General features: G+C 43.6%; 5 protein-coding genes across 7 annotated transcripts; all 5 read right to left on the bottom strand.

Moving 5' to 3' along the window:
* Positions 1–1,077: 1,077 nt before the first annotated feature.
* znf711 (zinc finger protein 711) lies at positions 1,078–6,697 on the bottom strand. The gene is made up of 8 exons (XM_041944665.1): positions 6,564–6,697; positions 5,357–5,438; positions 5,140–5,236; positions 3,572–4,435; positions 3,310–3,456; positions 3,004–3,183; positions 2,567–2,701; positions 1,078–2,448 (listed from the first exon to the last, which is right to left on the bottom strand). Exons 3-8 carry the CDS (start codon positions 5,216–5,218, stop codon positions 1,268–1,270), a joined length of 2,586 nt encoding a protein of 861 aa, XP_041800599.1. The 5' UTR covers positions 5,219–5,236; positions 5,357–5,438; positions 6,564–6,697; the 3' UTR covers positions 1,078–1,267.
* A 472-nt stretch (positions 6,698–7,169) lies between these two features.
* On the bottom strand, positions 7,170–19,819 carry zgc:66447 (SLAIN motif-containing protein-like). 2 transcript variants are annotated; one of them, XM_041944719.1, is made up of 9 exons: positions 19,675–19,819; positions 18,342–19,027; positions 14,858–14,994; positions 13,433–13,555; positions 10,164–10,304; positions 9,587–9,916; positions 9,319–9,462; positions 8,331–8,622; positions 7,170–8,192 (listed from the first exon to the last, which is right to left on the bottom strand). In XM_041944719.1, exons 2-9 carry the CDS (start codon positions 19,016–19,018, stop codon positions 8,138–8,140), a joined length of 1,899 nt encoding a protein of 632 aa, XP_041800653.1. In that variant the 5' UTR covers positions 19,019–19,027; positions 19,675–19,819; the 3' UTR covers positions 7,170–8,137. The 2 variants fall into 2 exon arrangements, with proteins under 2 accessions (XP_041800653.1, XP_041800652.1); XM_041944718.1 differs by having other exon boundaries at positions 19,551–19,811.
* A 5,669-nt stretch (positions 19,820–25,488) lies between these two features.
* On the bottom strand, positions 25,489–27,888 carry LOC121611872 (solute carrier family 25 member 53-like). Its single transcript, XM_041944588.1, has 2 exons — positions 27,823–27,888; positions 25,489–27,655 (listed from the first exon to the last, which is right to left on the bottom strand). The coding sequence occupies exon 2, from the start codon at positions 27,638–27,640 to the stop codon at positions 26,768–26,770; it is 873 nt and encodes a 290-aa protein (XP_041800522.1). The 5' UTR covers positions 27,641–27,655; positions 27,823–27,888; the 3' UTR covers positions 25,489–26,767.
* An 869-nt stretch (positions 27,889–28,757) lies between these two features.
* Positions 28,758–32,957, bottom strand: prps1b (phosphoribosyl pyrophosphate synthetase 1B). 2 transcript variants are annotated; one of them, XM_041943836.1, is made up of 7 exons: positions 32,650–32,957; positions 32,034–32,217; positions 31,251–31,349; positions 30,848–30,972; positions 30,479–30,652; positions 30,134–30,293; positions 28,758–29,935 (listed from the first exon to the last, which is right to left on the bottom strand). In XM_041943836.1, exons 1-7 carry the CDS (start codon positions 32,769–32,771, stop codon positions 29,843–29,845), a joined length of 957 nt encoding a protein of 318 aa, XP_041799770.1. In that variant the 5' UTR covers positions 32,772–32,957; the 3' UTR covers positions 28,758–29,842. The 2 variants fall into 2 exon arrangements, with proteins under 2 accessions (XP_041799770.1, XP_041799768.1); XM_041943834.1 differs by having other exon boundaries at positions 32,028–32,217.
* A 3,653-nt stretch (positions 32,958–36,610) lies between these two features.
* On the bottom strand, positions 36,611–47,548 carry frmpd3 (FERM and PDZ domain containing 3). Its single transcript, XM_041944301.1, has 10 exons — positions 47,441–47,548; positions 45,410–45,541; positions 44,591–44,710; positions 44,120–44,256; positions 43,462–43,588; positions 42,934–43,023; positions 42,536–42,715; positions 42,143–42,278; positions 40,545–41,426; positions 36,611–39,820 (listed from the first exon to the last, which is right to left on the bottom strand). The coding sequence occupies exons 1-10, from the start codon at positions 47,543–47,545 to the stop codon at positions 37,011–37,013; spliced, it is 4,719 nt and encodes a 1,572-aa protein (XP_041800235.1). The 5' UTR covers positions 47,546–47,548; the 3' UTR covers positions 36,611–37,010.
* Between the last annotated feature and the right edge of the window lie 22,766 nt (positions 47,549–70,314).

Below are 70,314 nucleotides of genomic sequence, written 5' to 3' on the forward strand. Positions count from 1 at the left end.
GTTTCCCCCACCACTGTCACTGACGATTCAGTTTTGATGCACTTGCTAGCAATAACACTCAAAACAATCTTTACCATTACCGACTCACAAAGTTCTGTAATTGTTTATTATGTAGGGTTTGTTTACATGTAATTAAAATACAAAAAAAAAAAAGTTATTAAAGTGCTTTCTACTGACTCAAACACACAATCTCTGAGAGAATGGTATTGATACAGCATGTTTGAGAGTTAAAAATCACTTATTTTCTGATTAGCTGTGTTCATCAGTGCTTCAGGGATAAAGACCAACAGATAGATGTAAGGCATGATAGCAATCAAATGGTTAGCTGAGAGAGCACATCTGTGTCCAAGATAACGTCACACATTACAGTGGCAGTCCAATACAATAACTCCAGGGGTTATCAAGTGTGAAGCTAACCATCAGCACCTTCATCGCAGACGTAATAGCAGACTTCTGTGTCAGAAATGTGTTGTGTACGCTAAAGGGATATTCTACTAATATACCAACTGCGCCATTTCTCCTCGTTAGACACCACTGACCAGCCCAGAACATTTCTGACTCAACTTTTAAGACATATTTAACGGAATACAGCCTATATTATACATGATTAATGTAATGGAAATCCAAAATCCAAAATGTTGGAAATTCAGCTGTTAAGAATTACGGAGATATCTTTTTAAGGTGCGTAATGTGTGTCAACATCACTCAAAACATTTATGAATTTATGAATGGCCCTGCCCCTTAAAGACCAGATGGCATTGAAAACAAATGTCAGTGTAAAAGCTGGTTAATAAGGAAAAGAGATACTAGTTGGTACTAAGGAGGCAAGCGTCTCCTGTACTCATTCCGCATCATCTGAAGAACTGGCATGACGTTCACAAAGCACCGCTTTCTATTTTACAGGACACAGTCATCATCTTGCAGCATTTCAGCTGAGTGGGTATAAAAATATAGACATTTGAGACCCTGAATATATGTTCATATGTGATTTTCTGCAACAAAACAAAACACAATTTACAGCTGTCCCACTCAGTGTACACACCGTCTTTTTTAGACTTCACCCCCATCTAAAATGTGTTCTTGCATTACCCCTGGGGGAGGAGGTTTACACCCATTACAACACAGAACACAGAACGGCAATTATAATGTTGTCGTCTTCATCAACAGCCTACATCCGTCATTTCTTTGTTAATACACTAAAATTACCTCTGGGTGTGTGACACAGATTTACTTGGGAAAGAGGAGTGTGTTCGCGTGTGCAATGACATTACATCAACATGTCTTTGTGATGCCTGGCTATGTGCTGGCTCTTTTCTGAAGGCCTCCTAAAGCCCTTGGTGCAGTAGTCGCAGCGGTGGGGGTAGTCCTTGGTGTGAATGGAGATAACGTGGCGTTTGAAGCCAGAAGCGTCCGTACTGTTATACTCACAATACTGGCACTGATAAACCTTTCTACCACTGTGTGTCTTCATGTGCTTCTTCAGCTCAGCGGGCTGCCGGAAGCCTCGCCGGCAGCGCTTGCACTTAAAGGGGAGGTCCTTCGTATGCAAGGACAGGATATGGCGACTCAAAGTGAAGGTGTCGGGAGCGTTGAAGTTACAATGCCGGCACTGGTGCACCTTGTTGCCCTTGTGTGTCTCCGCGTGTTTCTTCAACTCTGAGGGCCTGTGAAAGCCTTTCTCGCACACGTCACACTGATGGGGGAAGTCCTTGGTGTGAACAGAGATAATGTGCCGTTTCAGGTCACTGGAGTTGGTACTCTTGTGCTCACAGTGTGGGCACTGATGGGTCTTGTGGCCTTGCACCACCTCTATGTGACGCTGGAGTTCCCGTGCGTCAGCGTAGGCTTGAGGACAGTGGCTGCACTTGAAAGGCAGATCTGCGCCATGCTTGCTCTTGATGTGAGTCTTTAGGTTGGACTGATCTGCACAGCGGAACTCACAGTGCGGGCAGTGGTAGGGCTTCTCGCCTGTGTGGGTCCGCATGTGTTTCTTCAGCTCTGACGGGTGACGGAAGCCTTTGGCGCACTCGACACACACATGTGCAAAGTTCTTACTGTGCACGGCCAGCAGGTGACGGTTGAGCAGGCCCTGTTCGGCTGTCTCATAATCGCAGTACTTGCAGTGATGCAGTTTGGGCTCCCGATCTTTGACAATGAGCTTGTCGGAGCCCAGGGGGCTGGACTCATGGTAGCGCCGTGTGTACTCAGTGTATTCTGGAGAGCGCTCACTGTTGTGGCTGAGCAACTTGTGGCTCTCCAAGTGGTTGTGGAAACTGATCTTCTTGTTGGTGGTAAAGTCACAGTCTGTACACTGGTACTTCTTCTTAAGCAGGTGGTCTGGGTGGTTCTTCATGTGGCATTTGAGGAAGCCTCGAGAGCGAAACTTCTTTCCACATATGTGGCAGGGGTAGACAGTCAAAGGCATACCATCAGGTCCAATGATGACCGCTGGAAGAGAGGGTTGAAATATAAGACTGGAATTTGAAATACTGTTATCTTTTTAAAAATGTGAAATGCTTCTTATTAAATCCCACAAATATCATACAGAATTTGATCCTGTTCATACCAGTCTGACACTGCCGGGTCTCTCCTTTCTTCTTTTTCTTAGCTTTGGGTTTGAGGGCCCGGTTGGCGCCCAGCCCCTCTCGGATTTGCAGAAATGGTGTAGACGCACCATTCTTCACCTGATCAATGGTATTACCTGCACAAACAGCTTAGATTTAATTATCAACAGGATACAAGACACTTTTCAGTGTGAGAGATGCAATATTATTATAAGTATGTAATATATAGGTTATTTTAAAAATAAAGTTTGCACTGTGGTACTGTCAACATGTTATAAATCCAAACTGTGACACATGTTGTACAAACTGACCAGACACAGGCAAAAATATCTTGTTGTTGAGATCTTACTGATTATCAACAGTCAAAGACTTGAGGTTGACACGGCCAGACAACTTGTCTGACAAAATGGGCTAAAAGATGATTCATGAAGGAACATACTGATGTCATCATCGTCATCATCATCACTGTCATCCTCATCATCCTCCTCTTCTTTTGGATGGTTCTTGACTGCCATGTAGACCATCTTATCACGACCGACTCCCAGTCTCCCTGATGATGCAGCTTCCAGGTCAGGATGGCCATTCTGGTAATCATCCTCTGTTATCACCTCGGTTCCGCCTGGAAAGGGAAAAAGATTACTGATTAAAAAGCTATGACATAAATTCAGTTTAACAGGCAAGAATGTATGGGTGATTTCTTTGAATGGTTGAAATGATTGCAGTGATTGTTTTTCAAGAAACTTGCCTAAATCGTCATCTGCTTCAGCTTTGAAAATGTAGACTTTGATGACCTCTGAGCCGTCCTCCTCTTTAGATTCCTTGTCTTCCATTACCTCTGTGCTGATCTCAAGGGGAGTGTCTCCTATGTCCAGCTTCTCTCCCACCTCATCCACTACAGTAACACAAACAACCTTAGTCATTAGAAATTATCAGTAATAAAACATGGCATTGCATAAGAACAGTGACTATTAACATAAGTTATGCTATCATATGGCAAGCTGTCTTACAGGAGATCATGAGGTAATCTTCAGAGCTGCTTCTTGCATCATCATCCTCATCGGTCTGCAGGGGAACAGCCTCAGTTGGCAGCTGTTCGTGGATTATGGTCTCAGAGTTGGCTTCTGTCACCATCAAGCCTTCTGACACAAGCTGGTGGTCCAGAGTGTTGTCCTGGTGCTCAGACAGTAGCTCTGCCACAAACACCTGGTCTGGCATGTCATCGTGATGGTGGTGGTTAGAGTCCTGGATGAGGTCTGAGGTTAGGACGTGGTGATGATGGGGGTCCAGCGCTTCCTCTATCGCAACTTCTGTGCCCAGAATATTCTCAGGCATGATCACACTGTGTTCTGATGACACCATGTCTTCACTGGATATTTCATGGGCCTCTACCCCTTGTGTTTGTAGACTTTCCACATCTACCTCAAGACCTTCAACAACCTCAGCTTCTAAACCCTCCACTTCCACCTCCTCCTCAAGGCCCTCAACAACGTGAGCTTCCAGGCCCTCAACATCTACCTCAGTTTCCAGTCCCTCGACCACTTGCGCCTCAAGACCTTCCACTTCCACCTCACCCTCAAGGCCCTCGACTACCTGAGCCTCCAGCTCTACCACCTGTGTCTGTAGCTCTTCGACCACTTCTGCCTCCAAGCCCTCTACATCTGCATGTAAGCTCTCCACCACTTCTGTCTCCAGGCCTTCAACCACCTCTGTCTCCAGGCCTTGAACCACCTGAGTCTCTAGGCCTTCCACCTCAAGCCCATGCTCCAGGAGGATGCCCTCGTCCGTCATCACATCAGAAAGAAGCATACCCTCAGGCACTGACACCACAATATGCTCCCCATCAATGTGAGCCAGGCCCCCCATGCCTGCAACTGTAAACACAAGATACAGAGAAGGGTTCAGGACAAAGAGTTTCCAACTACAAGATAAAAGTAAAACACAGACCCAGTGTTCTGCACACTTTAGTCAGGGTTTTCCCGATGTCCTTGGAAGGCTTAGGTGATGTGGTTACAGGGTATATGTGGTTACAATATTCATATATGTAAAACAAAAACAAAAAAGGTTAAACAAATATGCTCACTGATGAAGTAATTGCAATGTCCCGAAAAAATCCTTCCCATTTTTGTGAGTGATTGTACTATGTGCCATGGAGTGTAAGGCATTAGCTATGTTTACAAGAATCTGCCCAATTTTAAGATTTGTGGCAAATTAAGATAGAGTGCTAGGCTACATACAGACAGCTAGATCGACTATAGATGACAGCAAAATGTGGCAGAGAACTCTGAAGGGTTTTTTGTTTTATTCAGCTAAGATGCTGTGAAAACACACTTGGTGAGTGTGCCTTGTGTTATCAGGCATTATTTGTACAGCATCCTGTCACATGTTTGTGAAGGTGTACTCTTCCTGTTGTTGTGAGGCAGTGAAAATGTCATGATTTTAGGAAATCGCAGATGTTATCTCTGGACTTCACCTTTATTTTCACTTGTGGGGAAATTTGCCTAGGATTATATGTTGCATGCTGAAATTGCAGTGCAGTTTACAATATAATGTCACCTTGTCCTACATGATCACGTACCAAAGTCTTGCATGATCATAGCATGGGGCATCTTCAGCTCCTGAGTGTGTAGCTCCAACACCCCTCCTCCTTGATCCATGTCTTCAGTCAGAAAAGACTGAAAATTACAGAGTAGACTGTGTTAATGGTTATCTTTCACTTTGTTAATGTGCATTACTAATAGCAAAAGTGAATGTAAAAACTGAGAATACCACACTGACAAATACCCAATACATACCTTCACATTTGCTGACAAAACCCTTAGAATAAAACAAATAATATCTTTGAAGTGCTTCCTTCCATCAAGGTAACCAATCCCTCTGTTAATGAAAAAACAAAAAACAAACAACTTGTACTCATTGGTATTACACTGACAATAGAGGAGAACTCAAAAGAGGTAATGAGTTTGTTAATTGTAGTCCACGCACTGTAAAGACATTCAAAAACAAAATTTCAGTATGGGTTCATTTTTATAATAAGGGCACTGTAGACGCCACAAATAATGGCCAATGTATAAGTCGAATACACAAGGCAGAAAACTCCGTCTGCTACCACCGAAGAGGGGGGAATCTGTGTTGCTGACCACTGGCTCCATCCTCTGCCTTTCAAAAGTACTACAGGCGGCTTCAACCTAAGGACGTGTAGCTATAATACACCTGGAGCTGGTAGAGCCTGACGGCTGGAGCCCAGCTGAGACAAAAGGCTGTCCGCTCAGTGTGCAGGAGGGCGAGCTCACAGACAACGGCTCTGATAGCTCCTAGAAGAGGAGTCCTGCTTGTTTTTTGTGGGAGGAAATGCACTGTCGTCACATGACGGTTCAAAATAAGCCAAATGTGCCATGTCTGCAATGGTCTTTAGTGACGTTGTGGGTCCCTGATTTCAACTGAAATATCATTTTGGGATAAAACTAAGACTGTATGGCCACAGTTTTCGCTTTGAGAAAGTACTGTATTCTTGACTCTTTGCACAAAACTACACATGCTCAGAGTTTATGGGCGCCAATGAAAGTACCGCAGACGTTATGCAATGCATAGCCTTCTAGGGCGGCTACCGCCCTCCACCCACCGAAGCTAACTAGCAAGCAAGCTAGGGCTGTTCCTTCGAGCGCCATTTTGTCTTAGCATAATGGCTAATTCAAGGAATGCAACAACCGATCTTATTTTACCAATTACGTATCACCTTCGCACAACGTTACAGTATTTAAAAAGTTATACGCATAAGCAACAAACCAATATAATAGACGATAATATTTTTTGCACGTCGCCACAATCTGCGCGACGACGGCTGTTCGTTCGGCTAGCTAGCTTGCTAAGCTAGGTGAAGCAGCTTGTGCCGCATTATCTTCCATGTTGTTTTTCGAAAAGGCTGAAAGAGGCCCGCTACGGCCGACTGGGCCCTTGCGTCTTATTCCACATGCCTTTCTAACCCATTCAAAATAATTTTACCTGATAACGTCGTCTTCAGACTCTATCGGTGTTTCTCCCCCTTCTCAGTTTTGTCTGTTATTGTTTTGGTTTATTTTTGACGGTAAGCTAAGTGCGGCCTGCAGTTTTGGATCCCCGGGCACCCTTTGCTAGGCCTCGGCCAATCAGCTTGCTTCCTGACAAGCAGAGGGAGGGCGGGGGGCAGACAATGCGTGGCCTCGTTTACCGCTGATCCCTTACTATTTGCGTCATGCATAAGAGAGCAGAGTTACATTAACACGGACATTCTCTTAATGGGAAGACATTTACGCCTGGCTTTGAGACACAAAATTCAAACCTTATCACAGCACGAATAAAAAATTTAATGTGATTGCAGACTGTGCTCTCAGACTTTGTATGCGCAGATGAGGCCTGTAGGCCATTTTGTCACAAGGGGTGGGTAGCGTCGAGCACTCATTTGTGAAGCGTTTTGGTCATGCACTTCGGAAGTATCCGGGAGATGATGACGATACTGCTACTTCCCTTGCACTGCATAGTATGATTTAATGAGCCCGTGATGCAAACAGACCTTGACTTGGCATGGTACGGATGGATGGAAATAAAGAGAAATGCTACATTTAGTTTCAGGGTAGATTTTATTACTCATTTTCATTACAGCTCCTAATTTTCAGAGGCACTCTGCATGAGGGTGCATAGCTGTCTAAGGCACGCGGCCTTCGTGCATAAACATTTTTTGTATTACAGTGATATCCAAAAGCAAACACTCAAAACCACCTCTGGATATGCAGTAAAAATGCCTGGAAAACACAGTACCGTAACAGTACCTTTAATGAATCAAGGTTACTTCTAGTTTTAGAAAGTGTTGCAGCTGAAATGCACCTTGGCACAAACCATATTTTTCCTTTTTTGTGTTATTTATAAGGGCAGTGTGGTTTACAGGAGTTGCATTGCTGTGTATTCAAAGAGCTGAACACAAACACAACACAAATCTAATGATAATTTTACAATGAACCAATCAAACATTCATAAATTCACACAGATCATTGTGGGACACATGGAAGATTTGTCATATTGCAGTTACATAATGATGAAAAGGCTGTAGGGATAAGTAGAAACAACAAAACCAAGCATGCAACACTCAGCACCTTCATCTAGTAGGAAGTCACACAGAAAATGAACAAACCAGCAATATCTTCATTTAAATTGTCTTCATATCAATTACATCAAGAGAACAGCAATATTACCCTTAATATTCCAGCAGTTTCTCACAATTACCATAGAAAAATAAGTAGAATTGACACAAACAAATCTTCTGGAAGCTCTGAGTTGGTCCATATCACAAGTGGAGTGTGCATGTGTGCCGTCTTGTCTTCCCACACATCATCTCTGTGTGGGTTGACAATGTTTCATGCGAGGGAAAGAGATGAGTCTTAACTAAGAATCCAGTGCAGCCCAGAGCTCAGGTCTGAAATGGGGGACCGAGAGGTCTTATGACACAGTCGTGGACACACTGGCTGTGTTGTTTGTACGATGAGGTTTTGGGGAAAGTTCAGGTGAGGGTTGCAGCAGTGAACATCCTTCATCATCGGCCCGACTCAGTAACAGCCGTCTTTCCAGGATTCATCTGAGATTTTAGTCATGCCAAAAGACCTGTCAATAAAATAGGAAGTGAGTCTTCATTCACACAAGAGGTCTAGTATCAAATTACAATGATCTGAAATGCATAAAAACACGTCAGCCATTATTAAGAGAACACCTTCCTAGACAGCTTTCCACTTTAACACTCACCTCCTGGTGGGCTGTGAAAGTTTACTCCTGGTGGATGCTGACGGCACGGCCTGTCCTCGGCCCATGGCAGGCTTCCCGGTGGAGGCCCTCCCAGGTATGTAGGCTCCGCCGTTGGCAGAACCTGGGGACTGGACCCTGCGGCCCCCTCCTGCAGGAGGTGCTTGGACAACAGGCAGACCTCTGGAAGGCTGACGACCGGGCACCATGGAGCCCACGGGAGCGACAGCTTTAACTGGCGCCCGCAGGGAGAGAGGTGACTGGCCGTTGCTACGCAGCCGACTACAAGCCATACCTTGAGTGGAAGAAAGGAGCAGTGGCATAATAGAATTTCAACCAGATACTTCTTTCGGACAAGTTTGTTTATATATAACAACATAAATATGCAGTACTTGAAAATCAAACCCTGCTTGTGGCATGTAGAGGTTTGTAGGCAAGCCTGGCACAATAATGACGAGCAGTGTACAATACCTGGGGCACCACAGGGAATAGGAGTGGTCAGGGAAGGAGAAGGGTTAAATAAGTAGCTGTGACCCATATATAGTAAGAGTTTGGGGTTGTTAGTTACTGGATGAGATTTGTTTGTGGAAATATATTGTTTGTATATATTACTGTTTTTTTTTGTTGGCAGTACCCTTGAGGACGGTTTTATTTTTTCTAGACAAAATTTTGAAACCTGTATTTTATTCATGTTTGTTTGCTAGCGGTCGTCTTCCCACCTGTTTGTTGGTGCGTTGCTGCCATTTGTAGATCAGTGGAAAAGTGTGAAACCATTGCCAGGACTGTGCATCATGTCACCCACATGCATGTGCATGTGTGTTCTAGGGTATGTTCTGGGGCATGTGCAAGATATAAGCAAACCTTACCTGGTCACACGGAGGTTAAGAGGAGGAAAGGTGGGAGGATAAACGTGACATTACAAAGGACTATACGCAAGGCAAATGCAGGTGTGACAGGAGTGGTGGGGACCAGGTGAAGAGGGTAGGGTTACCTGTGGAGGGGGAGTGAGTCAGGTGGGACATGCGGTTGCCAGAGCTCTGGAGGTTAGCCTCCATGCTACGGCTGTTTCTGACTGCCTCCAGGGAACGTAGGCTGGTGCGGGGGGCCAGGTTAGGCATGCTGTGCCTCAACTCCTCTGGAACCACACACACAGAACACATTTAGCAAACATCATGTGTATCACGACGGCTTTGGTAGAATCTCTGTGGTGGTCACCCTGATCTTCTTGACCTAGCGGACAAATGCTGACAACTGCTTACCCTCACTCTTGGCAAATTTCAGCAGCTCTGCACTGGGGCCCTGGAGAGATCGTCTGGGTGTTCTTGTGCGCGGGGCCCCGAGTCGGCTGCTGTATTCCTGACCGTGGTTGGAGGTGGAGGGAGACAGGCACCGGGGTGAGCCTAAGGGCGAGGGGGTAAAGCGATGCCGCCGCTGGGGCATGGAGCAGAACTCATCTTCCTCATCCTCCAGGCTGTAACTGTCAAATTCCTGATCGCTGTAGGTGCCACCCCGGCGCAAGGACTGCAGAGAGGCCGTGGAGCTGCGACGCGATGCGGATGCTGAGCTGGAAGCATAATCCTGCCTCAGACCTGACACCAAAAATATTCAGTTAATAAGGAGACCACATACACAGGGGCCCATTAAAATACATTTACATGCACACACAGATTCATGCATATAAAAAAAGAGTTTAAATATCTGGAAAATGTTTGCACTAAAACTAACTGCGCCAGAAGTCGTCTGTTCCTTCAGCAGCTTTCATAAACAGCAGTTGACTCTTTATAACAGTAACATGTGATGTCCAGCACACGTGACGTGCCCAACCCCTCTACTCACTCTCTTCCTGTAGGCGAGCCATGATTTGGACATCAGTGAGATCCTGCAGCTTATAGCCCATAGAGATGGAGTCATCTGATGTGCTGAGCTCACTGTCTATAGAGGACTGCGAGCTCAGGGCTGACTGCATGCTTGTGACACCTGCAAACACAGTGGAGCAACAGTCACAACAAGGCACATCTCATACATCAATGGTAACAATATTAACCACAGTTTCTGCAAGTTATTTTCACTTTTGTTGGGAGAAATTACCATAAATTATCAAATAAAAGCCAGTATTGAAATAGTGGCCCTGTGGTCTGTCGGGGAAATTATTTTTTTCCCAGGACCTGTGTTATAATGGCTACAGGGCAGGGCTCCTCGAAAGGTGTGAACAATAATGCCACAACTTCATAACCATTCACAACACATATCAGACTATAGTGCAGTATAACTGACAGGGACCGATTGATCTGCTTGATACCATTGTATTATTGCTTCAAGGTAATTAAGCAGAGTATTACATCACAGAGTTGATGGAACAGCTGAAGGGTTTGTGAGTGGGGAATAGGGATGCCAATAGTCAGTTAGCCAATAATTGGTTAACAGCCAATAATATTTTTGACTGGTTTCACACGGTCTATAGGTTAATTTGCATCATCACACACAGTGTGATACACGCCTGTTTGAGGTTGGTGTGATTGAGACCCGTATGCTGCCAATCAGTGTGGTAGAGAGCGAGGGATTCAAAGAGCTTGTTTGGTGACTTGAGCCCGAGTACCTTATACCATCGAGAGTTACTGTGGCTAAACGCATTGAAAAACATGAGGAGAAGGAGGATGAGGTAAAGTCAAGCTAGGCAGGACCAGCGACAGCTTGACAGCTCTCACAAACGAATGCTACATCACAGCTATCTGTCACCTCCTCAGTGCTGACTGGGAGCAGGCTTTCCCTTATTTGGTAATAGCGGTTTTTAGTTACTTAAGTCTCTCTGCTCATAATGTCTGGTGAAAATAATTCCCGAGTTAGACGTGAAAATATTCTGGCGTTTCCCCCGCTGCTTCTCTGACGTCCACCCTCTCTCTCGCAATTCAGTGAATTAAGGTTTTATTTCAACCGAACCAGAGCTGGTGGTGATTGTTGGAAAAGTGTATGGACGAACCAAGACAGTTTTCATCGTACATAATGTTATCATAGACATTTAGAATAACAATCTGAGCCTATCCGCGGCAAAAAAAACTTTGACGGCGCACAAACACATCGCAGCCGGTTTCGTGGCTGCAGTGCTCTCGCTCTATACTGGACCAATTTCAAAAATTGTTGTCCGTATTAGTCACTTACACACAAAAACATAGGAAATCTCTTCTGTTTGTCCAGACATTGAACTGACGGGGAGATCAGTCAAACGTGCTCCTCAGTGCAAAATTAACCGGTTAGTTACAGCTTAATGGCTGTTGGGCTGCTGAAAATGAACCAGAACTGACACCCCTTGTGTGAAAATACTGGAAAAGAGTCCCCCCATCGGTCACAATCAGCTGGAGGAGGTGTGTGAGGTAGAACTCACCCCACCTCTGCTAACACACACATGTATCAGGACAAATTTAGATTTAAATTTAATCTGCAAAGGATTTTCAGACTGATTCAGTCAGTATTTCAGAATTTAAGGTTTGAATGCAGACAAATCTTGTTTGACAATCATATTTGGTACATTTATATTAACACGTCTCTCCAGACCGACTGATGCCCAGCAGCGTTAGTCTAGAGTGGACTGTCTGCTGATGTTGCCCAGGGAAGCTCTATGCAAAGTTCCCCCGCCAGACGTGTCTGTCTGACAGAGGCCTAACTCACAGAGTGCGACAAATGGGAAATGACAACGTCATCCAGGGGCATTTGGTTATGTAAAAACTCTGAGATCAGATAAGATCACCACCCACAGGCCAAGCATTTACAAGTTCATGCAAAGATTTGTTATTTAAAGGGTTTTTACAACATCAGCACCATTGATTGCAGCACAGTGAAGTGCCAGGAATTGTAAGACAATGTGAGGAACGACAAAACTGTAACAGTCAAAACAAAGTCAAGATCATCAGCATTATACACGTCACACAGGTTAGCAATGCCCAACACCTTCAGTATAACCTGTTTCTATCCCCTGAAGTATAAACACATATACTGACCATCTTCCAAAGTATACTTGTGTTACGGATGTGTTTTTTCTATCTGCCAGGCACACAGTTTTCACTCATTTCAATATAACATGAAGATCACAACTCATCACAGAGAATATCATGTTTTTACTTTACAACCCCAATTCCAAAAACCTTGGGACACCGTGTAAAAATAAAACAGACTGTGGTTACTTTGCTAATCCTTTATGACATGTACTCATTTGATGCAGCAACATGTTTCAAAACACCTGTTTGGATCATTCCACAGGTAAACAGGTTGATTGGTAACAGGTGATAGTATCATGATTGGGTATGAAAGGAGCATCCTGGAAAGGCTCAGTAGTTCACAAGCGAGGATGGAGCGAGGTTCACCACTTTGTGAACACGTGATTGTATAAAGGATGTTACTACATGGGCTCGGGACACTTGGTAAAACTGTTGCCAGTTAACACAGTTTGTTTGCAGATGATTGCAGTCTGTTTTTATTTACACAGCGTCCCGACTTTTTTGGAATTTGGGTTGCAGAATAATCGACGTGACTGTTGTGCAGTGATGTAATTGAAAGCTTGGAGCGATTGGAAAGATCTGTGTGTGATGAGTTCATGCAATAGGCCGAAATCTGCCACGCAACTGCTGGCAATAACAAACTGCAACCTTTGTCATGCAAGAAGCTACCAAATACACACTCAATTTTTTGCCCTTTTTTTTTAAAATGGTAGTCCTAAATTTGTTCAACAGGCAGCAATTGAGTTGAGGATATCAGACTTGTCCACAAAATGAAACCTTACATAATGTTGACTGTGATGGATTATTTAAATTCTTTGTTTGGTTGTAAACAATGCCTGCCTGGCAGAAGCAGAAAATTAATCTAGAAAACTGAAAAATGGTTAATAGCAATGTGCAGTATGTGTGACATACAGCAGACTGGGTAAAACATGCAACAATGCCAGAACAGTATTTAAAAATAACCATTCAGATCCCAGAGAGGACAAATTGTTGATGCATTAGTGCACACACACGTATCAGCTGACCTACATCCTTACAATAACTGACGTCAATGCCACTGCTGTGTTGAGCAGAAACACAGAAACAGAGGGGTGGTGTGTTAATGTCATGCCATACCTGAAGTGCCACAGGTTAGTAGGGATTTGTTAGTTGATTTGTGGTACCCAGGAGAGATCAGGCCTGAGCCTGCCGAGCCTGCCTCTGCCGATGGACTACTGTACATGTTCCTCCATCGAGACGCTGCAGGGAACAGGAGAGGAGAGATTAGATACTCTCAGAGAACAATATACACACACTGCAAAGGGAGAGACACGAAGAACAGCCAAGTGTGATTGAGAGCAATGTAAATGATAATAAGTGCAGAGCGGGGGGATCTTGGGTGCATGGACTGAGTGGGCGTCTCCAAGCGCACCTGCTGCTTTGGCTCATGTAGGTGCAGTACTGCAAAGTGCAAAGAGGCTGACTGAAGGTGAATCTGGATCAGGGTTGGCTTCCTGATTCATTTCAGGAATAAAACACAAGCTGCTCAATTTCTTTTAAAAAGTTTGAAAGCGGGCTGTGATTAATGAGCAGCAGTAATGCCGTGGCTTTCGCGCAAGCAGGCAGAGCTCCGAGCTGTAACGGACCAGCCCAAAGTGTGCACCTGTCCGCCTGTGTGCTGTGCAATCTGCACCGAGCGCATGAATAACACACAGACAGGAAAAGTGAATTTTAAGGTCAGAAAAACACCAAACTGTTTGAGCTGGTCGTGTGCTGCCAAAAGCAACAGGGCTGCAGAATGAGCCTTTAAATGACATGTAGACGGTTTCATGGTCCGTGCTGTAGCGGGTGTAGGTGTAAATAATTTCACACAAGTGTTATGAGAACAAAAGCGCTGCAATATTTGTATTCACGCTGTAGCAAACAAACAAACTAAAAAAAAGTTTTTCTGCAAACCCCACAGTTTCTGCTGTTTGGCTAAAACGTGCTGCGTGGCAGCTTCAAGGCTCGGCGCTGCCGTTTAAAAGGGGAGCTGACCCGGGGGTGTAACCCAACACAGCCCATGACTTCACGACGTCATTCAGCGCGGGTGTGAATGGTGTTGTTGTTCAGGTTCTGCCTTATGAAGGAAGTAGGAGCGGCGAGTGGGATAAATAATACATGCGGCCTGTTGGATCAGACACAAACTTCTGTCCACACGTAGAGACGTACACAGCGTGTACACAGCACTCGGGCTTTGTCATACAACTCAAAGAGACACAGCCCTGTGCACATGCACAGTGGGGGTGAGCAGTAAATAAGACTGCAGCACATTCACAGAAGGAGGTAAGACGGCTCCCTCAGCTGAATTAGGTGCTTGATTTAGGCCAAGCAGCTCTAGGGCAGCGACATGTGACTCAAAAGACTGTGAGATACGAACATTCGTTTCTCACTTCGTATGAAAACTGTTGCTGCTTTGCATTTGGGATGGACTGTTAAGGATTAAATGAATAAAATGCAGACTTTGGTTCAGACATTTCAGAGAGTTGAACATGAAGACGGATGTGTTTGTTAAATGCTTACTCTGGTCCAAGCGGCTGATCAGGGTCCGACAAGCCATTTCTGTCTCTGGGCTGCGGTGGTCAAGAGCCTGCCGACACCACTTCAATGGAGACTCGGTGCCCGGATCTGCCGCTTGCTTTTTTGGAGACACGTACAACCTGTGGACAAGACGAAGACAAGAGGAAAACTAATTATTACAAAGAGAGATGAGAGGCAGTGGGAGAGTAATACAGAGATGGGAAAACTGAGGTAGGGAGAGGCAGTTCAGGGCTGAGAGACTAAGCCTAATCTGCTTCATATTAAACATGCTTGTCAGAAATGCCAGTAACGGCAGAGCAGAAGATTTGAATAAAAACAAGCTGCAGATTACCATGAACTACTGGCCTGTGAGGTATGCACTTAATCATGTTGAGCATGGCGTGTACAATGAGAGCGTTTTTCACACTGTATGTCGTAGGCAGAATTAATGCCCCAAGCATTGAACGTTTTTTTTCCAGCAAAAAGGACACAGTTTAAGTAAGTAACGCATCCTTAAACATCCTCATCACAGCCTCAACCTGCTTCTCTAACATCACTTGTGAGATAAATACACATTCACCTAAGCCAACATGACTATCTCATGCTGGTCTATGTAATAACAGGCCAGGTTCAGACTTCATCCATGTTCAGGTGGACGAATTGGAAAACACACGGACTTCGTACTACTTCCGCTGCCAGAAACCTATGCTCACACCTATGAACAGCCGGCAGCGGGGGTTTTTATGCAGCCACACAATGTCGACATCTGAAATCAGCACTTGACTTTCCGGTGCCTCCTCTCAGATGTGTCCGGTGTTGCCCCACTGAGGGCAAACAGCCATTAGCTGACCACAAGCTTTGAACTGGCGGTCACATGGGCCGATCCTTTCAGTCGGATACACAAAAGGGCCCGGTCTGACTGGTTTTGGACCAATCGGCTGCAAATCATCTTCCCATTGGGCAAACACAAAAGGAGCCATTTCCCACTGGAATGAGCCACAATGTAGAGAGCAATATTCAGGTCACACATCCTGCCAGAGAGCACAGCCTCTCTGTGTGCGGGGGAGCGGAGCCTCTTCTGTCATACATGAACACTGTGTTTGATGTGGACGTTTGATCCATTCATCCCTGAGGTTTGGTCACAGGTTTGCACCTGGTTGTTGCAATTCAGGCAAGACCCAGGTCTGCAACTGTAGTTATCATCAGCATGATATACAAATACACCAGACCTTGTAGAAATCTATGTTATAGAAGAGGCTGCTGAGTTTGTTAACAGTAGTCTGTGTTTACACTGAAGATGGTCAAATTGCTGCAACTTCCCTCTACAATAATTAGAGCTGAAACAATTTGTCGATTTATCGATTAGCTGATCGAAAGAAAGTCAGTGACCAACTATTTTGCTAAGAGTTTCAGTCATTTCTCAAGCAGAAACGTTATACATTTCCTGTTGGTTGGACAAAAGAACAATCTGACATCACCACTTTGGGCTCTGGGAAATTGTGATAAGCATTGTCCCACAATTTTGTAAATTTCTAAACTACACCACTCATTGTGAAAGCAATCAGCACAGTAATAGATAGTGAAAATAACTGCTAGTTGCAACCCTAGTAATAACATTTAGGTATATCTGAGATAAGACCTGTACTTATGAATGAGAGGACTAGAAGTCAGATGTGATATCGGTATATTTGTATACTTTTACAGTGATCATTTTAAATGAACACTATAGTAATCCTATTAAAAAAAACAAAAGCAGGTGATCTTCCTTTCAACATCAAACAAAGTAAATTCAGGTTTATTCTGCATGACTGTACCAGTGTGAGCGACAGTGTGTGTGGACTCTAATAGACCAGCGTTTTGCTGATCTTAAGAAGGCCACAGAACGACCACAACTTGTAGAACAAGACAGACTTGACAAGGCAATCCTGAACTGACCTGCCTGGGCTGAAACGTGGCCTGTACAGTCTGATAAAGTCTGGGAACCACGCTTTAATTTGTCACTAGCAAAAAAATTTGACTCTTTCACGGATTCTATCGTATGAATCACAACCACACAACATTAGACCCTTCAGTTGCTCTCAGTTCCAGTGTTTCTGTCCCTGTTGCAGTCTGGTCACACAGGGGGGGCCCTCAGACCGCGTGCTGTGCAATCCCACCCAAAGCAGTTTAGCCATGAGGCAGCATCCAGCCCAGAGCAGATCAGATTATCTCGCTGTTAGGATTACTGGATGTTTTGGCTATGATAACCGCACAAAGCACATATGGTATGGCTAATGATGTGGAACTGAAAATAAGTCGTGAATGGTCTGGCTGTTAAGCGCCACGGCTCAGCTGCTAAAGTAGCCATCAGGAGCACAATATGCTACCTGTTTTAGGCAAAGCAGCGTGCACAGCATAAACATCTCCAGGCTGATATCTGGCATAAAATTAACACGGATTATTACTAATTAACCCTCTGTTACTGTTTTCTTTGGGTAAATAAATTAAATTGTAGGAAATGAGCAAAGTTCATCTTGTTTCAAAACAAACAGTTTTTTTTTTCAGATTCACCCTGACCTGCATTCAGGAATGAACTAGTACAGATACAGCTTTGCTGATCTTCAGCACATTGTGTAACAAGGCTAAGGGATGCGGATATATGCTGGGTCAAGTCACCAGCAACAATAATCATTATGATAATTATTTTCTGCAACAGCTTTCTTCCTTGAAACAGCGTCACAGAACACTTCTGATGGCGACAGCTCTTTTGTTCCTCGGTTCAGATGAGACCGAATGAAAGAAATGCTTTGTGCTCATCATAACCTGCCAAACAGGTAGCAGACAGGTCATGCCGGATGTTTACCGAGCCCAGAGAGTCAAGTTTAAGAGACAACCACCAGCCTCTCCCTTCTGTATTCACATGTCAGCTGCTTCTGGCATTGTTCTGGCTGGCTGCCCTTTTTTTTTCTCCTCGTCACTCCAGTGTCTTCCTTCTCCCTCTTGTCTGCATCCCTAACATCTTATCATGTCCTCCTAATAACTGTAAACATACAGCGAGTGAGCAAAATGTTTGCACACAGTTAAGCAAAGCTTTAAAAGTGTAATGAATGTGGCAGAGGAAAAAAAACAGGCAGCTTGTGTCTTGGCCACTCTCATTTTAAAATTTCAATAACCTACAGTACAGTACATAGTCACTGGCCCGTGGGGGAGTAATACACTTTAAAATCAGAGGTCAAAACGAAAAGGCACAAGTGAGTCATCTGGGCGAAGGAGCTCCTCTACCTACAGGCGAACCTAACATGCAGACTTTAAATGTGGCTTCCTTGCAGTTAATATTGCCAGAAATCAACTTCTGCTGAAGGTGACTCAGATGCACTGCTGCACATTATGGACATTACTTGTGATCTCTCTCACATTTGCAATGTCTAGTAATTATAATACAGGCCAAACAGGTGTGATAACGGGAGGTGATCAAAGAGCAGAGATAAGCAGTGCAGATAAAACATACCAACTGTCCTCGTCCTCTACCTCCGCACACTCGTCCTCCAAATCTAGGACATCCACTTCATCTAGTGCAGTTTGGTCCACCCCTGAGTCGCTCTCAGCAAGTGTCTCTGACTCGTAACTGTCCTGAGAGGGGCTCTCTGGCGTCTGGCTTTGCCCCCCGGACTGTGCCCCTCCGTTGCTGTAGGTCAGGGTGAGAAAGCCCCCGCACGGACCCTGGTCGTCCTCTTCTACCTCCTCTTCTTCGTCCCCTTCCTCCAGCCTGTGGGCCACGGGCAGAGGGGACATCTCTTCGCCGCTGCTGCTGCTGTCCTGAGGGGGTGACAGCTCAAAGTCTGTGCCCCCCAGCTCGCCGCTGTGCTCCAACCTGAGGCAGGAGTTGGTCACCCCTTCACAAGCCAGCCTCTCATTGATGTTGGCCGTGGCTGTGAGGTTGCTGTTGCTGCCGGCTCCTCTGTGGATGACGGCCTTCTTGCTCCCCCTGTTGCGCAGGGTCTCATTCTGGACCTCCAACCTATGCACAAGCTCCTGCAGCTTTCGGACCTCCTCCAGCTCCACCCCTGCCAGGTCTTGACCCCCCTCCACTTCCTCCTCGCACCCGGGCTTGGAGCTCTCCATGAGGCCAGTGGGACTGCCATTGCCAGGCTGGGGGACCACGCTGGCGCTGTCCGGGACCACCATGCTCGTGCTCTGTCGGGAGGAAGAGCAACACTTACTCGATGTCAGCACAAAGCAGGTCAATATACTAAGGCATGGGTGCAGCCTCACGTTATGTTGCTGAATACTCCATTAGTGAATGAGCAACATCCTGCCAGCATCATAACTGCAACTACAGCAAAACATATGTTACCAGTAAAAATAACGTGTAGCTAAAGTTACTTCAAACTCATGCAAAGCTTTTGGTCGTAGTCACGTTATTAAGTAGCACAACTATCAGCGCGGCCACTGGCGCATTAACTAGCCGACTTCAGCTAGCAGTTACCACTGTTTACATGTCGCCGACCACTTTTTTCTCGTTGCAACGTTGCTAACTCTGCAACTACAATTACCGCTGCACGACGCTAGCTACGAGAGGATGCTGCATACCGTCAAATCTACCTCCAAGCTTTGAAGCCACAGCAGCTACTCTGCGGTACAGCCGGTCAAACGCGCACATTTGAGCACTCTACTTATTGTTAGCTCGGCTAGCATGCTACCAGCAAAACAATCGTACCGGTGAGTGAGCCGTGTTGTCCCACTTGTCCCAGCGAGCTGATGACTGAGCTTGCCCGCCACTCAGAGCTCAAACCCCCCTCTGCACCAGCGACCGCATGAATGTAGCAGCTAATTACAGCCACCTGAGACGGTCCTCAGCCCGATGGTGATTGTCCCGGCACCGGAGTAGCTCTCAGTCGGCTAGTCCATGTCCTGTCGTTGCTGGAGCATCATCGATAGCGTTCACCACATCGCTCACTGCTAACTAGCTTGTTGATAGACTTTATTCAGCCCGGTGAACAGACCTGCAGCGGCGCTCGCCCCTCCCCCTATGTCTTTTCCCTGTTATTTGGCGCCCCTTATGGGCGAGATATGGTACTGCAGTAGCATCTTTCTGTAATCTCTATCGTAGCCGCTGGGTGTCGCTGTTTACACGATGGTGCAACACAACACTGCATTAAAAGTGAGAAATCCAATGAATATTTTATCTGCATTGAGTAATGAAGTGAAGAATAGCAGTCATTCTCTGTAAAATAGATGGAAAGAATGATTGGTGCTCAAATAAAACCGAAACTATATTGCAGATACAACTTAATACTACTAGTACTAATATTACTATTACTACTACTACTACTACTACTATTACTACTAATAATAATAATACATTGATTTGTATAGCACTTTTCATACAAAAGGAAATGTAATACAAAGTGCTTTACAATCAAGGATAAAATAAATAAAGAAAAACCCACCCACCCTGCGCACAAGAGCACACAGTCAACACTCCTGTTACATCATGATGAACAAAGTACTGAGGAAACGCCATCTTAAATCTTAATCAAGTGATAAAACCTCTTGATGTTTGAGTGACCCCCACAAAGAAAAGAAAGGGAAAGGAAATTACAAAGTGTACAATCTGTAAAAAAAAAAAAATAATAATAAAAATATGACTCTCATTGTTTTTCTGGTCATTGGAGGGTGATCGTGATTCAAGGGTTTCATAGACCCTATAGGACCTACAGGTGAGCCCAAATCCTAACTGCTGTGTAGAATACAAGCCACTCATGTAGGCTTGCTCACCTGAGCATGATTTCATTTTGTGCATACAAAAATGCAGGATAGTGAGATTGCTAAAGAAAATCAAATACTAAGTTGTTGTATGAATGAACACAGAAAAAAAACTGTTACTGTTGTTAAAAATTAGCAAATTCTATTAAGTTATTGCACAGTGTAGTTTATACAGTGGTTGCTCTGTAAAGTGTTGAACTCAAATTTGTTTTCATCATCTTAATGTCTATTTTGGACAAGGTGATCTTAAGGAAGTAGTGGTGCAACTGAAAGTACCTGCATTACTTGTTTAGCGAGAGACAATAATCACCTGCACTTGTTCCAATGTTGACACAGAGATAACACATGGACTGAGCACAGCAGGCAATAACAACACAGGTTGTACAGTCAATAAGCACTGCACCTGTGATACCTGTGATACCTGTGATAGTGCAATGTCGCAGCATTAATCGCACGCAAAGGTTTTGGCTTTTCAGTATGATTGCAAGGACAGCGATTAAAATCATAAGTTTGACGGCCTCCTATCATTTAGCTGTGTCTTCATGTGTACTTTCTCTTCTCGTGTTGCATAGTCTGTTGTCACAGTGCACAGACAAGCCTGATCCTGAAAGATCACTGGAAAAGAAAACAACACGCATATCATCACTTTCTGCAGGTCCACAAATGCTCTCATTCCCTTGAAAAGTAATTCATTTTTGCATGATCTCTGATGGGCCTCAATAAAACAGCAGGGAAATTGTAAATCCCACAACTCTTCATAATTTTGGTAACTAAATTCAAACCAAAGCCAATTAGATGTTATAAAGTATGTCTCACTTGCTTGCATGCTGTTATGTGAGCATGAACAGGCTTGTTGTGGAAAAACACAGCCTGTACTGTCTAAAGCAATCCACACATAGTCTGTGGGGAAAAAAAGAAGCTCAGGCACTGATCCATGTGATGCATTTCCTCAATATGGGCGTCCCAAAGTGGGTTCATACTGCCAGGACACGAGAGTAGTGGGAACATTTCATACTTTATATGCATATCAGAACATGTGAATGTGACACCCCTGCCTACGGAAACTAAATTTATTAACTAAATTTTAAACTAAATTTAAACCAATTTTTATAACAGAAACCATATTTCATGCGGGCAGTGTGGAATGTGTTACACCTGCAGCTGATCCACTCCCTTTTATCCAGCAGGCTTAGACCTGTTGTAACTCTGGATGGAGGTTTTCACCGGGCGAGAAGGACTCACTCAACAATTCAAGACTGAAGTCCAACATGTGTAGCTCATTGGCAGCCAAGGCAAACTGAATATTCGTGCTCACAGACATGCATTGCAGTAAACTCACACACAACCTGGATTTGACAACAGGTGTCAAGACCTTTTTCTAACCCACCAAACTTTACCACGTAACAGCAGAGACAGAGTGTCCCTTACTGTTAACATTTTGGCGCCATTGTTGGCAACAAGCTGCTTATGGTTGTGAAAAAGGGTCCAAAAAGTGAAACCTGTTTTTGTATTTGCACTGAAGCAGCACAATTTGTGCTCAAGGTATATGAATAGAATGACAATAGGTCTTGGGAGGAAAAAAATAGGAAACATGCCGCAATAACTGAGCTAGAAGGTGTACCTGAGCTTTAAATGTAAGTATTTTCATTTTGGTTTGCCTCTCATGGTTGACATGATCACTTTGTCCAGCTTTCATCGGAAACAATCCTGTCCTTACAAAATCTGTTCAAATACATTTTAAATGAATAAGGTTTAGCTGCAAGTCAGTTTGACAAAATACACACAAATGCAACTCAAGCAAATCATTTTTGACACATCCATTTTTATTAAAGCAAAAATATCATCTTATTTTTCCAGACATGACCTGAATGGCACCATTTACAGGCATACTTATGGTATTCTTAAAAATGCAGTATCATTGATGGATTTCCATTAATACACATATTTATGAGTTTTCTCCTTTTCTATTTCAAAACCTGCCTAAGCTTGAAAGCACATTAAAATACATCCATTGCATTAATTGACTTGGGATTACAGACAGATCTTTCCCCGTAGCATCAACCAAAACACCATTTCTTTATCAAACGTGGCGGAACAGAAAACAGAGGCAGAGGCGGAGGTGATGGACAGGACTCCTAATTAGAGGAGGAGCAGGTAACAGGGCAGGACTGAAGGAGAGGAATCATGACAGGTGCATTTCAGTTAATTTCCCTCTTTCATGGCTTTCTTCTCCTCTTCAATTTCTGTGGGATCATAGACGGAGAGACAGACCGAGACAGAGGTGAGGTGAGCAAACTATAATTGAGTCCTGACATCAAAGATTAGTCCTGAAGTGTCTTCATACATCCTATATTAATCAATCTGAACACACACAGAGGACATTATGCAACTGTTTTCACTGGCTGCCTATGGAGGGCCTCTTTATTGTGATGTCTAACTATGATTTCTGCAGCAATGTACAAGATAAAACTAAATGTAGAATATGTCTGAGCGCGGCACTGGAGTGAAAACTCTGAAACAAATAAAGGCATGATTACAGTCAATTAATTAAACTTTTGCTCAGCAGTATCATTTACAGGATGACGATAGATGCTAAAACCACCATAAGCTGCTGGTCATACCACACCAAGTCAGGCTGTGGCAGTGAGGTGTGTTAAAGTTACACAGTCTCACTTTAATGCTTGGAATTCAACTAAAAACTGGACAGTAAAAGCCACAGTGGACTAAAGTGGACTTTTCTCTCACGGCACCGGCAGCGCCGCCTGCTTCGGGTGCCTCCCCGCTGACATGCCAGTCAGAGCACACTGCAGCTGAAACTCTGCCCTTGCTGCTGCTGCTGCACACCGCATCTGAAGTGAATCTCTTGAATCCCCCCCCCCCCCCCCCCCCCACACACACACAGCGCTGGATAGCATGACGCTCCGTTTGCTCCTCACCGCCTTAGAGACAGAGATCTTATGGAAAACGGATGGGGGTGGACAGGTTGGCATTAAGCTGAGCAAGGAGGAGCTCTCAGGTAGTTGAGTGTGTGCCTGCAGTTAATCAGTGATGCAGTGTTTGCAGCTATCTGTCTCAGGGATATGCAGGGAGGAGCTGAAGGAAAGGTTAAACCTGGATCGAGAGCGATGAGATTGGTACTATGTTGAGAGCACACTCCTTTCCTCCGTAACACCTACCCTCCTTGGTTGGCTTATGGTTCTTTTCTGCTGTTTCAGTCTTCTTTAGCTTGCCCTTGTTGAACTGCTGCACCTCCGCATTGACTGGGTTTTCATTCATTTTGGCAGGTTTCTAATGAAGAAAAGTGGGAGAGAGAGAAGACAATGGGGATTCAAAAAGCAGATTTGGACTATTAACCGGGTCTGAAAAAATTTCACGCATGAGAAAACCTGAGCACATTATCCTCTCATCACTCAAGATGTTGTCTGCAGGGCATGCCCTCACAGGTGCACAAATCAAGCCCCACCTCAGTTAAACAGGACAGTTCTGGGCTGCACTCTGGAGTTATGTAAGCCAGTCACAAGAATCAACATGTACCTGTTTTACAACCGACCTGCTCACAATGAACAAACAGCTCTTACCTGGTGTCAGGTTACACTGTGCAGTTATTTACAGTACTGCCATTGGGAGCAATCATGCTATACTTGCACACTGATTTTCATTTATGTGTGGTCATTAAAGAGAGGAGGAAAATGTAAGATGCACACCAGGGTTAAAGAGGGGGCCAGCAGGGAAGCGAGAGGGGAACATGAAGTCCTTCAGCTTTGCTTCTGCCCAGGGAAAAAAAAAGTTTGACGAGGACATAACAGTTTAGGAGAAGATAGACGACTAAAGCAAGAGGACCGTGTTTTCTGCACAGTGTCCGCTTGAAACAGTTCAGTGACTTCAACGTGGAGCCTGATGGACTATAACATCATCATGCCGTGCACACCTGCAGATTGGGCGCTTCAAAGAGCTGCACACTTTTATACTCAGCATCATCAGCGAGGATGTGACAGGTGAACATGCAAGTCTTTAACAACAGTTAAATGCTGATGAAGTGTGCAGGGGAATGCAGGGCTGCAGGGTACCTGCACACCCCACACTGACACTGAGTAATCAGCGTAACAGTAGTCCAGCTGCATTGGAATGGCTGCATGGCCTACAGTAGAAATGTTGCCTATAAGGCAATGATACATAGATATCATTTCTTAACATTAACTATGTTTGCATTACATTGCAACTATTAATTGTCCTTTTGAATGCACGAGCTAATAAAGAGTCAAATCAGAATCATTTTACCTGGTGCAGGGGTGTGCAGTGACAGTGTCCTTCTCAGGTATGATGCGTCTGTGTAATCTGTGCAAAGCCAGCGGTTTAAATAGAGTCCACACGCCCTTCTGCACGCAAACATGGACACGGAGGCTCCTGCTCTCATTGGCTGCCGGAACTCAGAGAAAGACTTTTAATTGGACACGCCTGATGCCTGACTTCCCGGAAATATTACAGGCCGCTTCTCAACCATTGCTGTCCGTTCTTGTTGCGATCAAATGAATAATTCCCCCCTCCCGGTACCTGTGAGGATGAGCGTAGCCTGCAGCCACTGTACAGCTCATCAGCGCACCGACATCCTATGATGGTTGGTGCGGATGAGTCCTGCTTTTCACTTTCAACACAGCACCATCTAGTGGACTGGTTATGACATGACATGACTTGACTTGAATCTATTAGAAAAGCATGAGACCAATAAGTCAATAATAGGAACCACTGAAATGCACGAATGATGATTCATTTATTTATACTTTTTATAATATCACAATAATGTTATTATGTGTTAATTTCACAGTATCTGTTGAGGACAGACAGACAGCTGACATTTCTCTTTCACAGTCAAACAGATATGTAGTGAAAAACTGATTTATTCAATCCATGGGCTCACTCTGATCGCAGGGGGCTGGAGCCTGTCACACACTTGTACAACCGTGGGTGGGTTTACAGCATATTACAGCGCTATATTAACGTAACCTGCATGCAGACATGGAGAAAACGTGCAATCTCCATGTACATTCTCATCCAGGACATTCATTTGTTCCAGCCCAGATATTCATAAGTAATATCTCCTTTATACAGAAAATGAAATAATATATTGACAATACACCTTGAATTTGCATCCATCTTCTTTATGCACTTAAATTTGGATCGTCAGTGATAGTATTGCACTTGAAGACATGAAGAGACAAAATTGAGGTAGCAGAGGCTCAGATATCCCGACCTTTAGCGCCCTCATATGGGTCCAGTCCTAAAAAGCATGGCTGAAACCAATTTTTTTTTTTTTACACCCTGCTTGCCTGCTTGCCCCCAATTTGAAATGCAGGTTTTTTGTTATATCATCAGTTTAGAAAGCTCCATGGACATCCTGGTGGCCGAGTTGTTCATCATGTTACACAACCTCCCTGGTTCTAGCCCAGCTGCATGTTTTGCACATTTGCTGCCCCATCATCACCTGTCATTTCTTCTTTCTACCACATTAATGAAGGAAAAACTGAACCAATTACTTGAAAAAAGCAAAGACCCCTCAGAACATGATACAACTAATTTCACAGGATGAGTAAACAGATTTTGTGGAGTAAAACTGGTGAAGTTCCCTTTAGGACAATCAAAATACAAGGCACCTATGATTCATGAGCACCATATTTATGTCGCTAGTGCACAAACTTTGGTACATAATAAATATGTGGCCACCACCTCAGAGATCAGACTCCCGGCAGCGATGCTTTCACCTTGCTTGTGCATTCTCACACACAACCTTGGCAGTGTTAGTTGAAAAAAAGGAAAAGCACTGGTGTGAATAATAAAATGAGCCATGGCTGAATTCCATTTAGTTGCTTCGGTTTCATTTTCCTGGTATTGTGCGTGCTGGCTCACTGTTACACTGTCATGGTTCACTGGGACGCTTCAACAGGACAGAGGCATCGTTACTGCTGTTTGTAACACCTGTGCTTATCCTTCAGTGACAGTTTGTCTGCTGTGAAAAAGGCCTAATGGTGAGCGTACCTGCATGGAGCGGTGAACACTTGAGGAAAGTGTACTGAAAGAGCAATAAGAAATACAATACAAGGGGCAAAAACATAAAGAAATGCTATTTTAAATCTATGTAAAATAATAAAACCAGCTATTTTTAACCATGTCTCTTCAGCCTGAAGGTTTCTGCTGTCTGTCATAGATGGCAGTGGTGATTCCCCAAGTAATGCATGACCTCAAAATAACCAGAGAACCTCCTCGGTACAGCAGAGCCACGCTCCGCTGGCGAGACCTCCATAGCATCCTCCAGCAAGCCACGACCCCTTTCACCTCCCCTCCCACCTGTGCCTGCATGTTTGCCACAAGCACAGACAGCGGGTATAGAGCCAAGCTTATTGCCATGGAGGTCACCGTCCCTGAGATGAAGGAGGAGACCATTGGAGAGAGCCCCTGTCCTGCCACGACAGCACACATGGGCCCCTTCAGGCCAAAGTAGAGGGAGCTGCCGAGAGAGTTGCGGCCAGCGATGGGCAGGAAGGCTCTGTAGTAGCCTAACGCCAGCCTCTGTGTCTTCAGCCTGGTGAGAACACTCCTCAGGGTGGGCAGACGGCTGTCGTTTTGACCGTTTTGCAGCACGTTCTGGACGCGCTCAAACGGGGTCAGAACCACAGCTTCTACCATGCCTGCGCCGAACCCAGCCAGAGCAGGCAGGGCAGCAGTGGAGATGACATTTTGGGATGACAGGGAGAGATGGTGGAGGAGGGTGTCCTGGAGGCCAAAGAGCAGCGTGCCATTCAGTGTCCTCATCAGTAATGGTGGGGCCACGCCCCTGTAGAGCTTCACAGGTCCCTCTTTGTAGAGCTGTCCCACTGCCTGGTGGACGGCGGTGTTGTGGATTTGTTGACGGAAAACAGTTTTGTAGACAGGGAAGACGATGAGGGTGGACAGCAAGCTGGAGGTCCCACCGTGCAGATAGCTGTTCAAATTAACCATTGGGTCCTCAGGGGCCTCTTTATCTTTTTTATGATCAGGGATTTGTGCCATCCTTGAGCTGAAAAACTGAATCACATCATTTCAGTGTCAGGACGCTGTCATGCTGATAGTGAAAATAAGACGTGACACAAACATCAGAGGGGAGAAACCTACAGGACATTACACTAAAATAACATGAGCTACAGTCAGAGATCAGTCACATTTAAGACGAATCAGAGATAAAACTTACTTACTCAGCCAGATGGGACCAGGCAGCAAAAAACGGAAAATATAAAGCGGAGGGTCTACTTAAATACCGATTATATAATTGTTGGAAATTGAAGGCAGCCCGAGCTTCTGATTCAACACTGCAAGAGGAGAGGGCTAATTTCTGGTGAATCGTCGAGATACGATCGCAGCACGTTTTCTCCCCGAATACGAGAGGAATAAAGTGCCAAAACCCCGGCAGACGATGTACAGCGGCGACAACATAACAGACGTACTGAGCATTAATCTGCCGGTGTCTGTTATTGGCTCACCCCTTCTATTGGCCAAGACGGTCTACGTCATGTGGTCGGCGATTGGTTAGTTTGCCTGTCAGTCAAAGTCATGTCTCCGGAAGAAGGGCGTGTTCCATGCATGAATGTGTTATGAGATTACACGGGCCTAATACATCCATGGCTCAATGTGAAAATGTACCTGCTGTTTCAAGTATTCACTACTAGCTAGTGTTCCTATATCATACAGGATTTGTTTTTTTACTGACTTCACCCTTTTGCACTACAGAGGTAATGAGTCTAATAACAAATATATTTGGATTCGACATTTTTTGGAGCTGTTAGAGTTCTCAGTACAGTTCTTAGATTTTATTTATTTACTGGCCAAAATAGAGTCTAAAAATACAGGAATAAACCTACAAAATATAGACCAAGAAAAAATATTAAGGTCAATGGATGGATGGGCCTCAGTCAGTGGCTGCAGATGGTAATTAGCTTCTAGCTTTATCGGGAGCAATAAATGGCTTGTGCATCATCTCTGTCAAATAAACACTAAAATGATAAAAAAGAAAGAAAAGAAAAAGCACTCTCTCTGAACTGGTCCTGATCTTGCATGTAACTTAAAAGCTACTAAAGCTTCTAGATATGATACATTCATGACAGAAATAACAAAAACAAGTGTCAGGTTTAAGATTTTGCGCATTTTCAATTTTATTAAGAATGCATCCTCATAATTGATGCATTCACCCTACTGAAAAAGTAAAACACAAAGGTTTGGATTATGCACATTTATGACAGATCCTTCCTCCAGACATACAAAAGGACAAAAAATGAAAAGAAAAACAAACAAAAATAGCAGGTGAACATTTCTGACGGAAGCTCCAGCCTGCAGAGACCCCAAACTAAAAACCTGACAGCTTCTCTATAGAAAGACCTTCAATGCAGAACCTCAAAGGTAACACCTGGACACTGGGCCAACCCCACTCAATGAGGGCACCTCAAGAGTTGAAAGAAACATCCCAAAACATCTTCTATGGCTGGATTTGACACGAGCAAATTCTTCATCCAGTGGGGAAAATAAACACAGCTAAATAGGAGGAGGGGGTGGGGGAGGAGAAGATGGGAGAAAAAAATAATTTCATTTCAGACTGTTGAGGCACTCTTGGTTGAGTGGAGCTTCAGTAGCACTGTAAACTAGTTCAACACACATTCACTTCATTTACTATCTTTCAAACAGCAGAGAATACAAGAGCAACATGAAAAACTGCACTTGTTCATTGTAACAAAAAGCACTGTAACAGCTTTATATGGCAGACGCTTCTCCTGACCACTGCAACCTGCCAGGGATCGTGATATAAGCTCTCTGATGACAGCCTGAAATGACTACTGGAGAGGTGAAATGGTGGGGAGAAGCTCTGTGTCTATGTGTTATGAAACAGGGGACAGACTTCACAGTGGATAAACACTTATTTACCCAAGTACAATAAATACGCTGGCCTATTGGTAGCTTGCGATTGCTTTGGTGCCCCAGACATGAAGGGGACACTGCTCAAGAGGGAAGGGATGTGTGTGAAGTGTGTGTGTGTGTGTGTGTGTGTGTGTGGGGGGGGGGGGGGGGGTGGGGTGTTCAGCATTAGTAACAGACATGACAGTTCATTCTCTTTTTTCCCCATGGTTAGTTAGCAGGACATCTTTGCTAATGGTAGTGTCTGGGTTGGGGAATTCCCTCTTCTCTTATTTGGTGTAACAGCACACAGTGGATGGCAGACACGATTTGTTACAAGGGGACATGGCTGAACAGGTACGACACAGACTCGCCATTGTGAGTTCTACGGATGGCCTCTGCAAGGATCATGGAGATGTCAATAACCTGGAGGGAGAGAAGATGGGATGTTGTGAATACGGTTGGATAGACAGACTGTCGGAAAACTAATGACTGTTATTTCACTTTGGGCTGTCGGAAAACATTTTTTTAACACCTACAAAAAAAAAAAAAAAACCTTCCGAAGATAACCAAAACGATCATTTGCAACATTACACAAAACCACAGTAACTGCTGTATCCTGACCTGTATTTTGGGACAATGCTTCATCTTCTCCTCCTGAGGGATTGTATTGGTGACCACCACAGCTTCAAAGCAGGCATTGTTGATGCGTGAGATAGCTGGGCCAGAGAAGATGCCATGGGTTAGGATGGCATACACCTTGGTGGCACCAGCAGAAATTAGTCTGAAGGAGAGAAACAGGGTAATGCATTACATATCGCCACATGGTTGGACAGATCCTGGAACAGAGGTCTCTAAATGGATCAGGACCAGTAACCACAGTAGCCCACTTGCCTGTGGTCAAGTCTTCTGTTAGGCTGTAAAGTTCCAAATGTATTTACCACAAAAAGGTAAATAAAGGGGGCTTACTTGTCAGCAGCATGGCATATTGTACCACATGTGTCAGCCATGTCATCAACTAGAATGGCAACCCGGTCTGTCACATCTCCAACAAGAACCATGCGGTCGACCTCGTTTGCCTTTTTCCTCTCCTTGTGGATAAGAGCAAAGTCCACATTCAATCTGTCTGCTATTGAGGTGACCCTGCAAAGCATAATGTCCACGAGTTAGAGCCAGTATGCATGCCAAAGTGTAAAAAACAGCATATGCACACATCAAATTAGAGCCTTGTCAAAGATAAGCAAAGCCAACAAACGTTTAATCTAAAAGTAAATTCCAGGGGAGATACAGTAAGAGAAAGCTATGCTCAAGGGTAGAACACAAGCTGCTCTGCCATACCTCTTGGCTCCTCCTGCATCTGGTGAGACGATGGTACAGTTTTTCCATTCAGGGATGTTCTCTTTGATCCATTTTAGCACAGCTGGCTCTGCATACAAGTTATCAACAGGAATATCAAAGAATCCCTGAAACAAGACAATAGAGGTATATGGGCTGTGGTCAGAGGAGCTGAACAGATACTACCTGCTGGGAGGACCATTAGAAGGCTCATATCTCCCTTTGTCCTTCGTTGACATCTATATACAACGTAAGGCTATGACAGTCAGGTTTATACTGTAGCTCTCCAGAAATCAGGCACACATGGGTTTGGAGTGTCAAACAAAAACATTACACTAAGGACAGATTAATGGCAGGGCAGTGAATAAGATGCACTTCCGTTTAGGTCTGCCCTTGTGTTACTCACCTGTATCTGTGATGCGTGCAAGTCCATGGTGATGATGTGGTCGGCACCTGACACTGACAACATGTTGGCCACCAACTTGGCAGAGATAGGGGCGCGGCTCTGCAATGAAAATAGATCTCTTCAGTCACATGGAATAAGTGAACTGGCAAGCATTGCTTGTTTCTAAAAATAACACTTCACTGAGGGCTTAGCCATTTAGTAAAATCATACCAGTCAAATATTACAATCTGTGAGACTAAAGATCTCTACAATGGTAAAACAAAAATGTCTTCAGATTAACAATTGATAATTTCACTATTTAGTACATACTACGATGCGTGATATGCAAAAATAACCAGTATGTAAATATTATGGCTAAGCACACAGAGGCAGCATTCAGTTTTTTACTCAACTAGAACAGTCAGATAATGAATATGTTTGGCCAACTGCAATATGTTTCTAAATATTAGAAAAATACAGCCTTTACTGCTAAATACAACCTCCTGGACATCTACTCTTGCATCACAATAATTACATGTGCAAAACATTCCATTCATGCAATGTGCTCAAAATGTTGAAATGAGAATAAATAGCAGACAAACAGCTGCAGAAGGAGGAAGGAGATGGGAACTGCAGTTGACTCAGCAAAACACACAGAATGAGGGAAGTGAAAACAAACAGAAAAAGAAAGCAAACATGCTCTGTCGAGTGGTTGTTGATGAACATGGCTGCAGGCTTCTTGTCATGATGTTGGTTGTCAAATGGCATGACAGAAGTAATTAGACAGATATCCCTCACCCCCACCTTGTCCTTCTTGTCTTGGCGGGCATACGGGAAGCAGGGGATGACAGCCGTGACCCGGGAGGCAGAGGCGATCTTGCAGGCGTTGATCATGATCAGCAGCTCCATCAAATTGTCATTGATCTCGCCACAGCCACTCTGCACGATGTAGACATCTTCCCCACGTACGCTCTCCCCTATCTCCACACTGCAACAGGAGAGAGGCGACAAGACAAACAGCATTTAGTGCCACTGAGTTAACACACCATGGCAGGCAGGAGATAAATGAGACAGGGTAAACAATTGCTTGTGTCTATGTGTGATGTGAACAACGGTTAAAGCACAGCATGCTGAGTCAGAAAATGAGAAAGTACACATGATATGGTACGTGACATAATTTCAGTTTATTGAGGCAGCTAACGTGGCTCTGTTGCCGGGGAATCACCGGCCAGGCTGTTAGTTAGCATGTGTTCTCAGCCATGCGTGGACTACAAGTTCCTAACAACACTGCGCGGCAATTTCATCGTTACACCACGTTTCTGATTAAATACATGTCGCTAGGCTACAACGTTTGCACACAAAGGAGCCACACGTCTTATTACGAGTGTCTTTAAAGTAGCCACAGCAGCAAACCACTCACCATGTTTCTTGGTTGCTAAATTTCTTCGTAACGACCTTCCCCAGCTCGAGACCCAGGCGGTCTGCTATCTTTTGAGATAGGTCCGGATGTGAGCTGCCGCTGAATATTTTGATATTCGGCATTTTGTTGCGATCCAGGGTGTCGTTCAGTCCGAGCGGGGAGCGGCGGCGAGCAGCTGTCGAGTCAGAGCAGGCCAAGAGTCCAAGACTGCGAGTGTAAATTGATCAACAGTTGATGAGCTACTCTTACCGAGCTAAAGTGTGTTCCCTACCTATCCACCATTATGTCCCACACATCACGCGTGCGGCTCCTTCTCCCGGGGCCGCGCGCACGCTTTCACTGACGCTCTGCCGTGTTTACGTCATTCCGCCAGAGGAGCCAGGAGACAACAGAGGCACGTGAGCGAGCGAGGTGCAACCATGTAAACTCCCCGCGAGCTGGCGCAAATTAGAAGCGCAAATGAGCGCAAAGTAAGTTCGTATGTAGTTGAACAGATACATCGACTTTTAACTGCCTATTGTCCCGGAGTTTTACGTTGCATTGCCTCAGTAAAAAGCTATTTAATAAAGCTGTTTAATAAAAACCATGGATACTGGCGTTAAGGAAACGTTAATGTGTATTTTCCAAACCGCAATATCGATTGTGGGTCCTCTGGAAATGTGGGCTTGTAGAATATTTACCACACTTCCTGGCACGTGGGGGGCACTGCAGTGCATTTGTAGGCTAACACACTGTCAATATAGCTTCATCTGAGATTTGTGGTGCTGGATATTGTTTATACAAAATGGTATTTAGCCTGCCCATGCTCTAGATTCAGAGGTAACAAAACCGCACATCCCCATTGGGTTTGTCATTAAAGCGAAATCTAATTTTATCATTTTTGGCAGAGATCTCCGGCATGTGCCTGGCACACCTTTTAGGACCTCAGAGACAACATGGCAACATGGACCATAATGACAAATGTGCTTCACCAAAATCTGTAAAAGAAGTAAGTATAAGCCTTTTTCAGAGCAGACATTTTGACTTGTCATTTTAGGAAAAACACAGTCAATGGCAATGGCTCTGTCCATTCAAGTGACCGAGTAAACTATGACTGTGAGACCGTGAGCCAGTGTGCACAATACAAGAACCCTAAAGCTGAAGCAGCTAAATGGAACTCAGCCAACATTAATTTTATTATTTACCCCTGTGTTTTTCCTGCTGTGACATGTCAAAGTGTCTACTGTGAAAAAACTACAACAGTGGCATATACCTGTGTGTTACAGATCTCTAACAACCACAGACAGTTGTGTTTTCACAGTATTAGCTTTCTTGTCAGTTTTGCAAATGAACCTTACTGTATTGTTTTTGGCAAAGAGGCTTGGCTGGCTGGTGGTTGGCTGAGCTTTGATCTGCTCTTGAAATGCTAACTATAATACAGATAACACAGGAAAACCTACCTTAAGTACGCTTATCTTAAATGTCAACAGCACAAAGCCATTTGGTGTTGTGTCAAGTCAGTGAGGTTTGCACTGTTGAGTCAACAGCAGTGGCAAATGAATACAGCAACCACAGCGGTAAGAACCTGCCTGCAGCAGCAAGAGAGACATTTCCTGATAAGTTATCATGACATCACTCTCAGTGGACACCCTGTCACTGCCACAAGTTTACTGCATGCAATGTCATTTCCAAATTCTCTGAAAGAGTTTATACAATATACTTTATTGCTCTTAAAACATGAGATAACTTTGTACACAGACAGAAGACCACAGTGACGACAAGATCATTGACAGTAAATAAAGACAGGAATGAATAGGTGCACATAAAGAAACAATGGATTAAGCCATGGCGGGCTCATCGTGTGAATGAAACACAGACAAATCCACACAGTTTAGCAAAGCAACTGAACAATGACAACCACAGAAGATGTTTATCATAATGTTAAAATGTTCAAGTGCTGATGAGAGAACATTATCTGATATTTCTGTTTATAAAAATAAACATGTCCCATGCTTTATACTCGTAATATACTCATTAAAATATATGTTTTGCTATTAGTCTCTATGTTACATTACTACTATAAATAATTACCTTACAGACATGTTTTATCTTTTCCTTTTTTACAAAATAGTGAAGAGTTTGGATAAATCTTAATGTTACAAGTAATGTTTTAAAAGTGTTTCTTATTCTCTCAAATATTTTTATCGCACTATTTACATTTACAGTGTAGAATCATACATTTCCATACTGAATATCATTTGCAAAACATTAACATCCTGCCACCATGGCCTTTCATTTTTGCCTGGTTTTCCGCTCTAGAACTGGAAAATTATCTGTACAAACAGTATCATCACCTTCAATGGTCAAAGTATCTGCCCCTGAAAGTCGAATACGTAAGGGAAAACATGCAGTACAGTGAAAGAGAAAACACTGCATATGGTTATGGAAAATGCAACAGTAACAGCAAAGGACAAACTGTTAAAAGGGAGCGTTTGTAAACACTATAAATGTGTCCTGAAACCAAGGAAATAAATGCAACAAAGCTGAAGTCCTGCTTTTCTTTTTTATATTGAACGTCAAACTCTCAGTGTAAAATGAAATTAAAGGTGGGCTGTATTGCTAAATTGATGAATAATGACGTTGTCCCACAAAGACATGTTAAAAATGTCAAACTAGCAAAAAGAGGTAACTGGCTCAAATGTACAGCAGTAGTAAAACATAATGTGGCTATAAAGTAGTTATTGCTTTTTTATTGATTTATAATGTTTGTGAAATATTGAACATTTCAAACTGCAGCATGTCCACTGTATGGCATTCAGTATCTTAACAGTTAAATACCTGGACTCAGGGTGGAAACAGTGTTTTAATGTTCAGTGGAGTATCATGTTGTATCCCAGCAAACTCACCAATACATTTTGCGCAAGAAACAGCAATGTCGCATTTCTTGTCTTTAGTGTTGTGGTTTCACAGCACTTTCTTTTAACAGTATGTCCAGTATACATGTTAGGCCAGCACAACTATAAAGCCTCTGTGATTAATTTCCAAGAATAACAAGAGGATGAGACACAAAGAAGATTTCAGACAGGAAACAGATGTGTTAGTTTTATTAAAATACATAGAAAACTACTTTGTGTGTTTCTTATATATTTGCTAAATTGCACAATGTATAACAGCACATAGAAAGCAAATTTGTTTATACTGTATCTGAAAACCTGAATAAAAACAAAGGATCCTTTGAAACAGGTAAGCTTTAGCTTTGAGGGGATGGATTATGTCAAACTGGTGGTGTGGACTTAAGTGACTTTTTCAGCAGCAGAGTGAATAAAAAACACTTAATCAAACATTAAAAGATACATTTCAACTTCAGAGCTAATTTCAGAGGTTGTGCAAAATTCTAGTGATAAGCGTACTCACTTGCAAGTAGATGGCTATATTTAAAACTATGATTCACGACAAGTGAGGCGCAAGTGAGCCATGGATCAGTGATGGTGTGAAATACACTCTGTGCATTGTTAAGTACAGTGTGGGTATTCCTTCTCTACAACCGAGTGAGGTAACGACACTCATTACTGTATAGTGGATAAGACGATGACTTGAGTCTCTGCTACATAGTCTGCCCTGAGCAGGTGCTTTTCATACCTGCGCTGTTATAGTGTGAGAATGGGCCTCTGCCAGTCAGTATCATTTAAAATGTCATACCTGTCTTTCAGCGGTTTTCAGTTTCCAACACTGTCACTTTCATTTTCTCTCTTGTATCAGTACGCCAGACATTGTCAACATAGCCAACAGAGATCTCCATTTTGCATCACAACAGTTAGAAGATTCAACAAACACACACATCACCATCTAACCAACCAACGCTTTGGACGACGCGATTAACAGAGGTCGCTACTTGACGAGATCTCTGAAATGTTTTTGTCCAGCTCATACATTTATTTGTGATGAGTTAATATAATCTGTATAGTTCTCTTAACTCAATACATTTCAAATATATTCTTCACTTATTTTCTTCACAAAACTTTATATTATTTGCTAAGTAGACACAACTCAAATATACATTACATATAAAATATTATACTATAATGACTTATGTATATTGTGAATTGTGATATGAGGTGATTAGCCCTGTATCACCCAGTCTGTTGTAGGGTTCTTATTCCATTGTGCATTAGTTTGGTGTATCTTTATATTTCAAAACAAGATCCACGAGGCTACCTCAGGGCCTGTAAACATGGGATGGAACAGCTGCATTGCAATTTTTTACTGAAGATAATTCATTGCATGACTTGTAAAAAATGTAAACAATAAACAAATAATGAATTTGGATAGAGTAGCCACCCACATTCTGGACTGTTTTGATTACATTCCTGCCAGATTTGTTCTTACTGGGCAGGCAGAGTTTTGATGGGTCGAGTGAGTGAGCTCATGTTATTGGTGTTGGTGGAAACTTGAGGACTCACTGTCTTTGTTGGCAAGCTGCTTGAGTGCCCCATGGATTCTTCTGCTGCACGCAGAAGCAAAGTGTAGTTGATAGCTACTTCCTCAACTTTTCTCAATAGCTGTAGCCTTTGAGATTCCGAACGAACCCCTCTGACCAGTTTAATGAAGGTCTGAGTTAGTTCACACAACACTTGAAAGCTGGCTGTCACAACAGCAAGCATACGTGTTGGGCTTTTCTCAACACTTGCCACTCGCCGACAAGATGCTCGGAATTCTTTGAAGCGCACCGCCAACTCCTGCTTGTACTCTGCAATCTGTGGGGGCTGAAGACGAGCCTCACCCTCAGCTTGTGGGCTGTTAGCACACTGACGCAGGATAGCTAGCAACTCATTAGCATCCAACTGGGCATTTAGGAAACCATCAGGCAGGCTGAAACTTTTCCCCTGTAGAGCCTGTACCCGTGCCAGGCTCCCCTCCAGTGTACCACAGGCTCTCAGGTCAATCTCCTGTGTCTGTGGCTCCTCCTCCTCTTCCTCCTCTTCCTCCCCACTGCAGTCCTCTGCATTAAGAACCTGGAGTGTTTTGCTTACTACAGGAAAGGTACGCGAGTCCAGCTCCATGCCTGGAAGGACCTGAAGGGGTATGGAGTATGAGAGCTCATCCTTCTCACTACTTTCATCTGCTGCCTCACACTTCCTATAGCAGAAACAGAATGAGCAGCATTTATCTTTGTCATCACTGTCTTCACTGGGCAGGGTCAGCAGCACCTCGCCAGTCCCATCTTTACTTTCACGCAGTAGCTCTTCTCCCTGAATGAAAAACACACCCTTTTTCCCCTTTCCCTCTGCCTGGTGAGACTGAGTGTGGACTGGCTCTATTGGGGTGGGGAGCCTCAGCCCTGTGGCCCTCACTCTCTCCATCTCCTTTTCTAGACTCTTGGCTTTGGGCTTTACCTCAGCATACACAGGTGTGCTAGTGCTGTTATCCAGCTCTCCAATGCTGTAACGCCTCTGGAGCTTCTTATATTGTGGAGCTCCCATGCAGTCTGTTTGAGAAGTACAGGTGGGCAAGCAGGAGCCATGCTCTCCCCTTGGCTCTCTTGACTCAAGACTGGTAGATCGTATTCGTGTAGTTTTGATCTCTAAGGTCTGAGGTCTCCTTGTAGCACCTTGGGTGTGAGGGGCTTTGGAGACTGATGGAGGGGTCTTCGAGATAGTTCTCTCTCTGCCTCTGTGTTGTGTCTCTGTTGTGGAGCCAACTGGTGTGTCAGGTAGTCGCATGCCCCTACACATTCGCTTACAGTCACAACTGCGTCGCTGCTCCCTAGAGATACCTGGTGCCTTTAGGACAGGGCTGGTGCGGAGCTGGCAGGCACAAGGAGTGCCTGAGGGCACAGGTGAGGATCCCTGGGGCAAAAACTCGGCCTGGGATGACTTGGGTTTCAGCAGCTCCTCCAAGAACTCAAGCTCATACTGACGGACTTTCTGCAACTGAGCCCTTCGCTCATCTGTTTCTCTTCGCATTCTTGCTGGGAACGTAGCTGAAAGGAGGTTTCTAAAGCTCAAGAAAGGGGCACTACGCTGGGACTTCCCCTTACCAGTGCCTTGCTTCTTTGAGTCTCTGGCTGGAAGAGTAGAGACTTTATCTACAGAGAGGCTAGGTGTTGGATCATCTAAAATAGGTAAGGATTTTATGGAGCATTTCTGTGGTTCAAGGTGGGATTTTCCCTGGGCACCCTCAGCCTTGCTTTCAGCTACTTCTTTTCTCTCAGCTTTTACAGGCAAACGAGGGGAGTACTTGGTTTGTATTTGAGGGCTGGGTTTTGCCAAACTAGAATCAGCTCCTACTCTCACTGCATTGTCTTTGCTGTTGGCCAGTTGGAGGCCTTTGGCCCGAAGACGCTCATCATCTGTGGGGGAAGAGGATTGAAACACCACTACCTTCTGAACTTGCGGGTCTTTTAGTCTTAGTTGAGGCCCAGGCTCCTGTTGCACTGGGCACGTACAGAAAAGGTCATCAACTGGCAGAAGTTCTGTAGAGCTTGAAGGCTTCATGGTCTCACTAGAGGCAGTCTTGGCATCTTGGCACATATTAGTGGGAGAAATCTTGGCAGAGGCAGTTCTTTCCACAGGCAGGAGGATAGGTAAGGCTTTGTTGCTAGGATCTGTATTAAGAGGTGCTGTAGTTTTCCCCTTTATACCATCAGAGAGATTTTGGCCCAGTGTCTCCCCAGAAGAATTTGATAACTTCTTATCTTTACTGACTTGAGCTGTCAATGCAGTGTCAGATACTTTAAGTTCTTCAGGTGACTTAGAAGGGGGATCAGGGGTGTTTGCTTTGGTGGACTCAGAGTTTGCTTTCATTTCCACTTTCTGTTCAGTCTGAGTAGTGTCTTGATTTCCCCCCTGCTCTGTCACGACACTGAGCACTGCAGAGTCTTGACTGGGACTGACTTTAAAGGGAACAGTCTTGCTGAGGATTACTTGCTTGGGTGGACAGCCGGCACGAATCTGACCCACAGAGAAGGCCCCAGTCCCTATAGTCTTTGCAGTGCATCCAGGGATAGCCAGGGGGAAGTCTCTGCGGCAGAGGATACGTTCCTTGTTGATATGGTGAGCCAGCAGGTAGGCCTGGTTCTGGTTCTGTTTCATAGCTGACACCATCTCAGAGACATCTGTTAATTCAGAGGAGTTGGTCTCATGGCCCGAGTCCAATGATGACTCAGGAGTAATGGCAGCTAAGACAATCAGCCCTGAGGAGAAGAACACATCACACTGTTACAATAATGAAGAAACAAGACAGAAATATTGTAATATTTGTGTTTTACTTTTGTTATCAAACCAGGCGTTAGCAGTTGAGTAGATTCATCCTGATTACAAAAGAGCAAATATAAATTTGGAATAGTTTTCATTTGTTTCCAAATTCAGTACTTCATGATCAGATTTATAACCCCTTTCCAGCAAACATTGCACCAGTGGGCTTGTCTCACCCAGCCTAAAAAACTACAGCCTTTGCATACAGATGCATGTGTGGGCTTGAGAAATGTGCAAAGACTAGCAAATTTGCAACTCTGTGTTCATGAAATCAGAAAACTTCTGTTGGCCAATTTTCATTTACAAAAAGGTTTAAATGTAATAACAGGTTTGCTTTTTATGTCTTTAAGGTAAACAATTTGTAATAATCAGCTATTGTTGTTGCTTCTTCATTTATGCATGTAAAACCATAGTCTATAATATTTTCAGCTTGACTTTAATATTATTGTAGTTTGGGTTATCGGTTATGGGTTTGTTCAGCATCCTGAAGTGTTTACAAGATTTTCTTGCAATTTCAGAAGGAGAGTTTAGTTAGACTTTACTTAAAATACTATATACTGCATATGTACTGTGTCATATTAATTGATACAAAAGTAGCATTTATTGGATCAACATTATTGTTAATTCTGTGTGTGAGATGTGGGCATGACTGAGGCTGTTGACCTGCAGTCTGTGTTGGCTGTTGAGGGTGGTGGGGATAGTCTTCGGAGGCTGCCAAAGCCTCTAGTGCCTGTAAGGTTGACACCAGAGCATCATCAAGCTCCTGGGCATGATCACGGACTGTTCTCGTGGCAACATTATCAATCAGTGTGACAGGCACGTCTTCCTTGGTTTGGGCCAGCTTCCCAGAGGCAACCCCTGGGCTGGCACTGGTTCGTGCCTTCCTCCCTCTCTTTGTGTCATCCTCATCTGAACTGTTGTCCCTGAAGCCAGGTGGTGGGGCAGCGATAGCAGGTGGTGGTGGTTGCAGCTTCTCTCCTCCACCATCTGCCTCATCTTCCTCTTCATTCCCTGGGGGCGGTAGGGCCATGAGGTCAACAGCGCCTCCATCTCGGGAGGCACAAGCGCTGGAACAGTGTTTTCCAGAGCTCCCACTACTGTTGGCTGCTGTTGTAAGACCCTCTGCTCTGTGCCTCGCTTTGCAGGAGTCACAGAAGTATCGTGCCGTTTTCTGTGATTGACCCATTGTTTGGGCTCTGATTCTGAATCCTGCAGTCTCTGCTACTGGGCTGTCTAAAACCCCAGCTATTTCCTCTGTACTCTGCTGGGTGGGGTCTGACTTAGTGCGGGGGCGCCCAGGGGGCTCTTGGGAAATAAAGTTCTCATTGATGTCTAGCTCAGCTTCAGTGCGTGCTTGGAGCTCTTGAAATTGTTGTTCTCGAAGGTGAACATGACACAGGCCTAGATGCTGAGACTCTGCTGGAACTAGGGCCCTTGCAGACCCTGACTCCCTGTGTGAGCTTTCCCTCTCGTCCCCTCGCCGCCCTCCACTTGGCAAGCTGGTTGCCCCAGAACGTGGGTGGGCATGGTGGGAGCTTCTGTAATCTGAGGATAAGAATTGTCAGAGCAGTGGAGAGTTTGAAGTGTTAAGAACTAGTGGGAATAGAGATGATCCTGATGGGAAAGCAGAGGCGACAGCTGGTGGTCACATGGGGATTATTTGTTATTTCAGAAATGGATGTTAAAAGTTGACGTTTGTTTGAGGTTGGAGGGTTAGATTCTGGTGGAATGTGATGGTATGATGATCCTTATTTTATGTGGATTACAGGTTGAGTCAGCAGATGGCAGAGGATCTGTTCATGTTTGAACATAAATGTTTATGATTACAGCAAATAGTCCAATTCGCTGTAAAACTCCATCATGTTATTTTATAAAACATGGAGTATCCTTTCCAATGAGTCAAGATTGAGATGAGAGGAGAGACAGCAGAGGGCGCCATGGGATGGTAGTTCCAGAATAACCTGGTTACTACAGGTAATGGTTTCAGCCAATGAAGAAGCAGATCAATGTCCACGTAGACTGAGCATACAATGAATATTACCAAATATTGCCTGTCATGCAGTGTCTACTATGATGCTGAAAGAAAGACACTTTCACTTACACAACACTGAATATGTGAAATGAATGTTTCATTTTAAGCTTTTCAAGTAAACAGTGCTGCTTTGTGTAATTTATTTATTTATTTATTTTTTCACTTGATGTATATTGCAAAGCATTTGTTCAAAATTATCCCTTACAAGTCAAGAAGACCTCTAACATACCTGCCTTGGTCAGCTGAGACTGACCAGCGGTCCGGAAGTAGATGGTCCGTTTAGGGTCTACAAACAGCTTGTAGTAGCCAGAGATGAGGCATGCAAAGTTACTGGCATCAGGCCATTCCATAAGTAGGACCAGGGGCTGCAGAGGGTGGTAGGGAGGGGAATTAGGAGACTATTTAGGGGACAGGCAATAAGCATTGCCTGCTCGTTTTGTAATGACCTGATGAAATATAATTTATGAAACTGTTGGAACGGTATTGTGCTTAATAATTTAATCAAACATACACTGCCTCTCTAAAGAGATGGCATGCAAAATACTTTTTCTACTGCAAAATGATGTGTCTTGTTATTATCAAATGTAATTGTAGTGTCCACCTTTAGAGACTGTGGTCATACCTTGGCCTCATGGATTGTCATCTCCACACGAGCCACCCCTTGGCTCTCTCGGTAGAGCTGGATCTTTGCAACCCTGCTGAACTCAGCCAGAACTGTTGTGAGGTTGTTTTTCAGGTCAATTACATGACTAATGCCATGTCGAGGACCCACCAGTAGTGTTGTAGCTGATTGTTTCTCATCCTGTAGAAAAACACAGGAGGTTTTAGCTTTTGCTTATGATATTGAAATGCCACATCATACCTTTCCAAACCAACTGCTTGTACAATTTCTTTAAAATGTTGCATGAGTGCATTGAAAAAACAAGCTAACTGTGCGACCACATGCACAATAAAGACACATCAAGGAAATGGGGCGATGGCACATTTATTCCTGCACCCAAAGACTGAAAAATGTATTACCAGTCCAACAGTGTGGAACAGTATTCCACCAAAAGGTGGGAGGTCGTTGAGCACACGCATGTACTGTAGCTTTCCTTGGAGAGGAGGAACCTGTCAACAGAATGACAAACAAGAAACGCTCATCTCTGAAAGAGGAATTCTCCTCCAGCACTTCCTTTGTCCTCATGGGGGCACTGTTGAGCCACAGATGTTGATCATAAAGTCTTATGCAACAGTTACATCTATAGCAATGAAGGGCTTGTCCTAAGATAAAGGACTGGTTATCAAGCAGACATAACCATAGAATACAATGAATTAAAATCTCCTCTAAAGAAGCAGCAAAGCGATGAGATTTAAATGTAAATAGTAATCAAGTGTATGGTACTTTGGCCAGAGGTCTCTGTCTGTGCATTTGCAGTGCTAAAAATGTGTTTAATAGCAGTATAAGGTAAGACAGTAAAATCATCCACAAAGAATCGTCTAGATATTTCAATCATGGAAATGGTCACAATTAAACATGAGTGTCAAAATGTTTGATATGGAGGAAACCTTGTTGCCCGATGGTGGTGGATGCTGGTAGGTCTTCAGCAACTGAGACAGGCTCTTACACACATTCTTCTCCTTTACTGTTGGGAGCAGAGTGAGGGGAAGGAAAGGCTCCAGCCCCCACTCTTTCCTGTGATCAAGAGCAAAGGGGAAGATGGCAGAGGAATACACATAAAGGAAAAACTGCAGTGAAATAGTTAATCACAGTCTAGGGAAGGAGTTTTTTTTTCATCCCATGGGAGGACAAGGTGAGCCTAGCTTGCATCCTCTATGACTCCTGTCTTGACATGGCCACCCTAAGTCTATTACAAGCACAGTGGGGCTGTTCTGCTTCTGTGGTTGTGATGGCAGAAGCTAATTACTTGCTAGGTTGAGGTTTTGAAGAATAAATGAGCAAATTGAGGGAGAGATGTAATTTCACAAAGCAATGGATTTCTTTGTCTCATAACGACCTAGGGAAAATGATCCTTGAGTAATTTGAGTTTTTAATACAGTTGGGATTAATTATTAATCATTTAGACATTACTGAATGAACAAACTTCCCCGTGGGACTCGCTGGTATGCTACACAAAATTGTCAATGAGGTAAAAAAAAATGCAATACATCAATTTTGTAATTTTTCACAAGTTCATTTGAAAGCTAATTTAGTTTGTAGACTCACTCGACGTGCTTGAGAGAGATCTTCTGATTGGGCCGTGCGGAGGACACAGTGATGTAGATATGGAGAGCAGCCAATCGTAACGTGACGTCAGATTTCCAGTCCATGCCAAACCGCTCCTTGATGACGTCATTGCGACTCTGTTAGGACATGATGAAATGTTTTGTGCACAGCTAGACAGCTTCCAGATTCATAAGACTGTTAGATATCTGCAGCTATTGTAAAAGCGTTTTTGGAGAGCTTGCAGCAAGGTCATTGTGTCTAAAGCCTGACTCTGGCGTACGCTTTGTTCCTAACTCATAAATCAGTCACAGAAGGCACAGGTAAACATAATCTATTGGAAACAGTAAATAAAACCTGCTGCCTATAGAAACGTCTTATCGTTGGCTCCCCCTCTCAGCACCCCCGGCTCTCAAACAGTGTCATGAGATTGAATGACATCCTTTCAAATCCAACTTGAATCCAGCACTTCACCTGTATATAGAGGTACTCAAATGCGGCGGGGTCCCTTCTCAGCAGGTCTGCAGGGTCCTTGGGGAAGAAGCAGATGCGGAACAGACACTTCATCCCTTGGAAATATGTTCTATGCACCACCTGAGGGAACACAACAGTATCAGCTCTAACCAACTACATCTTTGGCATTAGTCACAAATTTCATAGTATCATTTTCCATAGGTGAACAGGGTAGTCTGCTAGTGCATTCCGGATGCAGCACCATGTATGTATATAGTACATGTGTGCAGATTTAGTTTTGTCCAAGTCACCACAGACCAGTGACCAACAGCCCAAAGTATAAATACAAAATGAGACAGTGCTGAAACTGATGAAGCTGAAAGAACTGTGATTTGCATCCAAAATCAAAGTTTCAGTGACCAGAATCATCTGACTTCTTGTGGAAGTTATTTCAATTTTAACTTTTAAGTAGTGGTTTTGATTGGATGCCCATGGTATCACAGCTCTGGGCTTGCTTTCCAGTTTTCTGGCAATATAACTGCCAGTTTATCTGACCAATAGAGAGGCAACAGAGCAACACGACACAGCATCCGCACTCCTGGAACATTTGTCCAAACCAAACTCAACCCAAACCAGAGGCAACAAACACTGAACTGTGAGTTTAAATGCAAGTCACTTCTTTGTGATTCTCATTTTAACACTTTGTTCTGTTATATTGATAGCTTAGGGTTGCTGTTATTGCTTTAATACTGCTCATCCTGTGAACATGCTGTATCTATTATCTGAAACGGTTATTTTTACACACATCCTATACCCATTTAGCCATTTTGGGTTTCTTACATGAGTTAGAGGCTGGTTGTCCTGCAGCAGATGCAACCTCTGATTCTGGTCCAGACCACCTGCCTCAAGCACCAATGCAAAGTGCTCAATGTAGCGCAGTGAGAGGCGGTCCTGCAGGGAGGAGATCACATCCTGGAAGAAGAGCGATGGAAACAGATTCGAGATTGAAATACATTTCCAGAGTAAGAACATTCTGTTGCAACAAAAATATATATCGACAGGGGGCATTTTCAACCTGAATTCCCTCTGTGTTTGTATAGGGTAGTTTCCCAAATTGAGACCCTTGAGATCGGTTTAGGCTCTTTACTTCAATATCGTATTTGTCATGTTGTGCAATGAGAGCTTCCGTAGATATTCTTTATTCCACACAGTGAATGCATCCTATTTAAGAAAATAATGTCTGCGTGTCGGGGTGTGCAGGGCAAGCTTCTGCTCTTGTGCAGATCGGTATCTATGAATGATGTCGAGCTTTTCTATATCCTGTTTCTGAAAGGTACAGAGAACACTGTCTGAGGGGAAATTCACAGTTTTTACTGTGGGCTGTGCCTGAGGATAAGGTTTCAGTGTTTCTTTGCCCTCTTAATATATAACAGGCATGGACAGTGTATTCTCTTGTAGTGATATGTTACTGTTGTTTGCCTAAGTCTCAGTCTGGAGGCTAATTAAGAGCTGTTAAGTATATACACTAATGATCTGCCCTCCATAAACAATTTAATTGACATTTGTTGATGTAGCCTAAGCAGCGGCAGCTCTCTCTGAAAAACACCGATAAGCAGTTTTAACAGTATTGACCTGTGTGGTTTGCATTAAATGACGCCTGGGGAAACCAAACAGTCAACTGAGGGACCCACAGAATACTATAGATTGTACCTCAGAATACTGCAAGAAGGCTTCTTTATTTCACAGACAGTCTAATGGGTATACAACCGGGCATCCTATAGTGTCATTGATTTAATCTGTGGTATTGTTGTATTGATTCAGGCCTTTTTATTATGCTGAAATTCCATTTAATTAGGCTGACAGTGGCGAGCTTCTTCCATCTCTCCTTTAAAGTGCTGCTGTGTTGCTCCTTTTCTCTCTCAGTCTCCCTCCATGAGCTGAGGAGAGATTTGTGAAATCTAATAGAGTCCATTTAATGAGTCTGCTCAGAGATGTCAGACTCATCTTAGAGGCTGACATAGAGACAGAAATGACCTCTGTCTGGCTGAATTCATTTGTTGCTTTATGGCCTTAATCACATTACTGAGATTTTAAACTCCAAAAACTGATATGTTGAAGAAAGAAAACTATGGCTGTTTTTTTTTTTTAAATGTACATTTTCTCAAAGCAAGTACTCATTAGATATAAAATTGAAAGTAAGGCTTGACCGAGTTTGTGTGGGAAGATGTAGGTTGTATTGATAATCGCTCTACATGGAGCTCCAAAATCCATAGTAATTCAATATTGTGCCCTGGAAAAACCAATAGACAATACTATGCCCTTTTTCATGTATTTACAATATTAGTTCTAATGTTAACCTATAATAATTGATTTTTTTGGTCAAATAGGGGCAGCACATCAAACTGTAAACACAGTTGTGACATAGGATCACTATTTAAAGTTGTGTGTCAGCGAGCATTTTGCTTGATTACACATCCAACACACATGGAGCAACGCTACTGTTCATTTGGAGTGACAGAAATTCACTCTCCTATTTTGGTCCTTAGCAGCTCCTGGGAAGCATGTTTGGCTGCTTAGCTGCTAAATGCTCCACTGTGTTCATAAGCCAGTCGCTAACTTTTCCTGTCTGCCAGCTGATGCTGTGCTGGTTCTGTACACTTAGTCTTTAGAGTTTTTACCTGCAAACAGAGGCCAGAAAAGCTGGAAAAGATACTTGTCAGAGTGAACAAAAACTTTGTAACTAACATGCTCATAGAAGTGAGAGGAACCTCAGGGCTGGGTTAACATGGATTTTAGCCGCTTTAAGTAAAAACCACAGCAACGCTGAAATTCAGTTATTTTCCCACGTGCACAGCTGTGGTGAATACATACCCTAACAGTGGTACGGCTGTCGAATGTAAAGGACTTAATCTGTCCATTCTCCAAGAACACCTTCAACACATTTGGTATGAGTAGCAAGGAGTCGTCCTTGAGCATTGTCTGAAAGAGATATAGGAAGAAAACAGCAAAAAAAAGAGATAGTATGTGTGAGAATGTGCCAAAGAGGTAATCAAGAATTATTTTTACAGCACAAACACAGTCAGGTGTAATGGTAGGCTCGTGCTTTGTTATTGAAACACAAATAAAAAGTAGTGAAAAACGGTGGAGGTCTTTTAGGAGGAGTGTTAAAAATCACAGATTCCTTTTTGAACAATGGAGAGATACTTTAATTGAACTCTGGACAGTCAGAGAAGGAGTAAAACTCTGCCTTCGGATGCCCACCCCATGCATTGTATCGGGATCAAAGAGGAGCTTATTCTATTCAATATGTATGCCATGCAAAGAAAATTGGATGGTGGGATTGAAAGTATTCATCACAGAGTTTCGTGAGTGGAGGCATAAGAGGAGAGGCCTGATTCAAGGTTACTTCTTTTACTCAGAGCACTTGTTAGAAGAAAAGTTATCATGTGCAGTAGTTCAGTTGATTCTCACTCGGATGTGATGTGACAGGCACCCTCCCTTGCCCTTTTTTTAATCTTACTGGGGGCTTTTTAAGGAAATGACTCAGTTCTCATTATGTAGTTTCAAAGAACCAGAGTTGTGATCAGTGGAAAGGAAGATGTCTAATGCAATAAGATAAACCGAGGGGTTTTATTGTGACATGTGGCAAAGATACTGAAGGAAACAGCGTTGCGTTCCAAATAAAATCTTCCATAATTTTGGGCCAAAACAAAATCAATTCTTATCAGTTTCCTGTGTCTTCCGTTTTTTTTTATCTGATGATGGGATTTGTATAAGAACAGCAAGCAGACATTGCTCATGACCGTAAAGAGATGTGGATTTATTGCAACAATATATCTCAGAAAATGCATTTAGTTGAAATGGAGAGCTGTGTCCACAGCAGATGCCCAGCAGTCTGTTTTTGGGAGAACTTAAGTATTCAGTAGGCTCAACAAGCTGTTCTTCTGAGCAGATTGGAAGCGGCGAAAGTCAGAGTTATGGGTGAACAGATCTTTCTCCATCCTGCCACATTAAAGCGAGGGTGAACCAGTGAAGAAATGTCACAAACAGGTCTATCACTTCCCACTGCACGCCACCACCTTTATTCTGAGTTGGTGTGGATTGGTCACATGCAGGGGAAGTGTTATGAGAAGCGAATCACAGCTCCACGCCATGGCCACATCTCCCCGCCCGTCTCTTCCTCTCAGTAAACACCAGGCGAGGTGGCCAACACTGATAAGCCTCCTGATGATCAATAGCAGCCTGTGGCTCCTGATCACTTGGAGGCAGAGATTTAGAAATGTCTTGCCTTGGGTTGAGGGGGATGGTGGCTGAAGCATCTGATCATTACCAATCATAGCATCCTCCTCCTCCTCTGCATAGACGGTGCCTTGTGTTCTCTACTTTGAGCTCTAATCAATTGAAGTCACAATTCTAAGAGAGAGACGGGGAGGATGATTAGCTCAGAGATTAGACATAAATGGAGCTGTGGGCCTTTGCTGGTTTGTGGGACTATCTCTCACTTCAGCTAAAGTTTTAATTTAGGTCTAATAAAGGAAATCTGTGGGTTCACATGTTGTTGACGACTGGCACTACCAGGCGAGAGTGGATAGTAAAATCAGCTGTAATGAAAAGCGAGCTGTCTGCCTAACGCTCTGGGTAGGTTTCATCCAGAGGTTATCAGAGACCTGGTGGTCCATCTGATGAGCAATCCTGTTCTCTGGCTTCTTCCATTAAGTTTAGGTGAATAGAAAATAGAATGATGTAATAGCCTTTCCTCCAACTTCTGATTCTTTATTGATTGTCATGTTCGTCCTCCCACTTTTTCCCCTCACGGATCCTTGATTGACTGCCAGGCATTAGGGAACATAAAGGTAATGTGGTGGGGTGGTGTGCTGAAATGTATATTTCATTCCATAGCTCAAAAACTGCAAACCACTGTCCCTCCAATATCTGAAAACAACACAGTGGTGAAAATACAGCCACTCTGGATTGAAACTGTCATTACAGCCATATGAGATAAAAAAAAAGAAATATAAAAGTTAGACAATCCTCCCTTTAGCAAAAAAATGCAAAAATCTCCTTTTTCTGACCTTCTTCATTCCCGAGTAATTAATTTGTGTGCGGTCTCTTACCTCACACATATGCCACACAGCAGGTCTTAATTGCACAATGTGTACCCAAGTGTAGTGTAACCCAAGCCACTTAAGTGCTATGTGTTGCTTGCAGATGTTGATGGATCAGTTAAGAACCTTGGGAGCATGATAGCTCAGCCGCATGCAACCAGGATATTGCAGCAGATTTCAAAATGTTTGAGTGCCTGTGAGCAGAGGTTCAGGTTGCCCCTGTGAGAAATCAAATCAGTCAGGAAAGCAATTCATTCAAAGGCAAACCACTGGACCAAAGGCTCACACACACAGCAGAGGAGCTGAGACTGAAATACGAGGACGCAGAGAGGCTGCTTGAAGTTTTGTGCGATTGCTGATCAAACAAAAGGAAGGCGCTGCGGGAGAGGGCGGGACAGGGTAAGAGCATGGGTCTGCATGCACACGACACGTTGAACTTACTGAGTCTGGGTCGCTGATGGACACTTGCTCTGAAAAGCGCACTTTAGGCGGGTTGGTTCGCAGGCGGGCCTTTTTGGCTGCACTTATGAAGGCAGACTTAGGTGACTGAGGATGAGGAGAGAGAGAGAGAGGAACTCTTGAATCAGCTTGAAAGAAGAGACGTAAATGAGAGAAAAGCCCCTGTGACTGCCAGTGCTGAAGAAACGTGTGATGGAGAGCTGGCTAATGCTGCTGCAATGCGACAACTGCAAACCTGCTTCCAACATGAAACTAAAAGTTAAAATAGTTTTAAATTGTTGTCCTTGTTGCAGCCAATGATTATTGGCTGCTACGAGACAACACATAAGCCAATCCCTGCAGAACTGCTGAACTCATAATAGAAAAGAACACTCTAGGTCTGAAATTATGACATGAAAGAAAAAAATGTGATTTAAATTTATTTGCATTTTCATCTTCTAAAAATATCCAGTACCAGTTAGATGGCTAAATAAACGGTATATTTCTATTTCGTCTATATGGATGGATGCACACACACGACATCTGTTCAATAAGGTCTCATTTAGGTGTTTATGTGCCTACATGGAGCTGCTCTGAGAGAGGTTACCAGAAAAAGAAATTACTCTAATGTGTAGTCATGGCCATGCATACTAATGTATGTCTGCACTGCATTAGGCTGCACTGTTGGAACAGGATACTGTATGTATGTTTCTGTATGACTCAGAGTGACAGCAGAAGTGTTAAGGCTGCTGAAGAGTGAGAGACATCCTGAGGGAGAGGAAGATGAAAGAGAGCGAGTGTCCCAATATACTACCTGATGGGGCTGCAGCACAGTGAGAACTATAGTGTCTTTGCAGCGTCTATGGAGAGACAACAGAGAGTGGAGTGGGTTAGATAACGCCACGTACAGCATGGTATTTGGAGAGCTTCTCCGGGTTTATATCTGCCATTTCCTCGCTGTCCTTCAGCTGCAAAAGGACTGACTCGTCCACAGGTTTGTGTTGATATAACGCATCACCAGCAATAAGAAACAGTTTGTTCCTTTTGATCCACCCCCTTTACCCGTGTCCTCTTTACTTCCACTTGCCCGTGTGGCCGGTCCCCTGGCCCGTACCCGCCTCCTCCCCTCCCCCTCCCGGGACAGTAAAGGATGTTACCTTACAAGGTCTATGACTCTCTCTCGGGGCGCGTCGCTCACCGTCTCCTCGTTAATGGCCAAGATCTGGTCTCCAGGGAGAAGCTTGCCAAAGGAGGGGCCGTCTGCAGATGAGATGGGACACACAGCCAGCATACAAAGTCATATACATCCAGTAAAAAGCAAAGTTTAATTTGAGTCATTGTAGGATGTGCTTAAAGTACCATCACTCTCCCTGTATGCTCGCTTTCTCACACACACACACACACACACACTAACCAGCAGAGACGGAGCGTACAATGACAGGCCTCTGGCTGCCTGCAATGAAGCCGAAGCCTTGAGTCGGGTGGCGCTGGATGGTGACCTGTCGAGCTGAGGCAGGACTTAGGGTACCACTGTCCATACCATCCTGGCTCTCCTCTAACATTACAGAGCTGCAGAGCACACACACAAACACAGAAGTAAAAATAAAAGTCCGAGTGCATTTTTAAAATGAGGACTGTTCTCAGCTCCCATCACGCAGAGCACCGTGTACCTGTCACATGCGTTCGTGTGTCCATCCTGGACCTTGGCCATCCCCTGAGAGGAGGGAGCAGCATGGGACAGGGTCGCACTGCAAAGGCCGTCCTCTGTTTCGCAATCATTCACCTGCACAGGAGAAAGGAGGAGACAAAAGGAACGCAAGCAAAGAAATAAGATACTCTGCTTTCTGCACAGCAAAAATGCTCTTTTAGCATCTTGTTTGAAATTGCAGCACATCTCGAAAGTGTGCAGCTTAAAAATGTAACATTCAAGATTACGGCCCCAGACATGTTGTACTGTCAACAAGCAGTACTTTGCTCTCAAGTTTCTGTGTTGTGTTGAAAAAATGCCCAGGATGGAAGTAAAAATGTAGGCATGTTCCTTGCTAAAAGCAGCTGACATTTGAGGCCTGCCTTTAGAGAAGCTGCAATTATCAGGGAACTATAACATAATGCACATAGAGCATGTAACACATTAGGGTCTCTGAGTCTGCCAGCCTCTTCCAGTGTGGACCAAGCTACTGCTGTGAACCACACATGCTCTTTTACAGATGCCTGTGTGGGAGGCAGTGAAAGCAAGATTACTGAAAGACTGTGTTACTGTGTATGTGTGTGTGTGTGTGTACACATGAGACGTGAGTTTCTCTGTTTGTGGCAGAAAAATGACTGAAAGAAAAATGGATGGAAATGATTGTGCGAAGGGAAAGAGAGCCAGATATTGATTCTCATATCTGTGATCTAGGACTGATGATTGCTGACTAAAGATGAGACACTGATTGTGATGTTAATGGCGCAGATGGGCTGAAACAGAGAGAGACAGATAAAGAGCGTGTCACTACTGCTCTGGATTATTATGCAGGGATATACTGTCGAGAGCAAATACCTTTCTGAGTGCCACAGGCAGAGAACAAACTGTCAGTAACAGGAGGCTGAGTCACATTAGTCAATAGTTCAGATTCATATTCTTGTCACTTGTTGTTTCTGATAACAGTGGCTTATGTGGGAGCACGGCTCATTTACAATTCCAGTGATGCATTACTGATCTCTACCTTGTGACATGGTATCAGATGAGGGTTGATGTATCGTAGATAGGTTTCATATTGAGCTCGGTCCCTGGCTAAAAATCCATTACAATACATGTGCTTTGAATTTCAATTACACTAATGATTTAAAAAGATTAGATTTGAATAAAAAAATTCTGTATTCAATATTCGGCTAGCTTACAAAGGATCATCTGTCTGCATCAAAGGTGCACAGCGGTGAGGAATGATGCTGCACCAGCTGGTTCTGCCGCTAAAAAGCATTACGTGTTTTTGATTGAGAATGATTATTTTCTCCTTTGAGTCTCCCCATGGATTCTGACTGTGCACTTCTCTCCCCATTTTATTCTCCTTCTTCTTCTGCCCCCCTAATGTCTTTCTCTTTCCACCATCTGTCTCCCCCTTCCCAATTGCTGGGAGGAAACCCATCCTGGTGGATCTGCGAAGAGGTGTCAGCCGTTCGTCAGGTGTGTGTGATTGGTGTGTGTCATTACAAATGCCAGTAACTCCTAAGCACCTCTTCTTCAGTGAAGAGGAGCCAAGATTTGTGACCTCAGCAAGGAGACAAGTCTTTTTGTACCCATGAAGTTCAAAGAGGAAAACTGAAATACAGCTGAAATGTGCAGTGCCGCCAACACCATCATTATACTAGCACATGCGACTGTTATTGAATCGGAAATAGAGGGATACATGTGTCTGTTTTTACAGCTTTAAATGCTCAACTTAATTCAGAGATGGGTTTTGGCATTCAAAATAAGCGAACTGAACAGAAGGGAGAGCGATGAAGGTAGCCGGGGGACACTGAAGCTTACGCGTCTGCAAAGATAAACAGCCATTCAGCAGAGGGGCCGACCTTTTACAGAGAGAGGACGCCAAGGAATTCTGTCAAGAAATGATCCCCAAGGGCATCGGCAGGCCTGCACGTTGCTATGACGACAGCTCTCGGCAGCTTGTTGGAGCTCGGGTGGACGGAGGGATGGTGGGTGGATGAGAATAGTGATGGGGCCACACGCTCTCCTATCACCCTGCAGCCACTGTGGCCAGATGCCATCGTTTCCTCGGGCAGCAGAGGTCAGGGCGTCACATACCTGCTCTGCTCCAGTGTCCCAGTCTGCACAGGCTCAGCAGGCCTCAGGGTCTGGGAAGAATGACCTTTTATTTATTGTCCTCCCAGACCTGCATTCTAGCCGGTCTATCTTTATCTTGGTGGAGTGCTGCATTTCATACAGCTGCATTGCTGAATAGTTGCAGCTCCAGTGCGATAAGGTCTTCAGAACTGACAGCCGCAGGTTGAGGAATCACTGAATTGTCAGTCAGTCAGTTTATCATGCAGTCAAAGGTGTTGATGCAACTCCTTGATTTTGTTTAGTTTGTGGTTATGTTGACCTGAATTGCTGTGTTGTACGCTGTTTCTAATATTTTAAAAACATTGAGAAATAAGTATGACAAGACTTCTTGCTTGTTTGTTGGGTGTACCTGAAGTGTACGCCCAATAATCTGGCAATCTAGTGCATAGGATGACCATAAGAGAAGTAAAACAAGTGAATGAATGTGCAGTATTAGTATATTTAAGACAAAAGACAGGAATAATAAAAAAAAACTATGCAATTATTTTAGGTAATAATTAAATCAGATGAGGATAATAAGTAAAAGCATCTTAACAAACCAAACTAAAGTGCTTTCTTTCTCTCTTTCCTTCTTTCTTTTAACTTAAAATTCACAATATCTGGCTGACTTTTCCAAAGACCTGGTCCATAAAGACAGTTTCCTGGCTGTCAGTGACAGCCAGGAAACAGCTTCCAGATCTGACTGCTCACATCAGACGTGCACTTGGGGACCGACGCATTTTGTGTTTTATAAACCAATAAAAAGATCTTAAAATCAAATCCATCAATTGGTGGCAAAGAGAGGCTGACATGCTCTACTTCTTGTTCTCCCATTAAAACACCTGCTGCTGAGTTTTATGTATTTTATTGACCTCTTGGTTAGATCAGAGAGAGCATTGCAACAGAATGGGCAGATTGTCACATTCAATTAAAAGTTTAATCTGAGATGAAATCCAGATTTTCTATGACGAAAAAAGAGAAAATAACCAGTGGCCGAATGTTCATTGTTACACACAATTACATACGTGCAGCCCCTCCAGAAAATGTTTTTAATGTTTCTGTGGGACTGAATTGCATTTCTGAGAAGAGAGTAAGAGCCCATAGCTGCTTTAGCTACTGTGGAAACTGGATGGGCTCTGCAGGAAATTTACCATGAAGGAGGGCAAATTAGTTTAGCAAAGATGAAGTACATCGCATTGTGAATACTTCTAGTAAAGGCTGAAAGCTGCAGTCCTGTTCAGGAAAATTAGATACACCACTGAGAACCCTTAAGGAGGGGGTAAATAAGTTGCCTCTCCTGTGGCTGTCCTGTGTTTTGTGTGGCAGCCGGCAGGCACTTGCAAACCTGCTGCCAGTCAGCGTCCTTTTTGTTTTTGTACTTGTAATTTAATTATCTGAAGAGTGCCTTATTTCACTGTGCATCTATTCAAAATTCTATAAATCCTTGAATTCAAAAAGCCTCTAAAAATCTTGCTGAGACCTTGATGATACATGCTTAAATGTCTTACATTTATTAATGTGATTAAATGCATTAGTCGGGAATGTTGTAGGAAAATCTGAAGAACTGTTGATGTGGCCTATTTAATGATATAGCTAACTTGTCAATAGGCATGCTCATATTGAGGACGTTGAGCCTGACAACACTGATTTATGCATTTAGGCTAAATGAATGCAACATTATTTCTGCTTGTGCAACAATATTCAGACTTAATTAGTTTAGCCTATTCCCACATGCAGGGTCTGCGGCTTAGCCTTTTGGATGCTGCATCTCAAATGTAGATTCTTAATTATGGTTTAATAGGAATTAAAGAGTCCATCCCAGTGACAATTAGCATGGCACTTCCACATGGCTCTCTGAATTATCTGGCTACTTACCCTGTTGATGCTTGAGGAATTTTCACTTATTTTACTGTTGCACTAATTGTTCATCTCCCTGATTAACTGCATCTGAATGCCTGAATTATAAATTATAATTTGAATCAGAGATGGAATCAACTGCAGAAACTTGGGAGTTGTGCCGCACTAATTGGAAATTGAGGAGAGTCATAAGTGACTGTATGTTATTGGATCATTGCCTTGAGAAGCCAGACAATCGGTGAGTGCTATCTCAGTGATTATTCATCAACTGGCAGACAGAACAGGCAGCGCTTATATATCCTCTGACTGACTAAATAATTCATGAACATAACAATGCATCAGCATCAGCCCTGGCATTTTGTTAATTCAATCTAATTCTGGTTTTCCCTTGTAATGTGTTTGCACCATAGTTGTAAACTGCTCAGCTGTGGTGACAGCCTACCATATTAGAAAACTGCTCTGAGTGTGCTTTGATTACTTTTCATCATCAAGTTGAACCTGTGTATGTACAGCAGTGATCATAGGTGCTCAGATGGTCTGCACAACTGACGTGGTTCTATGGATGGCGGTCTGTCGGTTTATCTGTCAGTCCACCACTGAAATCTCTTGACAGCTACTGGGTGAAATTTTGTGAAGACAGTCATGGTCCCCTGTCAGTGAATTCTACTGATTCTGATGTTCCTTTGACTTCAGCTGTACCACCATCATCTGTTCAAGATGATGGTGGTACAAAATCGATAACATTCCCATCGGCCTCAGCTACACTTTATGTTTATTGCTAATTAGTTAATGTTAGCGTTTAGTTGTAAGCTCTGCTGTGTCTGTAAGTACAATCTCACAGAGCTGCTAGCGTGAACAGACTTATTGAAAGACATCTTTATATAAGCACATTTGACAGGGGTTGATGTTTCATACTGGCTCTGTTAGTATGAAACTCTTACAGAAACATATAGTCCATAGTCATAGAATCAATAACATGTAAGAAAAGATTTTTTGTGCCAATTTATTACAGTTAAAATGACTATAGGCTAACGTATTAAAAGTGTAATTGGGAACTGCAATCAAACAGAGCAAGAGTACTCTCTTGGATGCGTGAGCAGGGTCAAGGCTGCAGGGATGAATTACTTAGACTGGAATGTAGCCAGACAGTGAAAGAGTGTCTGTGGTGACGTGCACAGTCACACACACACACTCGTACACATGAACAGCTCATCGTAGAAAAGTGATTCTGAGGTGAGCATGTCCTCTCCCAGGAGATGTTTTATTCAACACTGGATCAGAGATCAACAAAAATGTGAAAGGAGTGTTACTTTAGATGTTATATCTTCCATTTTGTGTTACATCAGTGGTGACACAGGAAACAAGTGTCCAAAACAATTTTCATCTCATTTAAAACTACACTAGTTTACTAGCCACATGTGCACTGTGTTTATTTAGCTGCTGATTCAGACAAATCAAACAAATACACATAAGAAGGTGATCAAGGTAATAGCAGTGTTAAATAGCTGTGTATCAGTCAGTGTTTGTGTGTGTCTGGGACAGATTTACTGTCTTCTCTTGGGAAACTCTGAATAGGAGGAAACTGCAAAGTGAGCAGCTTTGCTCTTCTTTGTGACAAGCTACATCTTAACCATAGCTGAAAATATTCTGGCCCACAAACACAAGGAAAGATGTTGCCGTGTAAAGATGGTAGCTCTTTCATTTTCAGTCACTGCTATATCTGATTTAACATGCACATGTATCTAAAGTCATGTTGCATACTCATATTTCCCATTCAATCCTCTGTCAGACTAGAGCGCAGGCTGCCAACATTTGGTATCAAATGTAACAAATCCTTGAATCTGCAAAAATCCTGTTAGGATTATGAAAGAGGCGACACAATAATCTCCCCAGTGTACTGTGAAATGAGCCTTCCTGGACAAAGATACTCCGCCTGTCACATGTCTGGCCTCTAGGAAGCCGCAGACATGAAAGTCATCCTGGCAGCATGGCCGCCACTGTCTTCAATCTGTTTTCAATTGCTGGCTGTGATAAAAACCTCTGCTAAATATTTATGATGTGTTTTTTGAAAAGATTTGTGGTGATAGACAGCCCTTTCCACTGAGAGAGCCAATCAAATGAAGCCATCGGCACTGGGCCTAATCCGTTCTGTCACTGCAGGCTGCCCCGGCCAGTCCTGCAGAAATCCTGCAGGACAACACAACTGGGGAAATGGGGAAAGTGAAGGCTGATATATGAAAGTCAGTCCTGGACTTCCTTACTGATAAACTTTCCATTGTGTATTTTATCTGCAGGATTAGATTATTTAAAACCTGAGGCACTTTCTTGACTGAAATTGGAAATAACTTTCGCCTCTCCCGTCTATTTTTCAAATCCTTCCTCTTCTGTCGTTCGTCATTGCTGCCCTGTTTTACCAAGTCTCTGAACCATATACAATAACTGTGCATACCCATGCATACACACAGACAAAATTTTTGCTTTCATTTACATTACTATCAGCTTCCCACATCTGACCTGTTTTCTCACTGTTGCAGGTAGATTCTCCAGCAAGCCGCTCTTATCCCTGCTGCCAGGTAACCATTACAGACTCCATCTCCATAAGCCTCACTTGACATGCTGGCTGCTTGTGTTTCCGTCGTATGAAATAAAGATGCAGACTCAAAGATTTGTACAGCTGCAGGACCCGTCCCTCTGTCTGTCCCTGGCTGTGTTCACCTGCTGGCTTGCCTGCCAGCATGGCTGCATCCTTCCCTCTCTTCACACAATGACCTCCCCAGCACGGCCAGATGGCATCCATTTAGCGAGCACTGCTGGCTGGTTTCTCGCTTCCACTTTCTGAACTTATTGCCCACATATACCGTTTCTCTGTTTTTTCTCTGTTAATCTCTCACTCTCTGTCTATCCGTCTGTCACCAGCTAGTCTCACTCCTCTAACAGCCAAAACCGACTGCATATTTGAAAATGGATTGTGGCTGTGGGTAAAAGCAACAGCTTGAGAGGTGACTGATGCAGCGAGGAGAGACAGAGAACATCGGCTCCTCTGGCTGTGATTTGTGTGGAAAATGTCCACATTTTACAGACTTACGGAGTTGTTGAGCTCTTTACCTTTCTTGTCTTGCCAAACAGTTAGCCTCTCTCTTTATTTGCACTGTCCAATGTTGGGCCTAAAGGGTTTGAATAGTTAATTAGGTTATGACTCAGTGGAGAAAGGTTGTTATGTCAGATGCGCACAAGTTGCAGTTTAGTCGCACAAAAATGTGTGTTTTCAACTATGTGTGTGTGTGTATGGCCATATCGCCTTGTAATGTGTGCTTATGTGTGTGCAGTTGCACAGTTGTGACTATCTGAGGGTTTCTGCGTGGTCTGTGGAGTAGTACAGTGTGTTTAAAAAGATATAAAGAAAAGACAAACACACACACATACATATATTTGTGTATAGGAGGAACATGAACACACAAATTGGTGTAGGGGTGACCTTGCCCATTAAACTGCCAGCTATGATAAGGTGTCTGCGCCTCCCTCTAATCTGAGTCAGTTGTAACACCTTGAGCACCTCATACTGCATGAAAGTAGCTAGCAGGAGCACAAGAAAGGCAAAACAGCTAAAAGCATCAGATAAATGTCCAGCTTCTGCCACTGCAAATGCAAACTTGGTCAAACCTAATGAAAGGATCAATGCATCTTGCCTATAATAAAACCTAATATTTACTTTTGTGTAATGAATAGTGTTGAAAAAGTCCATTTTGAATCAGTTCAAATGAGCGTATTTGGAACAGGTGGTGTTGATAAATGGGTATTTGAGCTCATCTGACCGGGCAATGAGGCTGCGTCAGACAAAACAGTTTGAGAGCTGCTGTTCTGTTGAATCAGAGAAATGAGTATGTCATAAGTGGCAACAAGACACTGCTGCATCAGCACAATTGTCTTGGTTGGGTTCCTCTGAACTCCCACTCAAGTGCTCATCACCAAGTGTCGAAATGACAGCAGCAGACTATACGCACCCATGAGGGCGGAAACCCCAATTAAGACCCCCTGAGTGCAAGCAAGAAAAAGATGATGCATCTTGGGAAAAGTTTTGGAGGAGGGCAAGCTTAGGGAGACAAAATGCAATCACAAAATAGTGATATAGGCTCTGCCCGCACATATTTTCTTATTTTCTCTTGGATGGTAAGATGTTAAGAAGGATCTGAAGTAAATGGAGTTTGGAGTGGATGTGACTTCTTCACAATTGAGTTCACAAGCTTGAAGAGGAAACAAGATATAATTTTGTTTTCCCTTTTCCAAAGTCCATTAAACGACAAGTGCAAAGCTGGAAAATAAACCCTCCTCCAGAGTTGCTGTCCAGTGGACGCTGTAGTTTTGGTACCACGCTAACTTCCTATCATTCATACCTGGACTTAACTCCCTCTTCATCTCTCTCTCCTCCTCTGAGTCATTCTGTTTCCGTTAGCACCTCGACCAAGACAAATGAAGATGAATGATAGTGGACGGGCTTTATCATTCTATGTCCTGCAGTGTTATCTGAACAGTATAAACAGACGTATCTACGAATGTCACACATCAGTGATTAACTGAACGTGCTTAAATCTTCCTCTGTTTCTTCATGGTGGCAAATGTGAGAGATCTTTGGTATTGTTTTAACTCACATTATTTCTGAGCTAAAGGGTGTTTGAATGCTATGAAAGACAATAGTTTTCTGTCTGAGCTTCAGGTAGATCTGTAAACACTGAATGGGCCTAAATCCATGATCAGGCTATCCAGGGATTGGACAGCCTGATATGAAAACAGGATGAAAAAGAAACATCTGCTGGGCCTCGTGTTTGAAGGCTTCCTTGGTTCCACTTGACTGTACTTGGCTGACCTGTTGGTCTTGGGCTCAGCAGCTCCTCTGACTCACTCCTACATTATTAATGTGATCATGGCACCACATGACCTTCACCACAACATGGAAATTAATATCTCACCTTCCCATCTTAACCCCACAACCTCTGTGCTGAAGAGCAGCCATGTGCTGGCGCCAGTCGAGAGGTTCATGATGACAGGGCCAAGGGTCATAGTGTTTCCCCATATCCCCACTGCTGTATGTGGAAGGCTGTAGACGATATGGGTGAATTCATTTTCTCGTTGTTTCATTGCAATCGCAAAATAATTGTGATGTGGTTCTGACATGTTGTGCTTCGTTTTGCTGGAACGCTTAGCCGGATATATTGATGTAAATTAATCAGTAACTGTTTTAATAATCCTTTGATTGTTTCAGTCATTTTTCAAGCCAACATTCTCAGATTTTGGCATCTCTAATGTGAGGATTTGATGCTTTTATTTACCATATGTGATAGCAAACTGAATATCTCCGGGGTTTGGATGGATGTTTGGCTAAAACAAGTAATTAGAAGATGTCATCTGTGCTCTCGGAAATTATAATGGGCTTTTTAAAAAAAAAGCAAAAAACAAAAAACATTTTCTGACATTTAATACACCAAAACAGTTTAGTCACCAATGAAAATAATTGTAATTGCAACCCTAATTCCTACTGTTATGTGGTGGTCTCCTCTCAGGTAAATGTTACAAACAGAGTTGAAACGGCTGATTAGTCGATTAGTTGGTATTAACTGGCAGCAATTTTTATAATAATAGTTTAAATCATTTTGTAAGCAAAACACCTGTTCCAGCTTCTCAAGTGTGAATATTTGCTGGTATATTCTGTTTTATATCAAACCAAATATCAAATATATATATATATATATACAAAATAAGACACTGAGATAGGTCAGCCTGGAAACTGTATCTCTCTATTTTCTTTATAGACCAAATGATTAGCAGATTAATTAGTAATGACATGCAAGCTGCAGCCCTGTAAACTAATCTAACTCCCACAGGCACACAGGAGCACTATCAGTCCCTATAGTAATACTATACTAATACAATGCCTTCTGCCTAATTTGATCACCACAGGCTCCTGTAACCCAGCTGCTGTTCATAGGCACACTCACCAAGCGTCGTCATTACAAGTGAAACAGCTAGTCTTGCATCAAGTGCAGTGAACTGCCTGCTTTTGGTTGCTTGGCTTTACATTCAGAACATAGAGTAATTGAGTTCTACCAAGCCGTGCCATTAACATCAATGGTCGGCCCCCACTGCTCAGCGCAGACCTTGTCGCTCTGTGACAAAACTTTGTCTGACATCAGCTTTCTCCTTCAGCCAGAGTCAGTTAAAACATAGATTTGCTGTAAGGACCTTGGGCTTGCTTCATTGAGTTGAGATCAATAGCCCGGCCTTCTCTCTGGCATGTAGACGGACAGACAGACAGACAGAGGTGGAGAGGAGGGAGCGAGCTGTGATGGATCAGCGTGGTAGTTAAGAGCCAGTCTGTCACGGAGGAGAGATGGGTGGAGGAGGTTAGCCAAACAGATGTTCAGCTCTGACGGTCTCTGCGGGTCACTGAGCGGGATCTTGGATGATAAAAGGCGGATGAGGTTAAGAAATGCAGCTCGTCCATGTAATAGCTTGTTACGACTTTCCCTCACTTCCATGGCCATAAAGAATATATTTATAGAGGGCAAGGGGCAGGTTTTAATGCTGTCCTGACACTGCGGTACGACCGTAGAGGTCATAAATATTAAGGCAAATATGACAGTGCTGTCTGATGAAAGCCAAAACGGTGCAGGCATTCTTCCTGCACTGTTTATTACGCCAGATTCAGGTTTTTCAGAGGCCATTTACTGTTTGATGCGAAATCGAGACTCTTTTGCATACCTGCGAGCTGCATGAGCTGCATCTAAATGCCATGAGCAAGAACACGCTTTTAAACTGATGGAGGTGGAAGCAGCAAAGTGAGCTGCATCTCCATAGCACTGGGGTTTGGAGAATACCACAGTGGCAGTCCTCTTAACCCTCCATTAGGACCCACTTTAACCATCAATGAAACAGCACAGTCTTTGCTCTGCTGACGGTAAAATACGTACAGTATATAGGCGAGGCAGACACGGAGAACCACTGGGATGCACTGAGTCACATGTTTGCTTGTTAGTCCAAGGAGCATGAATAAATAATAAAATGAAATGAAAGGGAAAGGAGAGGAAAAAAAACATAGACACATAATACTGAATTATTAAAAAACCCAATTAAATAATATGTTTACCAGTAATAACACCCAATAGATATCTCCACACCAACACGTCTGCGTGTGTGCAAATATTTAAAAAAAATTAAAATTATAGTGTGTTGGCTGTGCAAAAAAGCAGCAATAGAGAAAATAACTAAAGCCACAGGGCAGTAAAACAGAAATATGTAAAATGAAATAAGAAGCAGAGAAATAAGTGGTGAGGAATATTTCCTTAGTCAAATAAAAAAAAGCCGCCATCATTCAATAAGCTTCCTTAGATAGCGAGGAGATCCAGTTTCCCTGGCTGCTTATTTTGAATCTGTGTTCTCAGGCTGGGGAGGTTCCACTTGACTACATTTGATTCATCAGTCAGGAGCTGAAACGACGAAGTCAGGCCTGCGTAGCATTATTCTCTCCACAAAGTCTACCACCCGTCCTGTGCTGTGACGGGACTCTGCACCCTGCAGACTGTCTGTCTGTTTCAGCTTTCATTCCTCATCTATTTCTTGTTATTTACCTGACTCAACCTTTCGAGATGCATAAATACTGTAAATAAGAAAAAATTTTAAGTGTTGGGAGTGCGGCCAAGCTACCGCCAAAGGCTAATACACCTGACCTTTACGAAATTAATTCCAGCCCTCATCCTTGTGGGGTTCTGTAAAAGAGACCATTAACTAACAGCTGGCTGACTATAGCTTTCACACGCATTGTGAAAATGACATGATTAGCCGCTCAGGTCCAGCAGCCTGCAGCCAGTTGCACCAGCCGGTTGCCCACAGCTGAAAACTGAGCGGCAGAGTGGCCGTGACAGCAGCAGTGTGGCTCTGTCTCTTTGCTGTCACCCTTCAGTGAAGCACACGGCTCTCAGCAGCTCGCCTGACAGCGGAACGACACGGAGTGACACTCGTTCTCTCCCAAATACAGCACAGCTGCTTCCCCCCCTCCTCCTCCCGCCGCTGCCACCCATGAGATATCACCCGCACGGCCCTCCCAACTCCACCCTTTTGTGATTACCAATAAAGTGGTCTTCTCCCCGCAGTGTGCCGCTCATTTCCCACACCCTTCCCATTTTCTACATTTGTGCTTCTGACTAATATTCAGTTCTGCATTTCGCACAGTGTAAACACATTTTCTGACTCAGACACATTTCCTCGAACTCTCTTTGTGCAATATTAATTCATGCATTGTGCTTAACTGCACAAAAAGTGATGCACCCAGCTCTATTTTCCCCCTTCACACATTTCCACAGAGCAACATAAGAAGCTGCAGAATATTAATAAGCTTTGCCGTCACAATGGTTAGTGCAACAGCCCTGCCCATATCTCTCATTTACATGTAATAATGGAAATATGTGGACACACCAGTGTACACCTCATTAATCACAATATACAGCCTGACCTCCATGCACTGCCCCAGTGTTACATTAACAATACATAAGGATGCCCTTCCAGCGGAGACAACGTGATGCAGTGCCATGCTGTACAGGCTGCCCTTTATGCTTAAAAATGACCTCTTAATGGTTAAATAGTTAATAGTTCCATGTGTGTTTTTATTACAATGTAAAAAGTCCAGTAGTTACTTTGAATCTGAATCACAGGAGTGCATCCTCTGTGTTTGTCATTACCATTTTTCCCCAGTAGCTTCCTGGCCTGCAGAGTGCTTATGTTTATCAACATGACGAGGTGATTCCACTCGTTCTGAAGATTATAGATCACTGACTAAATTGTACGGTTCAGTCCTTTGGCATGCCGTTTTGGTTTTGTCTGCCAGAGGGCTCAGGTTCACCACGACAAGGGGTTGATTTGTAACCCAGCCTCCCTGCCGCCTGGGTCTGGCTGCTCTGGGAGCTTCTGTAGCAGCTCTCCCTCCCTTTCTCTCCCTCTGTCTCACTCTCTTACCACAGACTTATCTAGTGCTGGTATGTTTTAGTGGGTGTGCAGAGAATACCAAGTGGCTTCTCCATCAGGGTGTGTAATTATCTGGCCTGCTGGACTGCCATGCTCCCGCTGGCTGCCTGCTTGGGTTCAGCCAGGCCCCACTTGTCCCCTGCCTCAGCTTGGACCGAAGTCCCATCACTGTGCAGCAACTGTGTAGCTTTTGTTCTCTTTGAGGTTTTCTAATGTGTTGCCACAGTCCTTTTCAAAACCGTGCCATTCCATCTGTCTATCTACATGTCAAATTATTGCTATTTTTATTTCTTATCATATCAGTGGCTGCATGGATATCTTTTGGGTGAGTTATTAAGCATCCACTGTGACTGTAGGGCAGGGCGCAGTGGTGCTGCACCGTATAGTATCATCGTTCCATTTTAATAGATATTCTAATGCAATTTTGACATACAGGATACAAAATATGATGGTTGGTGGTGCCAGCTGGTGTGGTCAAGGTGTAAAACCTCAGCTAAACAGTGTGTGCAGCAGGTTAAGGTTGTGGTTAACTGTACATCCGCATTTGCTTTTATAGAATTCGTACACATACAACATATTAATAAGTACCATATAGAAATCTATACATATACTTATCCGCAAACTGTGGTATGTATTAAACATATTTGCACAGCTGTCACTGTGACTGTCATTTGTTTTCCTTTTAATATCTGCTCCTCGCCAATAAAACATGAGCATTTTTCCATTCTGTTTAGGCATACAATTAATGTAGTAAAACATTGTGGTCTTGGTTCAGTTCTAGAAAAGTCCATGCTGACTTGACACATGAGACAGCATGAGTTTTAGGAGCCTAATGGGAGATTCAGGCTAAGAGAACAAAAAGTTCGACGTGGTGCAGAGTGAGGCCGTTCTTTCCAATGGAGCGCTCGGCTACGCTCTCTCAGGCAGCTGCACAAGTAACAGCAGCTCACATTCATCTCAGATCTCAACTCTGAGAGGGGGAAGTTCCGATTGCAAAAAAAAAAGACTTTAGAGAAGTTAATTTTGTCCAGTTATGAGTTATATGTCTGGAGTTACGTAACTCTCTCTGATCCTACCGAGACTTGAGTAAAAAAGTTCTAGCATATGCAGTATATATATATAAAAAAAGTCATATACTGCATTTTTACATTCCTGTGTCGTCCGTAGCATCCTAGTTAGCTGTCTGCCTCTCTCATTTTGTGTTCTACCTCACAGAAACTATTCACTCTGTAACATTAATTACACATTGGATACGGGCCGCAAACCCAAATCTCTGGTGTGAAAGTTACAAGCTTGGCATGTCCAAGCATCCATGGCGACCTCTTCTTAATTACTTTTTGTTTGGCATAACAAATTACACATCCTGTATGACAACATGAAGGAATATAATCCAGGCAACAACAACGTGTCCTCCATTACATATTTGCCAATGCAAATATAAATTGTTGTATGCTAATGTGATGTCGTCGGAGATAGGGGTGTGACCTCTAGTGGCAGTTAGGGAGTGGCTCAAATCCTGCTCTGTCAGCATTGTGTGCTCATGACTCAAGTGACTCTCTTATACTTGTTGTCAGACTTGACAAATATATTGCAGTGACTAAATATAAAGATATTACAATAAGAAACAATCAGAGAATCGAGCTGCTAAAGGCTAGCGTCCTAACACTGCTTGTTATGTTAATAAGGCAGATCCACATCAGTCAAGTTGCTTTTTGCAGTTCTGCAAATTTAATGTGATCAAATGTGCAGAAAAACACTCAGAGATGCATGCCAGAGACCTTTTTGCTTTCAACGCAGTTTCTTGGCCATTATATTTTCTAACTTTTCTCTCATATGAGTGTGATAGCTCCTGCTTACACTGGGCTTAAGCAAAGAAACAGTGCTGCGCTACAGCTGCTTAATGACGAAGATTGTATCCAGTTTAAAGATTTTAATCTTCCGTCTTTGATTTGGTGCGATGGTCTGGGGTCTTTGTGACACTCCATAATATGCTGTCTGCTGCTCTCACCCTCAGTGTGGAGGAAATGAATATATATGCTTGGCTGCTCTTAGTGCTTTAATCCATTTAATGCACCCTGGGCAAAGGAGAGGAGAGAGGAATATGTAGCTTGCTGTGGTGCACATATCTAAAAGAGCTTGACTATTGCATTGAAGCAGAACCGCTGACTGCTTACAATCCTTGTTGCGGTTGTCATTGTCATGTGTAATTCGTTTGCTGGCATTAGTCAGGGTGTTCAATATTTAAAAAAAACAAGACAAAGCGCCTCCTTGATATCTTCCAACGAGTAAATGTGCATGCTCAATGAATCTCTCTCAGAACCACTTAAGGCCACTGCTTCAGTCAATGACACTGTCCCTCTGCCATCATTGATATATTGACCATTTCACCAACAGATATTGTTTGTTGTCCAGTGGGCGATGCAGGCTGACACGGTATCAAGTATTATTAATTCTATAGGTGAGGAGAGAGCGGAGTACAGATTTTCAGAAGATAAGCTCTCACATCATTTCCTTTGTTTTTGACCAAAATCGTATATCCCCCTCACACTTCAGCTGCGTCTGGGCTGAGTCTAGCAGCATTTCTCTCAGAAATCGTTTTAGAGTAGGTACCCTGTGTTAAATGTAGCTGTGGACGGATGTTTATTCCAGTTGCAAGTGTAGGTGGCCCACTGAGTGATGGCTCCACCATGAGTTGTGATGAATCAGGCAGCAACTGTGCACTTTTATCCCTGTTAATGGGCTGCGATCAATAATGTAGCTCCGTATCAGCAGCCACAGAGTGATAACTGAGTATGAGGGGGGAGGGAACCACATGATAATCGATGTGAATGTGGAGATAATCAACAAGATTGCAGGTAATGCTCTTGGTGGTCTGTCATATCGAACCTTTTGCTGGACCATTTGACGAGATCAATCAGTAGAAATGTCTCTGTTGCATAAAGAGTTGTGCTGAGCACCCACAATGCACTGGGGATTTTTTTTGTCATGACAGTGAAGTTGAAAATAGGGAAAAAAAGAAAATAGTCTATTTTTTGTGTCTGTTTGATTCACAGATAACAAGCACATGTCTCTTTCATGTGAGCTTGTCATTTTGTAGTAAATCCAGCTGTTGTCCTTTGACTCAGAAATCTAATTTTTCCCTGTCTTTGATGACAGACACTAAAATGCAGCCATCTTTTCATAATCAGGTGCAAAGGCTGTTCTAAAATGGTGGAAGATGCCGCTAATGACTCATCTAACGTTTCATTTAAAATTTCCCATCTTGGTCACAGAGAGGGACGAGCAGAGGACTTGCAGTGTCCCTCAGGTGTTGGGTGGCTGCTCATCGCCTCTCTCCTCGAGGCCCTGTCGCGGCTAATCGTCGCCACTTGACTCCTCTCCTCCTCAGCTTCTGTGTGATAGTGTGTGCTCAGCCGTGCGTGTGAAGTTTGAGAAAGCAAAGTTGATTGCAGAGTGGCGGTGTTGTGACAGGTTAGTGCAATGCATGTGGCGAAGCCAGGGATCGGGTGGATGAATTAGATGACCTTGTTTACGGTGTGTGCGGCGAGAAACATGGGAAGATATGCTTGGAATATAGTTTAAAGTTAATAAACTAGACAGTGTGGGTTAGTGTTAGTGGTGGCGCTGGAGCAGCCGAGCCGGAGACGTTTGCAGGCGTGTGAGTGTACACTCCAGCCTTTTACGATGAAGCCCGGGCAAACAAATGTCTGATTGAATTAAGATAATTAACAGCTGAGCTTTGTGATACTGTGTACTAAATGACATTTATAGCCTTCTCTCTGCTGCTCCGCTGAGCTGCAGACGCAAACCAAACCAAACAGAGCACAAACAGTGGCTAGATTTACAGATTATTTGGAGTTTTTGAACCATTCCAGGCAATGAAGTCAGGAGCACAAGACAGGAAAGGAGCTGTATGTGTTGGGAACACATGATCAGAGCTGGCAGGGCCATTATAGCCCAGGTGGACCAAGCTGAAAGGCATATAAGTGTACTGACACAAGCTAACGTGTCAGCAAAATTACTGCAGCTTTTTGTTCCACAGTGACAAATGTATTGAAAAAAAAAAACCTGTTTGCTTTTGAGGCTATGGGCTGTTTCATCTTCAAAGCGGCGACGTAACAGCGCTCATCTGGACTGATCACATGTAGTCAGAGCAACAAATAATGAAACCTCTATTTCAAATATGTCTGATGTAGTTACATTTTATGGCACGCAGGGAGAAAATGCATTCATTGAAAAAAAAATTCTTAAAGTCAAAACATACTCATTGTAAACTCATTATAGTTTGGGGATTTTTGCTGTGACAATGAGAGGGACTCCACATGCAGTGTGCCTGTGCAGTCAGTCAGTCAGGAGGCAGGCAGGTGCTGAGCACCGATATGTTTCTTATCGTTGAGTCGCCTCCTCTCGGCTCATCACAGTCCATAGCACATCACGCACATGCACACACACATACACACACATCACAAACGGCAACGTCACACATCCTTGGGCGTGATATGGAGGCAAAGGAAGTAGCGGGAGGGGAGAAGGAAGAGAAAAGAGAATCTGTTGGCCTGTTTGGAAAAGAAACTCCTGGGAAAATGTTCTGTGCTTCGACGGTTGATACACTGCAGTGAGTGTATCTTTTTTCCCGCCGTGACATCATGAACAAAATTACATTCTTGAGTTTATCTTTGGGATTACACAATAATGAACGACCCGCCGCTGTCGCTACAGAGCCCTTCACTCAGTGTATCTTATTAAGAGAACGGCCAAGTGCTGCATTACTCAGACTGCGCCTCAGCATTTTACTTAAGAGCCATAACCAAGAGGAAGGACTGGAACGGTAGCCAGAAGCTCTGAGGTGACATTTACGATTTTAAGATGAGAGTTGCGTGTACTTAATTAAGAAATAGCAGGGGACATCAGCTACTCTCTTCTTCACCGTTCCCTAGGAAAGCTTATTTCATGCTCCAGAAAGCCTTCACTTCACACACGTGCACAAGCATGTGTGAGCCTGTGTGTCTCTGTGTGTGTGAAGTACACAGAATAATTGAATCCCAGATGCAAAGTCTTAAAGGACCAGTGTGCAGGATTTAGGGGGGATCTGTTGGCAGAAATGAAATATGATATTCATAAGTATCTGTTCATTAGTGTATAATCACCTGAAATAAATCGTTGTGTTTTTGTTACATTACAATGAGCTCTTTATATCTACAGAGGGAACGGGTCCTCTTTCATGGTGTCAACATGTTGCACTGTCTTGTTTCTCCAGTAGCTGAGAATGGACAAACTAAAGACAGGCTTTAGAGAGCGCCTTTCATGTTTTTGTCAGGTTTTGCGGCCACCATAGTTTCTCTTGGAAAGAGAGGGGTGAGGCAAGGGCTATTTAATTGGTTGCAACCCGCAACCTCACCTCTACATGCCAAGAAATGCTACACACTGGAGCTTTAAAGCATTTAGATGTGTTCAAATATCAAATGAGATTCAGTGCTTTATAGGACAGGGATGTGCACAATCGGTCGACTAGTTGATTAAACGTTGCTGCTATC

The sequence above is a fragment of the Chelmon rostratus genome, chromosome 9, assembly GCF_017976325.1.
Source record: "Chelmon rostratus isolate fCheRos1 chromosome 9, fCheRos1.pri, whole genome shotgun sequence".
NCBI classification, from domain to species: Eukaryota; Metazoa; Chordata; class Actinopteri; order Chaetodontiformes; family Chaetodontidae; genus Chelmon; species Chelmon rostratus.

Excerpts from the sequence above, each read along its gene's own strand:
- znf711 (XM_041944665.1), bottom strand. The coding sequence starts at position 5,218 with ATGGATCAAGGAGGAGGGGTGTTGGAGCTACACACTCAGGAGCTGAAG. Across the intron at positions 3,184-3,309 it reads TGAAGCAGATGACGATTTAG|GCGGAACCGAGGTGATAACA; the intron begins GCAAGTTTCTTG and ends TTCCCTTTCCAG. Across the intron at positions 2,449-2,566 it reads GACCCGGCAGTGTCAGACTG|CGGTCATCATTGGACCTGAT; the intron begins GTATGAACAGGA and ends CCTCTCTTCCAG.
- zgc:66447 (XM_041944719.1), bottom strand. The coding sequence starts at position 19,018 with ATGGTGGTCCCGGACAGCGCCAGCGTGGTCCCCCAGCCTGGCAATGGC. Across the intron at positions 9,917-10,163 it reads GGCTCGCCTACAGGAAGAGA|GTCTGAGGCAGGATTATGCT; the intron begins GTGAGTAGAGGG and ends TTTTGGTGTCAG. Across the intron at positions 9,463-9,586 it reads GAAATTTGCCAAGAGTGAGG|AGGAGTTGAGGCACAGCATG; the intron begins GTAAGCAGTTGT and ends GTGTGGTTCCAG.
- LOC121611872 (XM_041944588.1), bottom strand. The coding sequence starts at position 27,640 with ATGGCACAAATCCCTGATCATAAAAAAGATAAAGAGGCCCCTGAGGAC.
- prps1b (XM_041943834.1), bottom strand. The coding sequence starts at position 32,771 with ATGCCGAATATCAAAATATTCAGCGGCAGCTCACATCCGGACCTATCT. Across the intron at positions 31,350-32,027 it reads ACAAGAAGGACAAGGTGGGG|AGCCGCGCCCCTATCTCTGC; the intron begins GTGAGGGATATC and ends TTTTCATTGCAG. Across the intron at positions 30,653-30,847 it reads GATGCAGGAGGAGCCAAGAG|GGTCACCTCAATAGCAGACA; the intron begins GTATGGCAGAGC and ends TATGCTTTGCAG.
- frmpd3 (XM_041944301.1), bottom strand. The coding sequence starts at position 47,545 with ATGCTCAAGGACGACTCCTTGCTACTCATACCAAATGTGTTGAAGGTG. Across the intron at positions 43,589-44,119 it reads ATCTCTCTCAAGCACGTCGA|GAAAGAGTGGGGGCTGGAGC; the intron begins GTGAGTCTACAA and ends TCTTGATCACAG. Across the intron at positions 42,716-42,933 it reads TGTTCCACACTGTTGGACTG|GATGAGAAACAATCAGCTAC; the intron begins GTAATACATTTT and ends GTTTTTCTACAG.